The following is a 72,089-nucleotide window of genomic DNA, read 5'->3' as shown; positions in this document are numbered from 1 at the left end:
GTCTAATGGGGTTGTAACTTGAGACCACAAGCACTTTCGTTGTAATCCAACTTGTGAGGATGGATGGCATATTGTAAATCATTGTATCTTTTATGAATGATGAATCTGTGTTGCCAGATCTGTGTTGTTGTCTTAATCTTGATTCTTGAATGCATGTTTGTTCTAATTGTTGAATGTATCAATTGCAATTTGGGTTGGGGTATTTCCGCATAATTTAGGTGTAGGTGTAGTATGTGTTGTATACTAAGGGGTTTTTCTAGTTACAAGGGCAGTATTGTATAGGGCCAAACTTTGAGCCTGTAGCAATACCACACGAGGCGAAACGCAAGAATTTTCCCTTCTCTTTTGAAAACCCTCTTATGGGGAATCAACTCCTCCAAAATGTACACTAAGCGTAGTTAGGGTATAGAAAGAAAACAAAAGAATAAGGTGTTAAGAATGAAAGATTCCAAAAAGGTCTGATGAAAGTAATCTAAAAAATAGAGATATGCACTCCAAAGTGGATATCTAATGTCTATTCAACCTCTTCATGGGAGAATAAAATGGAAACATGTGAGCTCTTTAAAGCATAATTTAAAAGATTGTTCAGAACCTAAAATTCATAAAGTTATAACTTGTTAAGAGCCCTCATAAATGGATTCTCCCATGTGGTCAGGCAATGATTAATACACATGATCTGTGAAGATTTTGGATGGATGCATCGATAGAGTGGAAGATTGTTCCCAGGTTGCTAAAGACTAATGACAAGTTTGCACCTTGAAACATCAAAGGGAATGAATACATAAGTGGTGCTAGAAGGAGGGCCTAAAAACCAATCCGATCAAAAACCCAAGTTGTTTGAAAAATTGGAAGAAAAAAAAGTTCCAAGTCTATGAACTATCTAAAGGTGCTCAAGGTGTGCTCGGTGCGCAAGTGCGTTATTTTGAGAAAGTGAGCTTCTGCAGAGGTGTGTTTCTCTAGAATAAACACAAGTTCCTAGAACTCAGTCACTTTCACAAGCATCACAATGATAAAGGGATACCAAGAACTCCACCCATTCACATTACAAATTCCATCATTATCATCTTCTCTACCTTCTACTTCACACATTCCCATCATTATGCACCATGTCTTGCTTTAATGCCCAAACTTCACCTTTGAATCTAACTGGTCCATTACATGACTTGCCCAAAAATCCTGAAAAGTTTTACTCATGGTTCATCTATGGACAATCATGAACAGCAAAAGATCATATTAGAATTTTCAAAGAAATTTATAATCGAAACCAAATTCAGCATATGGACGTGGTATGTCGATCATATTAGAATTTTCAAAGAAATTTATAATCAAAACCAAATTCAACATATGGACGTGGTATGTCACATTTTCCCTTGCACTTTTGGAGAAACGACATTCAATTGGTACCTCAATCTGCCACCAACATCAATAAGGGATTGGAACTCTTTTGAGAGCAAGTTTCTGGAGCAATTCAAGATTTATATTGATCCAACTATCCTACATCTTCAGTCCATCTCAATTAAGAGGGATCCCCATGAGACTATTTCATAGTTTAATCATCACTTCTATAGGATGTATCAAAGAATGGAGTTTCCATACACTATACCACGAGAGGCTACCATCTAGATCTATTTTAGAACAATGGATTCATTAACTTCTATTTTTTAAAGAAGGCTCCCACCCAGAGATATTGATACCATTGAAAAGGTCCTCAAAGAGGTTGTTACATTCATGAAGCAGGTTACAGCTGCTCTAATGTCAACAACTACATATTCAGGGTATGATCCCCAAAAGATTGTATTTTTTAAGCAAAAGAATTCTTTACCTACCAAACTCAAGAATAGTATGGCTAGATAAGTTAAGGTCATGAAGGAGATGATGCCTCTTTTATTCAATGAGCTCATCAAAATAAATTTGAATTCCTTAAGAAATCAAGGCAATCATCTAAGACAACTTGCTGCCCAGAACAATTATTCTCAAAATCAGAGTAGAAATTTTGGCTTTTACAGCAACATCAACAATGAGAATAATGGTATTATAGGTGGATATGGATACAATGATGTTTCAGATCACCCTCCCCAAATCATGGAGGAACAACCTTTTTAGTTTAGTGCAATGGTGTTTGAATCATGTGATAAATCTACAAGAGGAAAAAATGTTGAAGCTGATCAAGAGGATTTTGTGTTCCCATTCAATGAAGAAATTCTTCCAAGTGTTGATGTTTCAATAAATGTGGATATGCCAAGAAATTTTGAGGGTGCTGAAAATTTTGATGTTCCAAAACTCCATGGAGTTGCAAAAATTCTCAAAGTTGCAAAAAGTGATTGAAATGCAGAAGATCCCAGAGGTTGGTGAGATTTTTGAATTAGGAGGTCATCGAGAAGAAGATACCAATGCTTCATATTGTGATATTGATTCCCTGTTGAATAATGATAAGATATCTCCCTCAAAACAAGATTTGTCATTAGAAGAGATGGATAGAGTGTTCAATTTGGTCTCAAGAATAACTGAGGAAATGTCTATTTGTGGGTATTCTACACATATCAAACTATGCAATAACTAAGTCATGTAGAATCCATCCATTTGGGTTCCATTTAGAAGAAAGTTGTCTTGATTTCTTGTTAGTTTGGGAGAACGCAATGGAGGGAAAGTATGATTTTGAACAGGTGTCTTTAGGATATGAGGTAGAAAACATCTTAATCGATGATATTAATGAATCTTGTAATTTGAAAGGAAGGCTAATGATTGATTTTTCTAGTCCGAAGGAACCTAAAGTGTTTCCACGCACGTGTAAAGTTGTGTACCATGCGACAAGACCACGAGAATGAGAAATTACAGTTGAGATAATGGGTGTTACACACATTGCATAATATTGTTATATTATTTTATTTTATTTTATTATGTAATGTTGCACCTAAATGGATGTACAACATGTAAAGATTGCCATGGGATATACTTGATGAGTTGTATTATAACATTGTGATAATATTTGATGTAATTATTTAATATTGGGAAAAGAATTAAAATTTCAATATCAAATATGGGGTCAATGGATTAGGTAGCACATGGTTTTATCACATAGTTTATGTAATACCACTTGGTGGTTTTGTGGGACTTGCTTCTATATAAGCAGCCACAAGGGTAGTTTTGTGTAGTGAGAAGTAAAATGAAGGCAAAAAAGGAAAGAGTCGAGCAGGACAAGGCTTGACAGGTTAGCCAAGGGAGCATTTTGAAAGTTGGAAGCATGGCATAGGATGTGTAGATTCATGCTTGTTCACATAGATTGCTTGGTTGTGGCTATAGCTTTGAAGACTTCCATTGTTGTATTGCAATGGTGTTTTTGTTGAATAATAAGTGGTGATGGATGCTTTTGGAGGCTGGGTTTTTTCCTCAATGAAGGTTTCTTAGGGCATATCTTGTATCGCATTTTGGTGGGTATGTTGTCTATTCTCTTGCATGCGGATTTTAATTGCATATTTACTTCAGATCTATTATGGATTATGTGGAAACAGTTATATTTTTAATTGCAAGTTTCCTTACAAGTGGTATCAGAGCTATGGTTGTGTTGTTGTAACCTTAGATTGAATCCATGGGAATGCATAAGAGGATAAAAGAAAGGGCAAGATATATGAGTCGTTTATTGCAGATCTGAGGGTTTTTGGATTTTATGTTATGATGGGATATTGATACATTTTGGGCATGTGAAATTGTTGGACAAATGGATTTTTTGGATGTTTCATTTAAATAAGGCTTTTAGGGGGTAGCTTGCAGAAATGACCTCCTGGTATAAATAGACCTCACCATTGAATCTGGGTTGACATTTCCATAAATTTTGATATATGATATGCCTTAGTTTGGCCATGTTCAAATGAAATAAAAGAGTTTTTTAGTTTCAACCTGTGATGGCCGTCAAATTTAATCCCATCAAAATTTTCGTCACAAAAAAAAATTCTAGTGAAAATGGTAAAAAGATTATTTTAGTAAAACGGCCATAACTTTCTCTCAAGATATTAGATTTCAGACTTCTTACAGACGTTGAGAAGCTAATTCAAAGCACTAAAACTTGTTTAAGTTTGGTTCTGTGATTGTAACATTTTGTCAAGTTTTAAGAGCTTGAAAATCAGATGTTGTTTCTTTTGAGCACAAATTAGGGCATAACTTGGGCATACGAAGTCGAATATTTAAGTTCGAGTAGTCAACGAAAAGCTTTTGGAAATCTCTACACATTGGTTCAGATTTGGTGCAGGTTTGACATGATTTATTTGGTGATATATTAATATGAACAGTTTATGGTATATATTGACTATGGTAACATTGTAAGTTTATGGCATTGTATATTTTGAGATTTAAGATTTGATGCCATTGTATACTCAATTCATATTTCAAATTGGTCTCATGGTGATATAGTTATCAATATTTGGTTTGGATATGTATGATGACTTGTTGGATCTACAAGTTTTGCAATGTTGTAAGCGGTCTATACTTACAAGTTGCATTTATAGCTTGGTTATGGATTCTCTTTGCCCGTTGATCTTTCATAATTGATACATATTCAGATTGGTGGCTTGGATCTGGGTTGTTGATGCCCTAAGTCACATGATTTGTTGATTTTTTCTTCATATAAAAGGAATGATATGTTGTTACCGGGTACAGTCATGGTGGATAATTTTGGTTGACTATTTCATGCTGACAGGCTAGACTTTGAGAGTCAAATGCTCAATTCATGGATGTGATCATAGTGCCATCGATTTTGGCATGAAATGATTGGATATACAGGTATATCCTTGGTGTTCATTGGCTTAAATTTCTAATTTGGTTATGATGGTATATCTTCTTGGTTGAGGATCATGGTTATTTAGTCTCTTCTGAGGAGCTCATGATGTGCACTTTGAGTTCTTTAATGGTTTGATGCCTTGGTTGATTCTCATGGTTAGAGGATGATTTTTCAATATGATATCATGGATAGCTTGGATACATGGTTTAGTGGGAGCTTATGACAGTGATCGAGTGATAGTGTAGGATTAGTTCCTAGTTTGGTTTATATCTTTTTGGTTTGGAGATCTTGGTTTCACTTGGTACTGACACTTTGGTTGTGTGAGTATGCACCTAGAGGATCTTCATGTAGGAAATGGATTTTATGATGCCATAGGTGACTTGGTACCATGGTTGAGTGGGAGTTTTTGGCATTCATATATTTACTGAGTGTTTGCAGATGGTGGAGGTTTGTCTTAGATTTTGTTGTTGTAGAAGCATCTTTAACATTTGCATGGTGCATTTGGTTATCTTCATGGTGTGTGAAGATGGTTAGATCTTGAGGACTCATGGGGTTCTTGGTTACCTTTATGGTGTGTGGAGATGGTTCTTCATGGTATGCGGATATGGTTTTCTTCATGGTGTGTGGAGATGGTTGCATCTTGAGGACTTGTGAGGTTCTTGGTAAAGGTGTGGTTTATGCTTTCATTTGGCATGTTATCCTTAGTGTGAGGATGGTTTCATTATTATGTTATGGTATACTCTTGATACATGTTTAGAGTTGTGACATGTTATAGTATGTTCATATGGAGCATGTTATCTCTTTGGTTGAGATGGTTTAGATCATGTTGTCATGTTTATGTTCCTTAGGCCATGGCTGGAACTTTGACATTGATCTTAGTTTAGTTTCTTGGCATTGAGTACATTGATCATAAGTTGGATACTTCATGATATTTCTATGTTGAATTTAGAGTTGGCATGAATTGATTAGTTACAGGTGCTCATGGATACTTAGAGACGGCGGTGATGCTGATTTTTCTTGAATTAGAGAATTATTTGTTAGGATGGTTGATGGTTTCAACAGAAGAGTCTGACAGGCATTCACCTGATATGGACTTGAGAGGAGATTTTTCTTAGATGAGTTTTGGTTGGAGACATGGATATCTTGATAAGCATTCTCATTCCCCACTCTTGGTCTACTAGGTGGTTTGCTACTTAAGAGGTATAGCACATTGTTTCTCTCAGGTGCATTATGTTTGTGCTTGTCTTTCATGGATATGGATCTTGAGCTATGGTACATGAGTTAGTTCTAGAGAGTTCATTTGAGAGATGGTTTAGCATTAGTTATAACCATGTGCATATGTTGTTATGTTGGTTGAGTTTGGGAGATGGTTTTATATTGGGCATATTTTTTGGATTAGGAATAGTTTATGAATTTGATCTTCTTGTGAGAGGCTTACATCTATGATTAGTTAAATGGTATGGCTTTGGTGTTATTACAGCTTCTTGGTTGGGGTTTTATGGAGGAGATCAGACTTGCACAATTTACATCTAGAGGTGTGTGTAGAAGGACATGATACAGGTTATGATTTTTATAGTTTCTCTTTGGTCTTGGTCATCTTCTTGGATGTTCAATTTTGGTTAGATTAGATTTGAGATTGGTTAGAGATTGTGATCACTAGTTTGTGTTCATGCATGTCATGTAAGAGACGACATGGTTATTCCTTTCTCTTTCCTTTGTTGGTTGTGGAGAGCTTGGAAGAGTGTTGGAGACTTGTTATGAGATTTGTTCTTGCAAGTTATTAGTTTATGTGTTGTGGATGTCCTTGAGACTACATGGATTCACTTCTTTGAAATGGTGTGAGTGGATTGGTTATAGAATTGACATTATCTTTTGCAGTGGGAGCTTCTTGGTATATATGTGGCAGGTATTGCTCTTGAGGCTTGTGATTGCAGGTTACAGATTGGATATGTTGATGATGTAGGAGTTATGGATAGTTGGATGGGTTTGGCACTTGTTGTCGGTGTTATTTCAACTATGATATTTTGACAACTACGGATACATGTGATTACCTTTGGATCAAGTTTTTGTGCTTGGCATTTCAGTTGGTACGAGATTTTATGATCTTCTAATGTGACAAGTTGGGTGGCTTTCTCTTTGGATGGCTTCTATGGATGTTCAATTGCAGTGGCATAATAGAAGGTAAGATCATTCATGTTTGAGATGCTAGATGTTTTGATTTTGTTGTAGGTACCAGGATGGAGCACTTGGTGTACTTTGATCCATGATGGTTGATGTGCTAGGAGGGACTTTTCCCTTGTTCATTTATGTGGCTCTGGATTGACCCTATGCAATGTATACAACAAGTGGGAGATTGTTGAGATAATAGGTGTTGCACACATTGCATAATATTCTTATATTATTTTATTTTATTTTATTATGTAATGTTGCACCTAGATGGACATGCAACATGTAAAGATTACCATGCGATATACTTGATGAGATGTATTGTAACATTGTGAAAATATTTGATGTAATTATTTAATACTGGAGAAAAGAAAAAAAATCTCAATATTAAATGTGGGGTCAATGGGTTAGGTAGCACATGGTTTTATTACATGGTTTTAGCACATAGTTTATGTAATACTACTTGATGGTTTTGTGTGAGTTGCTACTATATAAGCAACCACAAGTGTAGTTGTTGTGTAGTGAGAAGTAAGAAAAAGGCAAAAAAGGAAAGAGTCGGGACAAAGCTTAATAGGTTAGCCAAGGGAGTATTTGTGAAGGATGGAAGTACGACATGGGATATGTGGATTCATACTTGTTCACATAAATTTTCATGGTTGTGGCTATGGCTTCGAAGACTTCCATGGCTGTATTGCAATGGTGTTTTTGCTTAATAATACATGGTGATTGATGCTTTTGGAGGCTGAGTTTTTTCCCTCAATGAGGGTTTCCCAGAGTATATCTTATGTCACATTTTTGTGGGTATGTTACCTATTCTCTTGCATGTGGATTTCAATTACATATTTATTTCAGATATTTTATAAGTTATGTGAAAAATTTTGTTATATTATTTATTGCAAGTTTCCTTATAATTACAATGTGAGTGTACCCCTATGGTGGGGGACTCGCTAGATCAGGTGATATTTTCCCATTATTCCTCTTAGTTTGATAATTTTTAATTTGAATATGATCATGGAGATCTACCACAACTTCTGATGTTGTGTTATTTATGCTCAGAATTTGAACCAAGATTGTCCAAATTTTATTTTCTAAATACAAAGAAAAGTCAACTTTTTTTAGGACTATATGGGGTGGTTCATTACTACTGTACACTATGAGAAATCTACTGATAACCACCCCACATTATTGTTATTCAGAGTTTTTCTGTGTATATGTTTTTTTTTTTTTGTTTTTTTTTTTTTTTTAATTAGTCTTTTTAGTTAGGTGTTAGTTTTCTTTATGTCGAGTCTTTTCTATTTAGGTTTTTTTCACATTCTGCTTCTTTGCCCATTTTAGTCTTGGAGTCAGGGAGTCAATGTGTTTTGTCGGGGTTGTTCCCAACATATGGTCCATCCCAACTAGTCTTGACTTTAGGGAAGAGGTATTTCTTTGTCAAAGCATTCAAATAATTTTGTTTCTTGTACCAACGGAAAATAGGTGTTGCTTGTAGTTGTAGAGGACTTCTAGTCTTAAAATCAGAATCACAGATTGATAGCTCTCAACACTTAACAAATTAAAATTTTGATTATCTAGGTGTTTTTTGAATCTAGGTTGACACTAGCAAGGGATAATTCAAAACTTACTAGTTTAGACAAAGCGTCTCTTCAAAGAACTGCTAAGATCACTATTTGGCATGAGAGTTTCCTAAAAGTTCATCAAAAGCATAGGTTATCAAACTAAAGAAAGAATCTGAGAAATGACACCAATGCCTTGGCCACACAGTCTAAGCGCGGTCAAGGTATAGAAAGAGAATTAAAAAGATGTTGTTAAGAATGAAAGATTCCAAAAGGTCTAAGAAAAGTAATCTGACAATAGGGATATGCCCTCCAAAATGGCTTCATGGAAGAATAAAATGGAAACATGCAAGCTCCATGAAGTAGAATCCAAATATTACACAAGAACTTAAATACAAAAAAAAAAAGATAACTTGTTAAGAGCCCTCAAAATGGATTCTCTCATATAGTCAGATAAGCAATTGATAAACAAATTCTACGAGGATTCCTGATGAATGTACTAGTGGAGCAAAATATTTTCTCCAAGTTGCTAAATACTCATGATAGACTACACCTCGAGAAGTCGAAGGAAATCAATACATTGAGCTTGAAGATTCGATATTCTGAAATTTTGAGTAACAAAGAACTTGAAAATTGTTTGAAGAGTTCAAAATTTAGTTGTTATTTGACACATGTCAAATGAATGCTTGTTGATGAAGAAATGTCTTTGTTATTTCTTCCTTTTTGTTGGGGCTATTTGTTGTGGTTTCACAATGCATGCCTCATTTCTTCTAGAAATGGAAAACCCCTAGTAAATTTTTTGTTTCCTAGACCCTTAGTCCAGGGCCTAGGTCTTTTTTGGGAACTCCACCTAGAGTCTAGGTCAAGCCCCAATCCTTTAACTGAGAAACCCAAATGTCAAAATAGAGTTTTTTTTTGAAGAAATGGGTGAATTAAGTGTTGAAGGGTGTACCTAGCACACATGCACACCCATCTAGGGTGCGCAAGTGCGCACTTTACTCCTTTGGAGATGTCCACCAACACACATGCTCAGGTGTGCACCTCCAAAGGGTGCGCACCCCCGCCCCCCTTTCATGTATGGGTGTGCATCTCTAAAGGGTGTGTACTCTCGCCCCCCTCTCTTGCTTGCACATGCGTAGTTGTGCACATGTGCACCATGTGCACCTTGTTAAGGTGTGCATGTACTCTAGTGTGCAACTGCGCAATTCGCCAGTTTTCTAAGGCAAATTAGTGCACTAGTGCACCTTGGAAGGTACACTAGTGTAAAAAACTATTTTTTTTTTTTGGGGGGGAGGGGACGAGGGGAGAATTAACTATTTTAACTAGTGTTGACTTGTCAATCTGAGTCATATGGAATCCTCTTTTGGCTTTTTCAACACAAGATAACTAATGTTTGCTTCTTTTTACTAATAAAAAAGCATCATTAACTTGTCAAAGTCATAACTTTTGACCTAGAGCTCAAAATTCAAAATCATTTACACCGTTGGAAGGAAGAACTAAAAATCTAATTTCAGTCCCTAAAATAACAAGCCTTTGGCTACCTAGTTTTAGGGACCGATGAAAGTTTCAACTTGAAATTTTGAGTAGAAGACATCCGCAAAAATCAATTAAAAACGCTTAAAAAATCTTGTTTAAAAAATATGAAAAAGTTTCAAACATTTGATCGTTTTTAATAATTTGGATCACCTGGTCTCTGACCGAGAAGAATCAAGCAATCAGAGAGAAGAAAAAATCAAGAAATAGACTTCACAATGCACGAAGGTGTGCATAAAATGAAGATGTGGTGCATAACGTGCAAGTGCATAGATTATCATAGCATCTTCATTATCAGCAACAATAGAGATCTCGCCTAAGCTAGTAACCTTCACCTTCAAAAGAGTCACACAAAAGTTTTAATTCATAAATTTATATTGAAGATCAAAGATACAAAGGTTGGACACATGAATCAGAACAAGCTCCTCATCTTATGAAACTATTAATGATAAATTCAACACTTGTACCTTAGGATTTCAGATAGAAGAAGTAGGAGTTCAAATGTATGAAAGTGGGGCTAGGAGGGCCTAAAAACTAGTCAGCTCAAAAACCCAAGTTGTTTGAAAATTCGAAAAAAAAAAAAAATTCCAAGTTTGTGAACTAATAGAAGGTGTGCTTCTCCAAAGGTGTGCAAGGTGCACTACTCCAAAAGTGGGCCAAAAATTTTGAAGATGTTAGAGGTGCGCAAACATTTAACTATCAATTCCAAATTTAGAATAATTCATGCATCGAAAACGCATTCTGACCGACATTTAACTGTTAGTGCCAAATTTAGAGCTTTTCATGCATCGGAAACACATTCCAACAACAATTTAACTCTTAGAAACATTCAGAAGGCTAAGCTTCCATTTTTAGAGCTTTCAATGACTCCCAAATCCTCTTACAACTTCTTTCTTCTTATCTATTATTTCTTTTTTTGTTTTAAGACATGTAAAGGCTCATGCACCCATTAATTGATATAAAGAAGGGTGGAGTCCTACTTAGCACCATTTAGAGAGTCAATTTGTACATAATTAGATTTGTTTTATTAATTTTAAGCATATATTTGTATGAAAAGATCTCTCACTCTCAACACAAATTGAAGATATGATTTCTTATAAATTCAAGAATGTAACACGTATTCCAAGCCGATATTTTGATGCAATAATATATGTTTTTGGTGCTCTCATTCTGAGTGTAGTTATTCTTGTTGGAGTGTGTTATTTTTGTCGATTCTTGTTCATGATAATAATGGAGCCAATAGTTTTGTTGTGTTGATTTTATTGTGCAATATTTTAAGTTATGGTGTTTGTCGCGTGCAAATGAATTTCATTGACGTACAAAGTTGGAGAAGAGATCACTCATTTTGTTCCTACATAACTTCTCGTCTCGCATGAGTGCACTTTCTATGGCCTTGCGATCTAATGAAAAGTGAAACATCTTACGATTACTAAATTTCCATCGATGATTGCATCAATGGAATTAAGAAAGCGTTGCTCCTATTTTCATCAATTATCTACCAATCTTTTTAAAGGCTTAACTCACAGACGTGTTGTTTCTGTGGCTTATGTCCTTTAGGGATTTAGTTTTCAAGTCATTTGCTTTAACTTCGTATTACCCTATCTTCATTATTTGCTTTTACAAACACTTGATTAATTTAGGAATTCATATAGTTGCATTGTTAGATTGCATTCATTCGAAAAACAGAAAATACCAAAAAATATATCTTTTCTTTGTGTGGTTAATTTTGAAACAGCAAGCAGATTAATCATCTTATCTGAAATTGATTTGAACCAACAAAGGCCTCTTTGTGAACAAATACATTTATCTTCAACGAAGCGGATTCCAATACATCGTAAGATCGCCCAGAACCTTGGACTTGATCCCAAATCAGCTTTTCAAGAGAGGAGTTCGAAAAGATTCCTATCGTTAAGCATCGTGCAAAACGACAACTCAACACATCTCAATAGGTGAAATTGGAGAATCAATTCCTATTCCCCTTAAATAGGAATTCGGGGTAAAACCAAATTTATAACATTTTGAAATCCATATGCAAACGACATTTTAATCGTTACCCCTATGCAATTTGGGCGGGCAGCAATCATGATGCGTATAACTATGGCCTCAAGCTAAGCCAAGAGCAATTTGATATCTTATCAGCCATTCTCCCACCATTTGTTGTCCTAGGCCTTGGTGCATACGGTTAAAATTATTACAAATACCATTGAACTCCCACTTATCCTCATTAATTGCTATAGGGTTTGTCTTCTACGGATGACTAGGTATTCAAACGAGGTCTCTCTCCCATTATTGGATTTGTTGCAGAGGAATACGCATTGGCTAACTCTGTGCCAGCAATTGTGGTAGTTTTTTGAAGTTTTCAAACAAATTACTGTGTTAGCGTTCCAGAAAAATGTAATTGTGACCCTATAGTGGACATTAGCACTTTCTTTGGGAGCCACAGCTATCCTTACTGACAAATATCACATATAATATGTTGACTGCCCCCCACCACCCTCTGAAATTTGACACAATAAAATATTCCTATGTGAAACTGTCAAGCATGCTTGAATTTTTTCTTCTTTTAGGCATGTGACTGAGGCCCAATTTTTTCTTTCTGTCAAATTGGACAATGAAAAAGTTTAAATTTAAATGATTTAAAATTAAATAAATTTTCAAAGTTATGAGCAAAGGACATAGAGTTGAGAGGAAATTTGGGAAAATATGTCATCAAAACCCATTTGTCTTCCCCAACAAACCCAGCCAAACACAAAATGAACAGAAAAGCTCAAAGACAGCATCTCAATATAACAGAAATATAATGTAAAATGAGCCACAATTACCAAAGGAGCGAGCATGATTTGAAATGACCCACATGTGCAAATCATAGCTTAGATAAAGATAAATTTATTAATATCCAACAAGAGACCAATGAGGGTCTAAGGGACTAGAAACAATACAAAGGGAAAACGCCAACAGAGGGAAGCACCAAATAGTGTCCACAAAAAGAACGTGAAAGCAAAACAAAAAAACAACCAAGAAAAGGAATAACAACAGCTAAGAACTCAAATGTGAGAAGTAGTCCAGAATGGAAAGGCGGACATGAGAGCAATCAGGTACTCTAGAAGGTCACCTCTAAGGTCTACTAGAGGGACACTGCTGAGTGCAATCTTTGCGAGGTCTCACAGATCTGGTGTGAACCGAGATAGTGCAGAGAGGCCACTTCAATCCTCAAGTAGGAACCGTAGGACTAAAGAAAGAGGTGATGAGCTGAGTAGGGGTCGATGTCGAGCAAAGCTAGAGCTGTATAGTGTGCTCGTGAAGCTGCATGGCCTCTTGAAGGTAGAGTGCAAGACAGTGTTGGTCAATATATCTGAAAAATGAGGTAAGCGATCGACACTCTCTGAACAAACAGCAGAATCTCCCTCGGATCTCATAGTAAATGGGACAAAGAAAAATAAAGTGAGACTCGGTCTCAACCTCCCTGAGGTGACAAAGCCGACAGATCCTATCCTCCCTATCGATCTAGTGATCATTCCGAATACGTAGCCGATGAGATCTCACTCTAAAAGATCCCAAGGAGATGCAAAGAGTGTGATTTCAATGACGAGTGAGGTAACAAGGGCGTAAGATGGTCTCGTCCAAGATATCAAGGAAATGCTCTGTGTAGAAGGCCATACGTGGACAGAGCCCACTTGGGGGATTCCTCCAAGTCGTGATAACATACTATCTATAGATGTCAAGTCAAACATGCTCATTCAACTCCCGCTGAGGTGGAAGAAGATGGGCTGGAGTGTTTAGAGAAAATTGAAAGGGGCGAATGATCCAAACTAATACCAATCAAGCCCAAGAGGGCAGAGAGTTGGGTGTGCCAACAACGAGACTTGTGACCATAGTCCAAACTCGCAACCTCCATAGAGGGTGACTACCGTTGGAGGAATCAACGAAGCTCCGAAGCCAATGAAGAAGCCAAACTAAATCAAAGATGGTCCTCAATCTGAAAGGGTGAGCACCAAACTCTGCCAAAATGATGTGGTGCAATGTAGTCTGGTAACATCTGATAATGCGCTTAAGGAAAAGAGTTTGGACTCTCTCAACAAAGGCCCAGTCAGACTCCAAGAGGGAGGGGCCCAAAACAATGGAGCCATAGAGGACAGTCATCTTGACTAGGAAGTCAAGAAGGGACATCTTAGTCATGGTGTCTTGGAAGTGGTGTCGAAAGCACTGTCGCTCAAGAATAGTGAGGGAGCCAAGTCCCTTGTTGACTCTAGGCTGCATGGCTTGTCTCAGGCTTAACTGAGGTCCAAAAAATTTAGCCCCCAAGTAAATATATGAAGATGCAACCTCAATCTCGGTACCTTGGAAGTAAAAATGGAGGTGTGAGTCCTCAAACAATTGAAGAACATAACCCAAGTCTTTAACCAAAACCGAAATACATATTTCTTACATTACACGTAACAGCCCCTGTAATGATAGGCTTCACATTTTGCAAGTTTTACCGAACTAGCACTCTGATATACACTGTCTTGCATCCTTCCAAGTGGTTTTTTGTTCAATTGCAATGCAAGCTTGCCATCAACAACTTGAAATCTGATTCTTCACTTGAAATGCAACAAAGAAGCTTCAAGATGTTCTTGTGTCCAATGTGTCCCAAGGTATTCACCTCCACTTCCCCCATTTTATTTTCCTTTTCATCACTTTTTCTCTAGAAACTTCCAATTGATTTGTTGATGTTATGGATCTTCTTAACGGCTACTGCTTCTCCATTCTTATTCAGGCGATATTCCAATTCTAGATATATGGAACCAAATGCCGAAAATGCATCTTCTCATTATGAATTCCTGGTGAATTCTGAACCAAACAATTCCAGCCATATTCCCAAAACCATTTTCCAGATTTAAAACTTCCAGAATTTGACAATTCTGGCATTATTTAACTGCAGCAGCCAAACGCACCCTAAGTTACTAGCTTTGCTCCTAGAAGATGAAATTTTTAAGTCAGTTTGCTACAAAGTCAGATTGGTTTGATTTCGCTCAAAATTCTGCCACAGTTGAGTAAATTTGCTCAAAATTGTCTCAAAAGAACCCTATAAGAAATTTGGACGAATTTGGAAGTCTTTTAATTTGGACAAAGGAACCCAAAACTAATTTGTGGCTAATTTGACTAAAACGTCATTTTTATTAACTTTTTCTTAAAGATTTTTTGCCAACTTAATCCTATTCAACCCTCCAACCAAGAGGGTTCTTTTATATGTGACCACTAAAAGGGCCAAAAGGGTTGTTTATATGTCATTTGTGCATTTGTGAATGAAAAGAAAAAACTTCTTGCCTTCATTTGTTTATGAACTAATTTCTGTTGCACATATATAGACACAGATATTTTAGAAAAAACTTGTACAGACGAAACCAAAATGAATCTGAATCCAACCCAAAAAAAATTGGACAAATTTGGAACCCACATCTTGAACCCACACCAGTACTGGAATCCAAACCGGCAACTTAGTTGCATACATTTGGGATGAACTGGAGCAAGCCATCACCAAATCTGATATCATTTGATGGACTCCACAATGAATCTAGTAGTTTCGCCTCTTCTTTTGTTACAATAATTCCTTAGGGCTGTTTGTACCTAATCTTCTGTTCCACAACAAATTAAGTCTATTATCCAAGTGAAGAGGCAATCTGTTAATAAAAATAGCAAATTGGCAACAAAAAAATTCAGAGGCTTCCCTTGGACAGCACACAAGGCTTTCTGTTTCAAACTATTTAGAAATTATAATCTATGTGGTACTATTCTTGTTAACTCTACCGATATATTAAAGTGTTTAATGCTAACACATTAATTTATAGAAGAATTGACAACAATGACACTACATATAAAGTGATCACATGTTATTTAATTCTGATATTATTATTTAAGATCAATTTAGCAATGGAGATACATACCTCAGTTTTAAGTTGACCATCTGTAACTGCTCTAAATGTTATCGTTCTACCAGCAGCATCAACTACCCTTCAAATGGAGTAATCATGCCAGAGCTTGCCGCAAATGATGCATTTGCCACAACTAAAGAGATGGGCAATGCAAACCAGAGTGTTATTTTTTTTTGTGGATGCAACTCTATGATATCATGATTGAGTCCTTTGACGAGTTTGTGTAGTATACTAGTATGTTTTCATCATTTCCCACACAGCCAATCGCAATTTGAATCTTCCTTCCAAAACATTGCATTTCGCTACTCCACATTAACAAAAAATTGTTGTCAATGGACACGGCATAAATCTGTGTAGATAAAGTAAAGAAAATAAACAAATGTCTTGTTTCTGTAAAAAGAGAAAAAAGTAAGAAAGATGAAACTGAAAATTGCAAATTGTTGGAAAAGAAAGTTTGGCCAAAGACAATGATGAAAATATAAAATCATAATTCAAAAACAAATCAAACAGAACCATGGTATGGTAAGCCAATATTGAAAGTAGAGAAGTACAAACCGGGCAAATTTATGTTTAAATTAAAACCAGCAGAGAACTAACTAAATTGGTGTAATCGACGTGACAATTTCAAATGGGTCAAACAATAACTAAGGATAAATAGCTAAGAATCAAAAGCTCTGTAAAGCACCAGGCGAAACTGTGAAGCACTATTAGATGGTATTAGATACCTTAATACAACTACTTCCATCCAGCTTTCTAATAAAATTTTCAAATGGAGAGAAAGAATGCCATAGACTCCTTAGTGCGTGCATCTAAAACCAGCAATACTCCACCTGTTTTCCCTGAACAACTGGAAGATCTGCACCATTCAACTCCCAAATCCTTGCAGGAGAAGCTTCCACAACAAAATATGCACAGAGCAATTGAAAACATGTAAGAACGGACTCAGCTGAGGCTGAAATGATCACATTCGAAACAAAAAACATGCCAGAAGGAGGACAACAACAAATATGGCCAACAAATTGGCACATACCTACAAGTCCAGCCTGGGTGAAATGCATATAAAACGAAAGCGCATAATGAGTGCAAAAATGTTGAGGAAGAACCGACGGCACCCTATATATAACACCCTTGGGCGGCCACTGTAAGAGGCAACCAGCTATGTGGCATGGCACATTTTCAACTGGCAGTAGGAGGGTAAAAACATATGAGCTCCTCCCTGGCTCAGTGATCCGAGACTTAGCTGACACGCACACGGTTGAAACCTTAGATCCATCCCAACCTCAGCAACCCTCCGTGGCCCAGCGAGCAGCTCCATGGACTGCGTAAGCGCAGTGGGGAATAACCCAGAAAGGCAGCCACAGGCGTTTTTGGGCACACCAAGCGACCAAGGAGGTGGGAGGGAACAGACGAACATGATTCACGCAATCATCTCGCACGCTAACGACAAAGTTGCAACTGTCGATGTAAAAAATGAGCAGAGATAGTTGAGAAAATGTACGCCTTCAGCGTAACTAGCGATCGCACCTTCGGTTGCAATGGGTACACCGAAATGTACCAGTAGGATGTAGATCTCTGCAAGTGTATTTAAGATTTACAGAACAACAGTTGTGTCATTTTTAGGAATTCGCTCACCCTCCCCAACAAACAATGGATAGCCTCAAATAGATTGGGTTCGAATTGAATTTTCTGTAAGTTCCATCGTCGAGAATATTATTTAAAGGATGTGACCCAACAGTGACAAAATAAAGAAAAAATATGTTTCTAGATGTGGTCATTGAAACTAAAAATTACATTAGACATGACATTAAGAGTTAATGGTAGAATTAGCTTAAGAAACTCAAGGAAGTCAATACTATGCAACCTGGGTTGAGTTGCGTTGTTGGTATGTTGCTGAGGACATTTAGCGATGTTGCAGTGATGTGTGGCTCTCCTAGATCATTAAATAACTTGGTAGGTACAAAGAGAAATTATTGCAAAATATCTTGATTTGATGCTAAAGAAAACATGAGTAAGTCAAATTGGAGCCTTGGCCATGAATTCTAATGAGAGATTTAGAGGATTTTGCCCGAAGTGTCTTGAAACCCTCATCAACAGAGTTGGAAGTAAATGTTTGCCAATATCTTTTGTTATAACCATTTAAAAAATGTGCAAATTGTGTACACATTTGACTTTGAAATTTAATTTCTTATTCAGTTTAGTCTTAATGCAGTCTATCATTTCCTAAAGTAAATCCATCTGGAAGATGCAAATATAACACTGGGTGCAGTTTTTTTTTATTAGTGATTACTCTCCACATCAATGTAACTTATGACTTCCCCACCTAAAGAAAAGAGGCAAATATAACACTTGGGTGCAGGTTTTTTCACCCAGCCAATTCTTTTCAGATTAGTGATTGCTCTCCACATCAATGTAACTAATGGCTTCCCCACCTAAAGAAAAGAGGCAAATATAACACTTGGGTACAGAATTTTTACCCAGCCAATTCTTTTCAGATTAGTGATTACTCTCCACATCAATGTCACTAATGACTTCCCCACCTAAAGAAGAGAAAAGTGGTTGGTGCCAAAGTAGAGACTAGCATTGATGGAGTGATCACCAAATGGTCTCAACAGATAGAATCCTTCCCAAAGAGTTGGGCATTGAGAATTGAGAATCAAATTGACTTGAAGCTGAAAATGTAGAAATTGTTTACAGAAATATACCATTACCCATTATTGCAGCTTGATGGGCTCATAAGTACAAAACAAACCTGATTTAAGAACTGATGTACACAAAGGAAACTTAGGACATTTCTTCTTAAACATTCAGTTTCTTTCATCGTAGTCAATAACATTCAGATATCCAGTGTTTGCTTAATTGTACTGAAACAAAGCCTCCAAAGATCATCATCATACACATTCGTCTCCTTCCCATCACCCCAACACCTACACACCCTTCTGTACTTAAACGCAAAAAGTTCCACTGCTGCAATCATAAAAAATACTACAAATTCACAGACCAGAGCCCGCCAATGCAGCCAATACTCCAAATTCAGAAACAGAGGCTGAATTGAAGAAGAATCCTGTCACCAAAATTTATTCTCGAATGGGCAGAATGATAATTTCTTATAAATCAGAAAAATCTACTCTTTCCAAAATCAAAACTCATGAGAGTCAACCATTTGCATAACTCTGTTCCTACATTTTGTAAATGTACACATGGTGAATCTGCCTCATCTTCTGATGGGATTTCAATAATGTAGGTTTGTTTTTTGCATTTGTTCAGACTAGAAGATCTTCTTTTCGGCCTTGGATGAACAGTACCAATGTTCTCGTAACAAATGGTCTCCTGACATTATGGATAGGGCACAGGAAGTTGCATTGTTACCTCACCCTATGCAGAAAACAAAATGAACCCATTCAAATTATAAATGACAAATTATGAAGCACAATAAATTGGGTGTAGCAGAATTTCCTGATTACTTTAAAATAAATTATGACCAAATTTACACTTGGGAAAACTTTATGTTATTTAACAATCACAATTTATTTGATCACTGTTGGAAAATGTTCAAATGTACAAGTTAGGGAAGGTTATAAGTTACTAGATAATGATAATTTATTTCAGCTGAGTTGGAAAATGAGGACCTCGTCTGATCTGAAAAATGATTTATCATCAAGAGCACGAACAGCATAATGATTGATCATCAAGAACACAAACAGCACAAACAGCTCAGTGTTAGAACATCCCCGCAAAAAATAAAAGGTCCTATATTTAGGTCAGGTTGATTTTATTTTTTTTACATTATAACTCCTTAGCTTTAAGGTAACCTTCATAGCTACTCTGATTTCCTCTTTCTTGGAAGACACTCCCTGATCATATTTAGATTATGAAACAGCGAATCTACTGAATTTACAATCACTGACCTGTAATAGAAAAACAAAACTCAGCACACTAAAATTACATGGGTTTTTATGGAATATTGAATGCGACAACACTTCTGCATTATAATACAATGAAGTTTTTGCGATTTTGAGTGCAATTCCCTGGGTCTCCAAGAATCCAGAACATAAAAAGACAGTAAAGTCTGAATGAGCATACCATTCAATGCATTGAATTGTGTAAAATGCAGTCACGATATAAAAATAGAAACCTGAATAAGTTCAACCATTTCATACAGTCATAGCATAAACAATAGCATTTCCATAAGGAATCTAATCAATAGATAAGCATCTGGCAGTGAACACTAAAAGAGAAGTTAACTGATTTGTCAATAAGTCATCCTTTCACATTGCATGACATCCCATGATAAATCAGTACTCTAAAAATGTTTAACGTGTATTTTCTATGAACAAGGGAAAATGAGTGAGAAATGAAGAAACAGTAAGGCATGCAAGACGATAGCCAACATTCTCGTCGTCCATCACTCTGCCAGCTCCTTGCCCACCTGCTGTTCAGGAGAATAGCTATCTTGCACGCTCTCTAGGCCTCCCAAGCACCATTTGTAATGTTATAATTGATAGATACATATAGTTTTGTATTTTATCTTTTTAGCAGACAATCCAGATCCAAAAAAAATAGAAGACTTTGAGTCACAAATCCTACACTTTTTATGTGTTTCCATACATTTGAATGCTACGTTTTTTGAGGACGTTATTGTAACTTACAAAAAACACAAAAGGACACTACTGTAACTTTAATTCATCCAAAATGGATGTTACCATGTACAAAACTCATTTCTACTATAATACATGTTTACAAACCTACACTTTTATACACTTACTTTTATTGTGTAAAGCTTCGGTTATGCTTTTCAATCAAATGCCTATTAGCATATCCTTTGCACCTCCTTTGAGTGTAAGTGTTGCACCTACTTGTCTCCTGATATCAGTAGTAGTAGTTTTTTTCGTTCTTTCATTCTTTGAAAAAATTGTCTATGATATTTCTTCTGCCTAATCTTGCGCCGCTTCCGTAGCCATGCTGAATAATCCTTACTCTCCTTGCATACAATGAAATCGCTAAGGTCGCTGGGATCATCTATGATCTGACCTTCAATCTTTATCATACTTTCAGTAAATGCATTGAAACCATTAACATTTCCTAATTTTATGATGCCCTCTGATATATCCACCTTCTCTAGCCGACCAACCGTCTTTTCCTTACTAACTCTGTCAAGGCAGTTGTACCCAAGAATTTGAGAGAGATGGACAAGAAATCAATAAATCAAAGAGAACAATACAGCATTTAAGGGCATGAAAATATTTAAAAGAGCTCAAAGGAAAAATATTACTTTCATTGAAATGGCAATTTAAATTTTAATATAATTTTGGATGTTTTCTTGGAGCGAGTGGAGGCATACCCTAGATCATGAACATGATAACATGATAAATGTCGTTGCCTCTTTTTAAGGAAATTTGTTAGCACAGGTACCAACCGTGGTTCAATCCTCAAGGGCCTTTCTTTCTCTACCAATTTCTGACCCTGCAAATGAATATTCAGTTAAATACCATGCAATTACAAAGACAGCATTGTTCATTAATTAAGTTTTCACCATTACCTGGTTTAAAACTATTTGAGAAGTTGAATCAGAAGAATCCACTGATAATTCTGAAGATTCCATCAATGCCCTTAGGCAATCAACTCCACCATGCTCCAAAACAAAGAGGCTCATTAGTGACTTCAGAAAAATCACATGCGCCTTACATAACAACTCTGAACCCATTTGACACTTTACATATAGTTCACCTAAAAAATAAGTTACTGCAGGTCCCACTGAATGATTATTTGTCACAAGCATTTTAGTCATTATCTCCCTCAATGCAATACCAGTTGGTGTCGTGTACTGGCAGTTCACAATATAATCCATTAGTATATCAATAGCGCAATGATGTGTTTCAAGTAAAGTCTGATCAAATGGTGTTGAATGACCAGAATCTCCCTTTCTCTTTGTTATGCACAGAATTCTTGACAAAGAAGAACTCATCAATTGCAGAATAGCAGCAAGCAAATAAGTACCTGGATGATTATTAGCATGTGCAGAGGATGGTATATCACTTTTGCCTACTCTAGATAAAGCTTTTGTTACTGTGCAATGCAAGATACCACTGATTTCTTTCCTCGATAAGTTATCCAGGGATGCTTCATGGTCCTTGATGTACATGCATAGCAAACTCAATAAATTGGATGAATTCATTCCACAGGTTCTAGTAGAACTTGAACTTTGATGAGAACTGAAGTGCGTATACTGCTGAATACAATCCTTTTCATTCCACATTAGATTTAACAAAGAAGCAGAACTTACATCAAGCTCAGCTTGCAAATTCATGTGCTTTATCAGACAAGATTCTAATACAGGAGTCTCCAGACAATCACAATCATCAACAGTATCTGTAAGGGACGAATACTTTCTGTAAAGCTTAACAGAAGACTCAAATACTGATAGAAGCTGACTCAGTGACAACCCCTTTGGCAACTCACCATAAGTAGGTATGGAATCAACAGCAATGGCTTCAGAAACCAAAACTAAAACATGTGCTTGGAAAATTTTTGGAGCTTTGATCAAAACCAAAGAATCAAGCAAAAGAACAGCCGCGGGAAGACTAATCCTGGTACTCCTTGTGTTCCCCATATTGGGATCAAAGATTTTATTGACGAAAGTGTCCAATAGTCTGTCTTCAGGCATTGAAAGAAGACAATGAACAAACATTGCCTCTAGTGAATATTCAACATGTTTCTCACATACGGATGGAGTTTCAAATCTTGAAGATAAGCAAATGGATTTCATATCCACACTTAGAAAGGCTTTACCCAAATCTGGATGGAGAATAAGCTCGTCCACAAAAACCTGATACAACACAAATATTTAAATATGGAACTTCAATTTAGCAAGCAAAAGGAATATCAAGTTTCACAATTCAATATACTTGTACATCTTACTGAGCCAGATTACATCAATTTGTTGCACAAATTCTTCACTATCATTTTCAGTGACTAAGTAATATTGGAAAAGTGATCAGCATTCAATCAGTACAAGCAGAATTTAAACTTGTTTATTTATATGATATATGGGTAGAAGGAATCCATCACATGGCTCAAGAACAATTATTATTCAAAAACAATAGAGAATGGCTGCACATTCATTCAAGTTGACAACAAATAAACAGACCAAGATTATGTCCATAAAAGAATTATAAAGTAATACCATGGTAAAATCTGCACACTAGTACAGCAATAATGAATAATGTCCAAAAATAGATACTGTGGCTATTAACTTAAAGAAATTGTAATGGAAAGAAAAATCAGCATAAACACTGTAAATGCCTTTAGACTAGCGATTGCACTGAATAGGTGCAATGGTTTAGCCAATAGTGCGACATATAGTGGATGTTTGATTATTTGAAACTTGAACATGTTGATGGTGATATTTATACCAAAATAAAAAGCCATTTGATCATCTCTTAATTAGGATTATGCCTACAAAGAAACAGGGTTATTTCTCTATTCGGAAGACATAATAGTAACAAGTTTTAATAAATATTAAATACATAAGAGAAGAGGTAAGTTGCCGGTTCAGATTCCAGTATGGATGTGGGTTCGAGATTTGGGTTTGGAATTTGTCCATATTATTTTGGGGTTGGGTTCAAATTTGTTTTGGGTTTGTCTGGACAAGGTTTTTTTATGTGTGTTTCTATACATGTGCAGCAGCAAATAAGTTCATACACAAATGAAGGCCAGAAGTTTTTCTTTTCATTCACAAATGAACAAATGACATAGAAAACAACACTTTTGGTCTTTTTAGTAGTCACTTTTAGGGTTGGAGGGTCAAAGAGACCTAAGAAGACAAACAATCTTTATGCAAAAGTTTTTTTTAAATGACATTTTTAGTCAATTCGCCCCAAATTCGTTTTGGGTGCTTCTGTGCAAACCAAAAGTCTTCCAAATTAGTCCACAATTCTTACAGGGTTCTTCTGAGATAATTTCGAGCAAAATTATCTTACTGGCAGAATTTTGAGCAAATTTGAACCAATTCCGACTCTGCAGTGAACCGACTTTCGGATTTCATCTTCCAGGAGCGAATCTGGTAACTTAGGAGAAGAGCTTCAGCTGCATGATTCTTGTAAACATTAAAAACAGAGTATATATCACATGATACATCAATGTTTTTCTCATTCACATGATTGATCATTGCATCCCTTGTAACTTGATGTACTTTTTTTATTGTTAAATAACCTCTCTGACATTTTTACTAACAATTCATGTGCACCATGCCTGCTTCTGCATTCTGCATACATATCTACCTGGAGAATTGCAACTATAACACATGACGAACCCTTTTTCAATTGTCCTCTGATGGAAAAACACAACCTGTTCTAAGACTCCCATTCGAGGCCTGAATATTTGAGCATACGCTAGCAGAAGGCTGGAAAAGAGTCTGGTTTTACACCTGTGGATTGCATTTCCTAAATTATTGTCAATGTTTTAAGGTTGAAGGATGTTGGTACCATATCAGATATGAGAAGAACATCATGGGGAATATAAGTGCAGGATCATTGAGAAATTTGCAGGGTGTGTGGATGAAAGTCATTTCTGTCATTGCCTGTATCTGCAGTAAAGGCAAGCAATGAGAAGTTCATAGTCTATGTTGAACCTTTCTTTTAAATTTTGATGCTTCAAGTATTGGTGAGATGAATAGGCCTGTCTGACTCATATTGAAGAAAGACAGAAAAAATTCAAGAGGTTTTTGAAATCTGGATAGCACGTAATTGTTTGGAGATAATTTGGAAATACTGTGTTTCTAAATGGATTGTTTTGTATACTTCAGAATTGTATAATATTTTTCTCTGTTTAGCTCTAAGTTTTCAGAATTTTTCAAAAAGAATGATAATGTAGCTTGCAGTAAACTAGAATAAAACTTAGGTAACTTGTGTATGATAATATCCAAGGTTGCATGGATATGCGTACCCACACCCCTAGGACACATACTCAGGTACCGGGTACTCAATGGAGAACATCATAGCCAAGGACCTTGATTAAAATTTCTGATTTTTGTTTGGATATCAGCTTCTTGTTTATCAACTTAATTCAGTACGTAATCAGTTTGAAACTTTGATACGATACTGATTAACAATAAACTTTATCACTGTTCAAGTCAGAAGTTTATCATTTGCAATATGTCATTGTTATATGATTTATGATTTTCTTGTTCATTTTGAAAGTCCGCCTTCTTTATTATGCAGCTAAACATTTAAACTATATTATGGTTACAGACATATTGCAAATCTAAAACTGAAAACAATATATTACATCTGCAAACTTTATCATTGTTGTTGTTTTGAAAAACCATTATTATGACTCGTATTTTTAGATTTTCAATAAATATAAAATTGATGTACCCAAGTACCCCCGTCCACTATAAGTATAAATATAAAAAATTGATGTACCCAAGTACCCCCGTCCACTATAAATATAAATATAAAATTGATGTGCCAAAGTACCCCTGTCCACTATTTTGAAAAATAGCCATACCCGTACCTATTCTCGTACCCTAAGTACCCAGGTACCCAGTCCCCGTACAACCTTGAAAATATCTCCTCCCCTGCATGCCAAAGGAGAAGAAAAGGTAAAAAAACACGCAAGAGAACATCAAAAATTATTGTTTGAATTATTGAATATAAAGATGGATATTCTATTTTTGGAAATGGATTATTGTGAATATTTCACAATTGGGTAAAACGTTTTCTGTTTAGCTAAGTTGATGGAAAAAAAATCTGACATATATGTGTTTTAAAACCTAAACTTATTCCACAAATGCATTTCCTGCTGCTCTCTCACATCATGGTAAAACACCAGATTCATCTCAAATTAACTCTGAAGGTGCATACAATGGGACTGAAGAGGAGGCTCTTACCTAAAAGCATATTCCTGGCTGCAAATTAAATGAAACTTTGGTCATTGCCAGGCAAAATTATGATAAAGACTCAAAAGTATAACACGTCCACTAAGAAATTTACATACAGTTAAACTGAATCTTACTAAAGCACAGTCTTAACCAAAGTAATAGGAATTTATGGCATTATCAAGAATTCTTAAGATTGTACTAAGAACAAGAATAACACTCACACAGCAACAGAAATTGAGGAAACCGAAAGAAACTCACAAACAAAAATCTCAAACCATTAAACAGCCCTTACTACTTAATGCATACACAATATAATGTTCGCAATCAATAAGAAAAATTCTGTCATAAAACCTTTGGAAGGCATCAAGTATCCAGTCCACTACTATTCACAACCATCAGGGCATGTGCAAATGCATTTGATCCCTCCAAAATACCTAGGTTTCATGTAGATTCAATTTTTTATATCAGCGCCTCTATGGTATTGGTAAAAATTAAGCTGGAACCTGCCTTTGTTACATATAAAAGCAGCTCATCTTGAAGCCTAGATAGTATTAGAATATCAATTTTAGGTTTCAAATTTTCAACTTAACAACTCAATATCCTAGGATGCAACATGAGAGCTTTGCACAGATTAAGCTTTGAAACAAATACACTTGCTTACAAATACCAGAATTTTAGGGCACAAGAATGTCAGCTTGTTGACATTAATAGTGTTTTTGTAATTGATAATGACAAGCCATGAAAATACAGAGAATAATTGCAGCTCTTCGTTGAAGATCAAAACCCACAGTTCCTTGAATTGAAGAACTTCTCTGATTTTTGATGATGAATGTCTGCATGCAATGATGCATGTTATCTTCACTGTACAACAAGTGCTTCAAGATTGAGAAATTGAAAATATACAAGGCCTATGTACAGACTGTTATTTAACAACCATAATTGGGGAAGACATAGAAACAATGGTTCCAAGTTCAGTTTGATAGTGGTATGTACATTCTGGAGACAATATTTCTTCAGAGGAAGATGAAAATGAGAAGAATGAAAGACAGCAAAGCAGTTGCTCAAATTACAAGCTATTACAGAGTTGACAAATTAGACTGAAGTCTTGCAAGACGATTAATGGAGGCTGCCATTATAAAATTGCTTGTAATTAGGCATAATAGCTGATATGATTGAGTAATTTCAGTTTGGCATACCACCTTCAAATCCCATCCATCCTTCCCATTGGTCAAAACCTGTGTACTTCTCATCAACATAATAGTCCTCTTCCTCAGTTGCCTCAGCCAGAGTAGACATTACGGTCTGCACCATTATCAGAAAAATAGAAAGAAAAGGCAAAAGAATGAGCAAATTCCATAGTAGGATATAAATTATAGCAGTCCATCAAGCAAGTGGGTCAGAACAAAAATTTGACAGATTCATTATGAACTTTGATATTAAGTACCTGATTGCCCTCATTGATCTTGTGAAACCTCACACTACAGTTGTCTCCCTTAGTGACATCAGGATGGAATTGAAAACATGGAGGATCACCATGTGAAAGACCAAATGTTTATATAAGTCATTCCACTAGCAATCAAACAAAACCTAAGGGCATAGCTTAGGAGAGCTTTGAATGACCGAATAGATTTGTTTTCAAAACAAAATTGAAAAGAGAGGTAGAAAACAAAACAAAAATCTCAGAAAGCTTTGACAAGATCCTATGGGCCAAAAAACACACATTCTCCATTAATGTTTTGAAAAAATAATTGAGGATCGACTCCTAATATAGGCCAGAAATATTAAAGGTTTTTAAAAATCTGAGTTAATATTCAATAAGAACATAATTTTAACCAGATTTTTCATTTTCAGCTAATGTCAAAGAAAACCTGGAACGATAAATGAAAAAATAACAGAATTCTCATCAACTTTTCCCTTCAAATTCCAACAAATTAACTATAATATTTATTCAGTTTCACTTTTTTCAGCTAATGTCAAAGAAAACCTGGAATCATAAATGAAAAAAATAGCAGAATTCTCGTCAACTTTTCCCTTCAAATTTTAACAAATTAGTTATAGTTCTTTATAATTGACAAAATCTTTCAAAATTTATGTAATATTCAGTAGTTCATTGTGAAATCAGTTTATTAGGAAATCAATTTTATATATATATATATATATATTTATATATTAGATTGGTGTTTCAGATAATACAATCATTTCAGCAACAATCTTCTGAATATAAATTATAAATTAGTTTCTCTTTCAAATTGTGAAAATATTCATCAAAGAAAATCTAATCCCCTAGTTTACTTCCAAGAATTACAGATAATATTAAACGAGACATTTCAGCATCTGCAAAGTAAGCTGCCAATATGCCTTTTTGATGTCACTTTAAGTGGTGTTGGGTTTTAAACTAAGCAATTTATGCTCTTCTTTCAGCCTGCCAAAGGTAACAGACGTCCTCAATCTGACATTTCTCCTGTGCCACAAAGTCCCCTTTGTACCCACAATCCTTCCAAACATAATGGCCATAATTGATTATTTGGGAGAGTCGTAAAAAAAAGAATTTTCCTTACCTGATTTTCAGTGAATTCTGACCCTGAAGAATTGAGCCACCTTCCGAGCTCTATAGGTGGATTTGGTCCTAAAAATATATGCATGCCTGCTAGCAATATCCTATACTTTGGGCTATGAAAGATCACATTCATCGAGCAAAAATTGGGTCATTGCAATTTCTCACCACTACCTGTAATCTTCTTTTCCTTCTATTGCAACTTTCTTGTTATGGCATTCGACAAATTTGAGGTCGAGAAAAATAGATGCTTTGACAAAATTTCATTTGATATAGAGCACTTGACTAGTGAGAGGATACATTTGAGGAACAACATCTTACAGCCATTCACCATGTTGGTGTAATTTAATCTTCACTGATTATGTTCGTCTGAATTTTCGCATGATAAAATTCCTTTGTCCAGGTATAAAAATTCAAATTGTATCCATTAATGGTGAATAGGGTTTATGGTCTTTGGTCATCCAGATTTGTTAACCTTTGAAAAAATTCGTTAAAACCCTTTGTCTTATTCCTTTTGTAATTTTCGGGCGCAAAACCCTTTTTTAAAAATTGGGCGAATATTCTATTTTCTTTTAAAATTTTCCCGCGCCCTCAAGTAACCTTTCCTCTCAGGTTCCTTACTGTCCGATTTGAATAGATCTACCGTTGTCACTACCTCGCTATAAAAAGATGAGCACTTTTTATACATAGCGAGGTAGCGAGTGCCAAAAAGTTTATAAAACGGGACCGTAAAATGAAGGTATGGCGGTCGGGGATTTGTTTTCTGGTCAACTTTTCAGTCACGTGCACCTTGTAAGTATCGTCAAAACAGGAAAAGGGACCCAGTAGAAGTAGCTAGAAGTCGGCGTCGAAATAAAGGTCTTTCCGATGCCTTGCTACCTCGCTATCGGAAAAACTAAGCATCTTGCCATTAGCGAAGTAGTGAGGTGTCGTGAAATCAAAGACACGGTGGCCTCCAAGTTTCTCGGTAACCGTAGTCTATCTAGGTGGCATGACGAGTAATAACTGCTATTGTCAGAAGCAGTTAGTAGGGGCGATGGTGATTTGATGGGTTTTTATTCTTCCAATGCCGAGTTTTATTAAAGTCATCGGAGCTCGCTACCTCGTTATCGAAAAAATTTGACATCTCGCCATTAGCGAAATAGCGAGGCGCCGTGAAAAGAACAACCGGTGGGACCTCAAGCAATGTGGAAGGGTGACTAGGATTAAAAGTAAGGTCTTGTTGGGTGCCAGCAATGCAAAAATTTCCTACGTTATCAGTGCCCCGAACCCACGCCCCATTCATAAACCATATAAGAGATCTCGTTCGTCAGATCAGCTTAAATCGACGATCCTTGCCATCTCGCTATGAAAGTTGAGCGATGTTTAGTCTGTGCGACATAGCGAGTATGGGACCCACCACTTCTTCAAGGTACTTTGTTCAGTCTCTTTACCCTTTGATTTGATCTCAGATCAACGGCCGTCGCTATCTCGCCATGAAGAGTTGCTCGGAGGATATGTATAGCGAGGTAGCGAATGAGGGCCCACCACTATTCTTCTAAGCAATGCAGTAATGTATCATCCACAAGATCAAGATCGAATCAATGGCTATCATTGCTTCACTATGGCAAGGTGCTCATTCTTTATGTATAGCGAAGTAGCGACTTGTTGACACGTGTCCTCAATCGCCAGTGGGTCCAGACGGAAGTGCCATCAAGGACGGAGCTGTGTACGTGGGCAGTTTTCATTGGATTGACTGGCCAACTTGTCAAGTGGAACGCCAAGTTGTCTTTCTCCATATCCCATGATCGTAGGATTTTTAAAGATCAACGGCACAGATTTGAATGCAGAAGGTGGTGCCACTCTGTGTATTAATTAGACATGAAAGCTTCACATGTGAGGAAAAACAGAGTATAATACAGAAGACTTTATCAGTTTCACCTTATGCGAACAAAAATTTCGAGCCTTTCTTGAGCAGAAGCAATTACTGAAGAAGATCGTGCTGAAGTTTGGCAAGATTGTGAAGCAGTTTGTTCGCGAAAAAATTGTAGAAATACAGAGGAAAACGAGGACAGAATTCAAGTAATCCTATTGTAATCTCTGTAAGTATCTCAGTTTTGTAAAGCATAATCAAAGATGCCTCCGAAGAAGGAGTTTTCAGGTCAAGTAAATTATTTGGATAGAAATGTACATGATGATTTGCTTGAGTTGCTTCCTAAGTCTACTGTAGAGACAGTGCAAGTTAAAAAGTTGACCTCGTTAAACCCTAGGTTGAGGATAGCAGATGGATTGTATGATAAGGGTAATTGGGTCTAGGATGCTCAAACCTCACAAACTGGTTTAAATTTGTTCAAGAAATGGTTTGCAGAAAGGAAACTATTTGCCCCACATGCCAATTTATGGAATTTCGACCTGGGAAAGCTAGTTGTTCCCAGTGTGTTTATGGATTATGATCTCCTTGAGGCCGTGGCGAAGAGTTATAATCAAGCCATAGGGTAGTGAGAAGAGTTATGGTGAAATTCTGATCACCATTAGTCTAGAAGAGATTAGGGAAGTTTTTCGTTTGGGACCTCTCACTAGATATCATGTGCCCATTAATTTGACAGATTTAGAAAAAGAATATATGTCTAAGATGGACATAGTTAGACAAGGTGCACTAAAGGCCCACATTGGCAGAATTGGAACCCTACTAGCAATAACATCATCCTCTAAAGAACCTTTCAAGAAAACATGCTTCAATGCCAGGGCAGTAGAGATATACAGTACCCTATGCCGAGTTTCTAGAGAGGGTGAAGAAGACTTTATCCTTGTGAGTTTCATGTATATGATCACTCAAATCTCCTCTTTCGGTGTGGAAATAATTTTTGATTTTGCTTCTTACCTGGCTGATGAGATTCACAGTGGATTGGTTGGGATTGCTAAAGCCAAGGTGGAGAAGGTTTGGGGCCAATACTCCCTGTTGATGCACATGTTTCTGTTTAAGGGGGCTACATACTTTGGTAAAGAAATGGTTTTGAACAAAGAACAAGAGGGGGAAGCACTGCCAGTTCAATTGTGGAGTGCAAATATGACTGGGGAAGCAGAAAATGCTAGTTTTGTTAGATTTGATAGGTACTTCGCCTCCAAACTGAGGTGCCTCGTATTAAGAGACAATCCCAGGATCCCTAAGGCACTAATGCACCTTGTTAGGCCTACGGATAAACCTCATAATCTGAAGGTTTCACATAATTGGGGAGATATCATCCCATATTCAGTTTCAACTGTTATCAGAATTTATGGATTCAAGGGAACAACTCATGTACTACCTTACCAGGTGCCCTTAAAGGTAGGAGTAGCTGAATTCTTGTGGCAGTTGGGAGGAGTAGAAGAAGCCTTTTTGCACAAAAGGGGAACAGGATCAATTTTTCCCACTTGCACAGTAGCCCACCAATTTGTGATAACCAAGGAAGGATGGGTTTCCCTTTACAAATTTTTGGATCAGTATAAGATGGAAGCATCTCACCCTCGTTTTTGTGATGCAGAAGGTTTCTTTCATTTGGCTCTTAGGCATAGGATCAAACTTCGTCCAGTTAAGCATGAATTTTATTTCCCTAAAGATGTAATAAGGAATGAGTACTCTCTGCAGGAGCAAGAAACAAAGAAAGAAAAATGGAGACTCTATTCAAAAGTTTTGAGTTTCATTAATTGTTTTGACAAAGATTACAACCCTCTAAGTAATGTTGTAACTACTGCAGATAGAATTAATAAGCTTATGAATACATTCCCTGAAATAATGGAGGTGATGAATGAGAAAAAGCAATATTTCATTGATTCTTTTTCAGATAAGGCCAGAGAAATAATGAAGAGATTGGGCTTCACTCCTAATGTGGGGGCAGGCCCACTAGTTGTTCAAAGGAGGTCAGGATATACTGTCATTCAGGGTCAAAGGCCCATTGTGGATAAAGGAAAACAGATAGTTGAATCTACTAGTGTTGTTTTTGAAGAAAGGCCTCTTGAACCTTCTCCTAAGAGGAGACGGATAATAAGGGAAGAGGAACCACATGATGAGAGTTACTCACCTTCACAAACCCCCATGAGAATTGAGGAGGAGCAGCTCATTGATGAGCAAATTGAACAAATTGGATCACAAGGGGGAGTTTTTGTTACCCAAGCAGAGATTGATAAAGGTAACCCCCAGGAGCCTCCTATGCCAAGTTTTGAGTTGACTGTAGCAAATTTCAGGGGAAGGGAATTGGATCCTGTTTTGGAACAAGCCAGTCAGCAATTTTTGTCTGATGACAGTTTTGTAAAGTCTAGGGCTTTCCATCAGTTTGCTTGGAGGGCAAACATGAGCAATTTTGAGGAAAAATGTAAGAATATGAAAACAGAGCATCCAGAAATAGATGAAGCCTCCATTCAAAATCAAATAAAGGAACAAATGATTTAAGAGTTCCAAAATATAACCCCTGAAGAAGGGAGACAGATGGTAAAGGCTGCAAATATTTTATTATTGCCCAATAGGGACATCGCTGATGCTTTGATTTCAATTTTGTGTCAAATAATTTGGGATTGCAAGATCCAAATAAAAAGGAGTTCTTGGGAACTGCATTCAGTAATGACCAAGCTGCTCTTGTCATGTGGTCATTAAGAAGAGGATCCAGGGCTGTTCCATCACAGTCTAATGATTCAGGACTAACAGGGAATATCATTGTGAGGAGAGTTGCTGATACCTCACATGTACAGGCAACCCACATGAATGCAGATTACTCTCAATTTGCCTTGGCTACTGCAGAGAGGGAGGAAAAAGAAATGACTGAGTTGCAGAGCAAGTATGAGGTGGTTGTGGATGCCTACAATAAAGAAGTAAAGAGGAGAATTGAGCTTGAGAACAAGCTAATGGGGAGGTCCACAAGACCAAGAATAACATACCCTCGCCCCCTAATTGAACCTTTTAAATCCACCCCCCTCATAGAAGTACCAGATACACCCCAAAGGCCAGAGTATTACACTGCTGAGGACTTTGAAGAAGAAAAGAATAAACTGTGGGCCTTACATGTGGAGTTGAATGTGAAATATGAGGAAAAATTAAGAAAGGCTCTTACATATTTGGGGGATAAAGTTGAATGGCCACTAGTTTATGATCAGTTGGCTAGGGTGATCAGTATCTGGGATAAAATGAAAGCAAGTGATGAGGCTCTGAAACCCATTGTGAATAAGTGGGTAAGAAGGAGGAAGGAGATGACATTTTTATGTTATTCTATTATAAAAAAACCTTGTGGTCTAATTGAGAAAACTTTTGATATTGTTTCTAATCTTACTGACTTTGACAATAAGAGAATTCATTTGCAAAGAATAATAGTTGGCTACTTAGATAAGTACAAAAGCCAAAAGTTTAGTTTGTTTCCTTGTGCCCTAGATAAGAAGAATAATTTGAAAAGCAAAGATGAATGAGCTAAGGAGCTCGATGATTTATTTTGTTTAAGAATGAATCAAGTTATCAATGAAACAGGGCATGCATGGTGGGCCACAACAATTGAAGAAATAGTAAAAGCCCAAATATTCTTTGATTCTTTGAAACAAAATTTTGTTACTATTGATAATGAGGCTGAGTATGTGCTCAAGAGGCAAAGTGATATTTTGCAATTCAATTGGCCAGATGACACATTGTTTGACAAGTGGATGGCAGAAATAGCTCCTGATGAACAGTTTGAGGAAGTAGAAACTGACAGTGATGAGGTGCAGGGTGATGAGATCCAAATCATTGATACCATCACTACACAAGGCCAACAAGGAGAAGAAGACAAGAATGCTCAGTCACTTTCAGTTACAAACCCAGGCCCACAGGACACTGATACAACCAAAGAAGAGGGAAAAGTAGAAGTTATTCCCACCGTACAAGATAAAGATGGTGAAAACCCACAGGTGGAGACCAACTTGCAATCATCAGAACAAACTTCATCGTTGGTTAGCTTGGCAGTTGCATACAAAGAGGGATCAGAATAGCAGCCAAATCAACAACAATAGAGGATGTGATAGAAGTGGACCCACCAAAAGGAATGTTTGATCTAGACATCTTCTGTTACCCACATTTTTGTCATTTTATGATAGGTGTATGTAATTATCTCTTGTAAAGGACACCTATCATTTTCTCTTAGCCTGCAGCTTGTTGCATCTCACATTATATAAGTGAGATTCCAGGGCTAGAGAATGGTCTGATTTCTAATGCTCTAGGTGGTATACTTAGTTTATTTTTGGTCCAATGTTTGAGAAAGTTTTATGATGTATCATCTCTATTAGTTCCTGAGAATGCATTAATATAGGATGATCTTTGTGTTTCTTCCTAAGGTCATTCTGAGTTACTGCAAATGTATACAATTTTCAAAGAAAATGAATACAAATTATGAGTTGTCCCCACATCAATTCTTTCTGAATTTTGTCTCCTTTTAGTTACTTAGTTATCTTGATATTGTATGAGTAAAGGCTTGTGCAATTGAATGCAATCCATTTAGGTTGTATATCTGTTCACCACTGCTATTAGTTCAATGGATTAAGTAAAAGCTTTGATGAATTTGATAAGGTTGCTACAATAGTAGGAAGGATTTTGTATGATGAAATCTGATAAGAATTGCTGATAATATTTGTTGTAAGGCAACAAATTAAATCTATGGATTTGTGGTAGACTCTGAACCCTAATGAATTAGGCACTGGTCAAATTGATTCAGCTGGAAGAGAAATATGTCATAAATGGTTTTCAAATGCAGAATTATAATCAATTTCACTTTTATTTCCTAAAGATCTTCAAAGTTGGCCGGTGCTTGTTTGCATGGAATGTTTTAGCTTCAGTTAGCCACTATTGCTGAGAACACGTGCAGATCTATAGAAGAATTTTGGCCAAATCTGTTATATGGGATGTGTTTATCAAATTGTCAAGAATTATGCATGTGTTTGAGGATTTGAGATGAGAATCAGAATGAAACTAAAATAATTCTCATACAGTGTTCCCCAATCTTGAACCATCCCTGGGTATACCCACCCTGGTTTTGCAGAGCCTAAAGAGTAAAAAACCACCCTTGGTTTTGTTGAAGTTGGGTCCAAATAGTTTGCACGTATAATTGTTAATAGGAATTGGCTAATCCTTAGATTGTGTGAGTGATATCATTTTGGTACTGAGCATTTTGTTGTTCAGTAGTTTTAAAACTCCAACAAATTACACTTAAGCTTACTTAGGATAATGCATTGCATCATGGTTTGGCATTGAGACACCTAGGAGTTTGCATCTCAATTAAGCACATGGTGTACAAGAATTCTACTCTAGGTGGTGATAGTTGTTATCTCATACCTCTTTTAGTGCATATATCACATTATCATCCTCGTCATTGCACATACCTCATTGCATAATGGATGATGATCCACCTTTAGTGGACATGTGATCCACCTTGTGTAGGTGAAAGCTTATCTTCTCCTTATCATTGTCTCTTATCGCCTTTACTATATAAGGAGGCCTATTATGTACATTTTAATCATGCCCAAGACTGCCCATCTAATCTATTGACGTTCATTATCGATAATATCATTCTTGCGTCTTAATGCAATTGTCTTGAAAATCTCTTGTGGAAGTTATCTTGGTCTTTCATTTGATCCTCAGGTGTTGTAGAGTCACCTTAAACTCTACCATGGTATCAAAGCAATTCTAACACACCAAACCAAACCCTCTATTAATAAAATCCTAGATGAATGATCCAAGTTGCAGGTGGCCTGGCAGATAGCAAAATGCTTGGAAAACAAAGATGTGAAGACCAAACCCTATACCACAAAGTGCAAGGGAACCTAGTTTGAGCGTAGAGTAAATAAATTCTGGCAAATTACACAACATAATTGCAGTAACAAACAGAGACCAAAAGAACATGCATGCACACAAAGTTTGGACAAGATACAATGATTGAAGAGAAAGGACCAACTCTCAGAAAGAATCAGCCATCAAAGATCTCTTCCTTGCAGACTCTATTCCATCACAATTTTTGACAACAAAAGATCCAAAGAAAAACCCTTAAACAAGTGAATTGAAGTACAATACAAACAAAGGGCACAACTCCAGAAATAATCCAAACAGTGCTTTACATCCACCCAGAAAATGTAATATCCTTAAGCCTGAATAGGCAAAAACCCTAACCTGTTCTAAATGAAAACAGGCTTCAAAAAAGTCCAGGACAAAAATTATAGATAGAACGAACGGGTTTTATTATTAATCGAGGTGGTGTATTCTCAGGCGGAATGGCAGGCAGAAAGAGACAGCTGCGGATCCATTCCGATCTCCTCAATCATTCAGTCTTCCAATAATTTTGCATCAAAATTTAAAATGTGAGTTTCTGTTGAATCGTTTTGTATAAGAATATAATAGGATGAGTTGAGCGTGAGATACTGTGCTCACCATGTAAAAGCTTATCAGCTAACTAGACAAAGAAAAGTTCATCTCTATTATTATTTACAAGTGGAATGAATTTGCAAAACAGCATAAGATTAAAGATTTAAAGACCAAAATTTCTAAGGAAACAATTCTTATCATAAAAGATACAATACAAACAAAATATATCTGATATTTGCAAGTGATCTTGAAATTTGAGATATGGCCCTTCCAACAACTTTTCAAGATGTAATTTACTTAATCCTTCAATATCAAGTTTCATTTATCTATTATTGTAGATCAAGCAAAAATTTATGCATATGATACGAGTTTGACTCATCTGCTATTTTAAGTGCAACATATCACAAAACTCATAAATGTTTTGTTAAATTAATTTAGGATAGCTAGTTCTTCATTAGAACATACAGTTCAGGGAACTGAGAATTCCACTTCAAACCCTATAAACTTTACCTGATTTCCCACCTGTTGGCATATTGTATATTATTCATAAATTCATACAAGTTTTGACATAGGCATGATCACTTGCAAGCATTTTTTGATATTTTTCTATTAGAGAAAGGCTTTGTCTAACTCTTAAAAAATAAAACAAAATTGCAAATATTAGAATACTTACTGTGTACTTTATAGTATACTGGACACAAAAATGGTACTACTGTACACATTCTGCCAAATTGCCTTCCCTAACTTTACCCTTTCCTTTTTTGACTTTTAGTATGAGCAAAGCATTGTGCGTATGAAGACTGAAATTTAAATTCAAGAACTAGTGCAGCCAATTTCACCTCAAGCAATGCAGACATACATTGCACTGCACTTCTGATGCTTGAATGGTCATCTGATTTAGAGATTCCAGAAACAGGATAGTCTCTTGCAGCTTTAATTTCCTCTTCACTTTTGGCAAAAAGCATGGTAGAGCCATCTGCACAAGTGACTTCACGAGCCATAAGAAATCCAAAGTTTCCAGATTGTGTTTCCTTGGAACTGAGAATTGTACAGAGTAGGCTTGGAGAACACAGCTTCTGAAACAGAGATACAAGCTTTGTAGTTGCAATCTGACTGAGCCCAGTATCAAATTCTAACAATGATATAACTCTAATAGAGCAGCGCAATAATAGAATTATATCATCCGGTCCTTTAAGGCATGGACAATGATTACCACCATTGCTACTAAACTTCTGACTTGAATAATCAACAATGGAATATATCATTCTGACTTGGTTGAAGAGCTCTTGAAAGAGTAGGTTGTTTAGTAGCCGTATATCTTCTAACTTGACCATTATCCTAATGCCCATAATACAGAGAGAGATTGAATGCATATCACAATCAAAATTATTTGATGTCAATGCTGAAGACAAGCATAATAACAGACAAGAAAGTGGTTCTAGAATATGAGCCTTCGAAACCTGTTGCAAGCACCATGTATAGCAGCAGTAAGTATAATTTCAGTTAAATTAAATAAACAATAAACAAACTAATGGAAACAACAAATCCCGTGAACTGGAAGAATATAGCAAAGCTAAAAATTTGGCATAATATAAAGAAGGAATGCATTAGTCAGCACAATAATTGTATTAACTAGCTGCATGGAAAACAAAAGGGAAAGTTTAGACAAGCAGATGCCAAAGAAAACAGTATCAAAGAACAAATATAAATTAAAGTCCAAAATTGGGTTTTGAAAATGCATTTACATGTGGTTAAAAACTCATCATTTTTGTCTTATGTTAACATGTTATCAGGTTTTACAAGTTCCATTACATATTTGAAGAGGTGGAATTTGGATGAAATTTGATGATGGATTAGATATGAATGGTGATAACATAAAGGATACTTGCATTCTTTGAGGGAAGATCCAACTTGTCTTCATAAACAAACCAAAAACAAACAATAACAAGCAAATAAAGTATATACAAAAATGAAAAATGAAAATGAAGAACATACCTCTTGCTTTGACTTAACTTGATAAGTTACAAACATCACTCTTGCATGCAATTTCGTTTTTGGAATGAAGAACCTTTTGCATTTGCAAAGAATGAAAGTTTTAAACTTATTTAATTACTTGGAACAAAAAACTAGGGTTGCATTGAAACATATGGAAGAGAAAGAGCAAAAGAATGCAACAAATAAGCAAATTGATCAAGAAATGCAAACAAAATCGAAATCTTACACTTACTTGGAGAGCAAAGAGCGAAATTAGGAGGAAGAAGAAGTTGGAATGAACTTGTTCTCTCCAAAATCAGGTTTTACAAGTGTGTTTTTATGTAAAGATCATATGCCTATGCCTTTGAAAAATTCAAACTTCAGCCCTAAATCATGTTTCTTGGATGCAAATGCATGTGTTGGATGATTCAATCTGTTTGCATAACTCATTTCAAATGTGGATCTCTCTTCTTGAAATGATTTGCCTGTTTGAAATGTGTCTTCAAGAGCAAATTGCAGTTCTCAAATGCATTTACATATGCATGAATGAACAGGAAATATTTTTTGCAAATGTCCTTTCCTTCAAGCACCTAAGCAAATTGCGGTTTGTAGATTGCTTTGCATATCACAAAATGGAAGTACTGAGTCAAATCGTGATTTCCCAGCCCTATTACATGTAACGTTTTTGCATTTTTATACCCAAATTGGGGTCTACAAGACTAAACGCATATTTAAAATATGCAATGCAAATGCATTAGAGCCAAAATCAGGTTTTGAGGGAGCCTAACATTTTCCTTCAAGAAGCTCAAATTAGGATTTGAAGAATGGAATACATGTTTAAAATATGTAATGTATGTGCATAAGTCCCAACGTCCAAGGCAAAATCAGGCTTTAGAGAGGCTATTGCATATTTAAAAAGACTCATGTTGGTACAAAACCAAGCTCCAATAAACTTGGATGCCCAAATAGATAGGAAGAAAACATGTTTAAAATAATCCTTTGGTGTAAATCGAGGTTTACAAACCCATTTACATATTTAAAATAGCCCTATTCCATGCAAATTATATTACAAAGTAATTGGTAAATATTTGCTTGTTATTAACAGATACCAAGCGGTCATTATATACAAAAAAATGGAACAATGTTTCCTTAGGAAACGATCGTAAAAAATAGAAACATTCTATTCTAGTTGAAAGAAAACTAAAAAAGCTACAGCTAACTAAATATATACAATAGATTACCATTAACTAATAATAGACTATTCTCTGTTATCGTAATACCCTCCCTTAATGGTTAATCTATCTAGAACACAAAGCTGTCCTCTAAATTTGACAAACTTATCAGGACGAAGAGGCTTGGTGAGAATGTCTGTTGTCTAATCTGTGGTAGGAACATACTGCAAATCTATTGTCTCGTCTTCAACTAGCTGTTGTATGTAGTGACAATGAACATCCACATGCTTGGTTTGTTCATGGAAGATTGGATTTCGTGCTAACTTGATAACACCTTCGTTATCAACAAACAGAGTAGTCGGTCCTACTAATGACATCTGCATATCCCTAGGCATTTGACGAAGCCAAACAGCTTCACATCCTGCCTTAATAGTCCCTTTGTATTCAGCCTCTGTAGAGGAGAGAGAAACTGCTTGCCACTTCTTACTAGTTGTAACATACGAATTTTTCCTAACCAATTTAAAACAGCATTTAACTATCAACTAATCCCATTCACATGACAATGATTTCCATTAACTAATTATAACTAGAAAGAAGTAACTGCAACCTAATTTAATTGCATTTTAAATTCATCGGCAAGAAACGGCATCAATGGTGAAGAGGTACATCAAGATAGAGTGGATATAATCTCTCATGCACTTAGGAATCACCGGCATGGAAGCCATAGATGGTAAAGAGGTGAAGATAACCTGCAAAAATCAAGATTTTGATCCGATAATTAACAAACATATTTAATAGCTCATGCATGTCCTAATAATGAAATGTTGTCAAGTCGAGAGGTGGAGATCAGGTTTACGAACCCAACTTTGAAATGCTTGGCCAAGGTAGAGTTAGGAAGATGTGTCGATCATGTGATCATTTTTTGTTTGTCCAAATGCTTCAATTATTTGGGAATAACTGATGGGACACTCAAACCACCGAATTTCTGTGATGGCTGGATTTCAGAACATCCCAACCCGATCCCGAAGTAAGGAGGGTCGTTCTATTAAGTTAGATTGTGTGGGGATAAGTATGGTCCGTGGTTGGGAGGTTAAATCTATGTCAATGCTTCTCCTCTCACCAAAGCCGAGGTTTGAACAACAAGACAAAGGGAATTCTCCATCATATATGTATGTTCTTTTGCAATTTTACCTTGGATTCATGGAAGCATAATTAGATAGTGTAGAATATATGCATGAATATATAAGATGCTTTAAATGGTAGTTGCTACTTTATTTTTCAGTTGAACATGTTAGATTGATTTTAATGATATCAAAGTAATCATACGATGAATTTAAAATGCAATCAGATTAGGTTGGAGTTACTTCTCTCTAGTTATAATTAGTTAATGGAAATCATTGTCATGTGAATAGGATTAGTTGATAGTTAAATACTGTTTTAAATTGGTTAGGAAAAATTCGTATGTTACACTAGTCCATGTGACTGCACCAGATCCCAAATTGAACATATATCCAGAAGTTGACTTTTTATGATTAACAGAGCTTGCCCAATCTAAATTTGTAAACCCACTAAGTCTAGGATTAGAACTTCGAGAGTATAGAAGTCCATAATCTGAAGTGCTCCATAATCTAAAGTGCCCTTCACATAACGAAGCACAAGCTTTGCGGCCATCCAATGATCAGCCTTAGGAGTTGTCATAAAGCATGAGATATAGCTGACTGCGAAGCTTATATCAGGCCTAGTAGCAAAGAGATAGATGAGGCTGCCTACTAGTTGCCTGTATGTAGTATCATCAATGGAAAGAGAATCAGATTTTGCGAATAACTTGAGACCTTTCTCCATAGGTGTAGAGTCAGGCTTGCAATCCTACATACGGAATTTGTCTAACAGAGCCCTAGCATATTTTGACATAGAGATGAATATACCAAAAGACTATTGCCAAACTTCAACAACTAGGCAATAATGCATGAGCCCAGGGTCGGTCATATCAAAAGACTAGCATAAATTATGTTTGATTCCCTGAATCAAAGATGTTGAACTGCCAGTGATGATCAAATCATCCACATAAATAACCAGAAGGATGATGTCACTGTTAGTAATCTTGATGTACAAATTTGAGTCTGAAGAACTCCTCTAAAAGCCTCGATCACTAAGGTACTTATCAATTTTTATGCACCACGCCTGAGGGGCCTGCTTCAAGCCATAAAGAACTTTTACCAATCTGAAAACCTGTGGTCTTTACCAACAACCTTAAAAACAAGAGACTATGTCATGGAGATCACCATTCAGGAAAGCACTCTTGACGTCCCTCTGATGGACCTTCCAACCAAGTTGTGCTACCATGGCTAGGACTAATCAAGTGGTGCTCATTTTTGTAGCAAGAGCAAACGTCTCCTCATAATCAATGTCCTGACACTGAGAAAAGCCCTTCGCAACTAAACGAGCTTTGTAGTTATCCAAAGTACCATCAAATTTGCATTTGATTTTGTAAACCCGTTTGCAGCCAATGGATTTCTTCCTGAGTGGAAGATTAGAAAGGACCCAGGTGTTATTCTTCAACAGGCTCTAGTGTTCAGATGTCATGGCCTATTCCCACTCTTGAATTCCTTTAGCCTTAGAATATGTTTGAGGTTCAAACACACTGTGAATGTTGGCCATCAGAGCAAAGTTGACAGACTCTGTAGGTTTGCTCTTTTTCCGAGAAGTTCTCCCATTAATGGCTCATCATCACAAAGATCATCAAGTGTCTTAGCCCACCACTTAGGCCAAAGAGGAGAATGACCAACATTAGTATAAGGAGATGCTTGATGATCAAGTTTCTCATCAAAAGAATCTGTATCAAACTCAAGTGAAGCATCTACAAATCAAGGTGTTCATGTATGTAACAAATGAATTTTCATAACCAAATTGAAGAAACCTAATGATCTATTGTCTCCTAACTTAATAAGTAACTAATTCAATTTCATATGACATTAACAAAATATAACTATGATAAGCAACTATTACTAATCTAACTATATTTCATGTTCAGTTGAAATAAAGAAAACGATAAATAAATAAGTACAATGTAAACAATTTTAATCATTCTTAACTGAAATCATATTCAGCTGAAAAATAAAGTAACAACTATCTTTCTTAACTGAGTTCATACCTAATTGGAAATATACATTTCTTATTCAATTTAGATGACAATTAGCTACTCCATTTAAAATAAAGAGACTATCTAATTTATTCATGCTAAAAGATTAACAAGTAAAAGAGTGAAAAACATACAGTAATAATGGAGGATCCTTTATCTAGTTGTGCAAGCTTTGGCATTGGTGAGAGGACAAGCATTGACATAGGCTTAACCTCCCAACTTTGGACCATACTTATCCCCACACATCCTAACATATTAGAATGGCCCTCCCTACCTCGAGATCGAGCTTGGGATGTTCTTCAATCCAGCCATCTGAGTTACCGAGTGGTCTTGAGTGCCCAATTAATTATACCTATATAAATGACATCTACAAACATCAAGTGATCATAGAATGGCACATATGCCTATAAACTACCTTGGCCAAGGATTTCCATTTGGGTTCAACGACTCAATCACCACCACTCGACTTGACAACAAATTCCATTACAGGGACAGCATGAGCTATTAAGTGCTTCATTACATAGTTATTCATATCTATTTTCGTTCTTGCCTCTTGCAAGTTAACTCCACCTCTTCACCATTTCAATGGCTTCTTTGTCGGTGAATCCTAGGTGCCTGAAAGATTATAATCATTCTGTTATTATTTACACCTCTTCACCATTTCATAACATCTTTGCTGGTGAATTCCTCAGTGTTTGTAAAATTATGAGCATTTTGATATGATTTACACCTCTTCACCATTTCATGGCATCTTTGCTGGTGAATTCCTCGATGTTTGTAAAATTATAAGCATTTTGGCATGATTTACACCTCTTCACCATTTCATGGCATCTTTGCCGGTGAATTCCTCAATGTTAGAGAATCTATAAATATTCTAATCTTGTTCGGAAATTATGTCAGCATGGTCACTAAAGTAGGTTCACACAATCATTTAAGTATCAACACCTGCTCTACCATTCGAAATGTTGTTTAATCTTGTAGATGAACTCTATGTATTTTAAGAGACCAACAGCATGGTTTATGACTTAATTACAATCTACAATGCATAGCCGGCTACAGTCTGACATTCAAATCAGGAAGGAAGGAGTCATGAATATGATAACATATTTTGCATTATTCTCAGTTCTGACAATATGTAGCCGATAGCAATCAGAGAAAGAAGAAAATATGATTTACAAATACTTATATTGTATTTCATTCAACCCTAGCATTGAGTATCCGACTACAATTGCTCATATACTTAGAGAATGAACGAATTTATGAAATGCGAATGAATTTGTGACCTATGGTTGGGCTTGGATGTGGCTCCTCCCGTCCCTAGGCCGGAACTCCTATTGGCTGATTAATCATCCACTGTTGCAATTTCAATCGCCGGCAGCGTGAAGGAGATCAAGGTGATTTGGTGGAGTAATTTGGAAGAACGTTTTGGCTGAGAATGATTAAGCTCGGCTTGCAAATGGGAATCGCAATAGATAATGGAAAGGAGATATGCCGAATGGGTTGGTTGACGGCTTCCTTTAAAAGCTAGCCGTAACTCCTCAGCTACCATTCCTTTTTCAAGATTTCCTTTCAAATTCATATGTATTAATTCCATTTGAAAAAGAAACAAAGAAGAGGGAAAAGAAATAAGGGAAAATGAGGAGTTGAAGAATTATAATTTTTATTTTATTATTATAATACGTTCTAATATATGTTCACATAAGTATATTGATGAGGTGACATCATTAGATTATATTCTTATAATTTATTGGTGTCATTTCATTTTTATATTTATGTGTTCGTATGTAAGTGTTTATTATAATGATATGATAAAAATTAATAAACAAATCTCTTAAGGGATGTATTATATTTTAAATTAAATTATTTCGTATTTATCCTATATTGTTTCCTTAATAGCTCATGCAGGTCCCATAATGTAATTTGTGGACAAGTCATTGTATCCCTTCCAAGGAAATCCAAGGAAATCTAAGGTCATACCTGCCAATCCTAATGACTGAACCAGATGAACATCTCATTCCGATGATCCCGTTTAGCAATGCTTCCCCTCTCTTCAATCTTCTCCTGCAATCACCCGTGTAAAACATTCTCACCAAAATATTAGTTCCATAGTAATTCAAAATAAATATATTAATCATTAATTCAAATCAAGCAACTGCTAATAATCTAATAACAGTTATAGGTTACTGATCTTTCATCAATAGTTAGCGCAACGTCTATAAATAACAAACTCATTTCACATTATCATGAAAAGAATAATTCATCAACAGTTAGTACAAAGTATATAAATAACTAACTCATTTCACATGATCATGAAAAGAAATGATTCGTTAAACCAATAGTTATGATCAAATTTAAAAATTGGGGCAAAATTTGGGATGTAATACTATAGGAGAAGCTGGAGGCATCTGTATAGGGATCACTCGTATAACTAGAGCTGCAGAAGCTACTGGAGCCCTCCTATCAAGTTGACCTAATGGAAGCCTAACTCACAAATCATGAGCCTTCATAGGCTGGTCTGTTGGATCAGAAATAAGAGAAACAGGCATGAAAGGTCCTCGCTGCTCATCAAAGACTACATCATGACTATAGATGAAAGAAGATGTCTCAACATCGATCGGGCGGTAGGCTTGGTGAAGGTTGTTGTACCCAACAAGCATGAGTTTCTTACTCTTGGCATCCAAACTTGGTGCGTAACACATCAAGGATCCAAACAAAAGCAAAGGAGCCAAAAACCTTCAAGTGGTTGATTCTGGGCTTGCAACCTAACCAGGCCTCTTCTAGAGTTTTACCTTTGACCGCCATTGTGGGTGACCAGTTTAAAAGATAAACTGCAGTGTTGACTGTTTCTGCCCAAAACTTCTTCGAAAAATGTCTGTGTTCAAGCACGGATCGAGCCATCTCAGTGATTGTTCTGTTTCGTCGCTCAACTACACTGTTTTGTTGTGTTGTGTGGGGTGTGGTTAACTGGCGTTTGATGCCATGAGTATCCAAGAAGCTAGAGAATGCATTAGAACAAAATCCCCCCCATTGTCTGATCTAAGAGTAATAATAGATTTCCCAGACTCTTTTTCAACTAAAGGTTTAAACTTCTGAAATATAGGAAATGCATCTGATTTCTTTTTAAGGAAATTCACCCACATTTTTCTACTGAAATCATCAACAAACAACAGAAAATACCTGGACTCAAGAACAAAGGAGTGGCCATCGGGCCGCAAATATCGGCATGAACAAGCTGAAGTACCTGAGAAGCTCGCCATGAATCGCCACAAGTGAAGGTGTGTGATGTTGCTTCTCAGCCTAGCATGCATCACAAACTCCAAGTTGTTGAGTCTGAATCTCTGGCAATCCAAGAACAAGCTCATCCCGAGCAAGCTGTGAGAGATAATGCACATTTAAGTGCCCCTATTGTTGATGCCAAAGTGTGCTAATAGAACATCGTCAAGCAGCCATAGCTAAGTCCCAAGAATCACTAGAATCAATAAGTCGGAAAAAAGACCATGATCCTCAAGACCCATTGCAACAATAGACTAAGTTGCCCAATTAGTGATGGTGCACTAATGTGAACTGAAGGTGACACCCAAGTGTGGAGAATGTTGTAGTAACTAATTGACTAAGAGTAGATTTAGTTCCATCCTTGGAACATAGTGCACATCGAGGAAAATGAGATTCCTCCCAGCAGACTGAATCTAAATGTTGCCTTTGCAGACAATAGTGTACTTTTCTCCACCACAAAAAATAACAAAATCTGAATAAGGTTGGTAGTCGGTAAACCAGTCTCTACAATGAGTGAAATGATGAGAGGCACCTAAATCAATGTATCAGGCAAATGACTTCACATGATCTGCAGGTCTTTTAGCCATGAAGGCATAAAAGGCAGATTCTATCTGCTCAGTATGCCCTGCACTGTTCGCTTTGGGTTGCGAAGCTAATTGCTTAGATTGTGCAACTAAGCATTTTCGACAGTCAACTTTTATGTGCCCAAACTTGTAGCAATAGTTGCATTGAATGTTCTTCTTCCGGAAGCTGTCTGAAACTAGAGCAAAAGACTTCTACTGAGACGATTGTTGAAACTTGCCTTTATCCTTATGAAAGGATTTAGCAGCAAAGGCTTGCTCTATGGAGCTGGAGCTGGAGCTGCTACCAAACTGTTGTTTCCACCGATCTTGCTAAAGCAAAGATGTGCAGAGATTAGTGAACTTCGGATCAACACCAAAAGACGTGATGTTGAAAGTCTTAATAAAATGCTCATAGGACTTTGGTAAGCTCCGAAGAGTGATAACCACAATATCCTCTTTCTCCATCTTACGACCGATGGCAAGCAACTGATCACAGATTTCCTAAATCCTATTCAGGTGAGCTCCAAAAACTAGGGTTTTGAGCAAAAAACTAGGTCAGTGGCCATGGAGGTCAAAACAACAGAAAAAATGGTGGTTGTAAGCAAAAGAACTATCCAATTTTGTTCAAAATAGGGGCATTTTAACTGAGACAATAGTGGGGATGAAATGAAGACACAAAAAGAGACTTTTCACCCTCAAAACGCTATGTTTGGCAAACACGCAACCTCAAAAAAAATCCATGGAAGCCACGATTTTTCACCAAACAAGGAGCCCCAGAATCTGCGACACAAGTAGAATATCTAACATGGATAGACAACCATCGAACACCAAATGCGAGCAGAGAAATCGAGAGTTAGCAGAACACTAGATGCGAGCAAAGAAATCACAAGTTTCCACAATAAATCAAACGCGATTTGCAGGAAAAATACCCTTGACTAGTCTCAAAAACCCAAGCCAAAAAAACCAATAGTTGCTATGAATTTCTCACAAAAACAAAAACCCTAAACGAGCTATGGAGAAAAAAAAGCCTTGGCAATAGTTTCGAATTTTTTGTAGCAGATAATTTCGAAAGAAATTATAAAATTTGAAGTATTGGCTCTGATACCATACAATGAAGTAATTGGTAATATTTGATTGTTATTAACGGAGATCGAGAGATCATTATATACAAAAGAATGGAACGATGTTTCTTTAGGAAACGATCGTAAAGAATAGAAACATTTTATTCTAGCTTAAATAAAGCTAAACAGCTACAACTAACTAAAGCTAACTAAATATATACAATAGATTACCATTAACTAATAATAGACTATTATCTATTACCATAATAAATCGGGTTTTAGGAAGGGCATTGCATGTTGTATATTTGGTTGTTGGCATAAATCGTGGTTTGGCAATCCATAAATTGTGGTTCTTGGATGCATTTACATGTTACACATTTGCATGTAAAAGGCTAAAAATAGGGTTTGGAGAATGAAATACATGTTTGAAAATGCATATAAAACTACCGAGCTAGTTGTTTTGATAAGAAACAAGTGGTTCTGCAAGCGAAATCATGGTTTGGAAGAGCAAATACATGTTCTACATTAAAAAAATATGTAACATGTAATTGACTGGCATCACTTAAAGTTTTTATTTAGCACATGTTTATTTATTTCACTTAAGTGAATCTCACTTTAGAGGGTCCAGTACATATTTAAACTAACATTTTTTTTAAATGTAATGTGTAAATATGTTGAAAAGTGAGATTTCACTTAAGTGATTTAAATTAAAACATTAAAGTGTAACTCAAGAGAAGCGGGGGTGGGTTTTCAAACTTTGATTTTTTTTGGGAGGAAGATGCTAAAGAGGAAGATGACCCAAGTGGATTTGGGAAGGATTTTGTGCAATGAGTAATTTCTTCTTCCCATTTTTTGTTGCATCTAGAAGTTTCTGCTAAGATTCGTGTGTTTGAGGTCACTTTGACCTCTTTGGCTTCTTGCAAGGGGTTCATTGATCTTTGAGCATACTTGGGGTACTTCCTTCCTCATCTGAATGCTTGATCTCCTATCTTGGTTGATTTCTCTGGCTATGTGCTCTTCATTGTGGGTTCCCCTTCTCTTTGGCAACGTGCTCATGATGGGGAAGGTTTCGTTTGGACCAATGTGGAGATTTCTTCCCTGCATAGGGACTTGCTTTCAAAGGGGTTTGTTCCCTTTGTCATGTCTATTTTTAATGATTTTATGGGAGCTTCTTGGTTTGGGTGGCTTCTTGCGACGTTATGTGGTTGGGGCTCTATTGATGTGGGCTTTCCCACTTCTCACGTTTGGTTGCTACAATCCTACTTGGTCGGTTTGTGGTGCGCAATTTACAAGGTTCTAGTTGGGAGTTTTAGATGTGGCTCTCAATTTCCTCCATGTATGGCTTTGGTTTGTTCTGGCACTATTGTGTGCAAGTGTTCCCAGCCCATGCTATTGAGACATTCCACTATTCTCCCTAGTAGCTATGGTTGTCATGGAGTTTTTATGTTAGGGGATTTTTGCATGTTTTTTATTTCCAATGTTGGGCCTTGCACACTTCTCTATGGTGTTTTCAGCACGGGTAAGCAATTGTCTATGGTTGCTGCTCTTGGTGTCTACGTGGAGATTTTGACCCAGAATGTTGCCTACAACTCAATTTTTGTCTGGGGGAATGTCTCCTTGCAATGGGCCATTGAGATTGTTGTGCTCGATTGCCCTAATACAAATGTTGAAGGAAGATTTGGGGTCTTAGATTTTGGGCCCCCAATGATACACACCCAGGGTATTATGCTTGATTCCTCTCTGATGGAGACTAGGTGACACATTCTATGGAGGAGCATTGCTTTCCTTTCATTGGGTGATTCTTATATTGTTTGGGGTGAGCAAGGATGAATGCTTGCAAGAGGATTTTCTCCCTTTGTTGTTGATACGAATTGTAATCGGAGATGGTGGCTGAAGGATTATGTTTGTTATGTGGTTGTTGGGAGAAGGACTTGGAGTGTCCAGGGTTTTATGGGCTTTCTCCATAAGAGTTACATTGTTCAAGTAGTTGGGTGGAAGCCAATTTATGGTTCTTCACGTGTTGATGAGTGTAGTGTTGGGTATTGTTGCTATTCCCTCTTTTGGTTTGGGTTGCAGCTCTCTTGGATTGATTCTACTATGACTACTTGGATTGTTGCTACCCTAATGCTTTTAAGGGGTGGGGACTCTATCAATAGTTTTGGTTTTTAGAATTTCTTAATGGATTTTTGTTACAGGCTAAGCATTCAAGTGACAGGCTGTGAGGTTAAAGTATGAGGAACATTCTAGCTTTTTGTTGAGGATGCATGTTGACTAGTTTGAAGAATATTTATGTGCCTCTGAGCCTGTGGCTCAAGCTTGGTTTCCCCCTTTATGGAGCAACTTGTTCCTCATTCAAAGGGCTTTCCTGTGCCTTTTGTGTGAAAAAAGTGTTTTCTTCCAGAAGGTGGTCTTGGTTTTTTCCTTTTGCTTCCTTTATGGCTTCTTTGTTGGGGGTGTTGTCTCATATAGAGGTGGAGTTCAGGTTCCTGTTGTGGGAGGTGGAAGAGACCCCAACTGAGGGAGAAGATACTTAGGCTACCATCGGTAGCAATTTTGATGATTGGAAGTGTCACATCCTCGACCTTAGCTTTGAGATCTTTCGTCTCCCTACTTCTATTGAGGTGGATCCTCTCACTATAGAGGTGCAAAGGAAGACTGCAGTGGGCTAATAGATCTTTGAGTTTGTTGGCTCGATCTAGTGGCCTAGATGTTTTTGGATCTTTGGTTTTGATGGAGAAAGAGGGACAAGCTTTTTGAAGCCTCAATTTGGTAATTGTATCTTTTGGGGATGGATATGTCTCCCCCTCTTTGTTTCTTTTCCTCCCATGTCCAGATGTTTGTTGGTAGTTTTAAAGGACTCACCCGAGTCCTTTGTTATTGTTTTTGGTTAGAGGTGGCAGCTTTTGTGGAGGCTTGTCCCATGGTGCTCATTGACAATGCTAACTATGGTTGGTGGTTGAGTCGCATTCGAGCCTGGTGCAGGAGCACCCTGACCATCTCCATTGAATTTTGAGTCATTTTAGTATGTTTTAAGTCATGATAGGATGAGTGAATTAGTTATTTTAATTTCATGTAAGTATGTGTTCAATTAAGGTCATGTAGACCAAGGTTATCTTTCAATCAATGTTGGTCAAAGTGAGTTAAAGACCATAAACGTGGCAAACGTCATGCAAGGCTATAGATGGATTAAAATGTAGCATTAAAATATTCATTATAAGCCTTTGGACCTATTTAAGGTGCCAAGTAGACATGTGGTAGCATAAAATGCCAAAATGCAAAAAAAGTGTAAAACGTTGCTATGTTGTCAAAAATGTTGTTGACAACATTTTGCAACATGACAGTTTTTAGAAGATGGAAGGTCAACCATCTTGGACAAACTCTTTGGGGATGTGAAAGATCATTCTATTACATGAGCAATGTAATCTCATGTATAGGACAGGGAATGAGATGTAGAGAAGGAAAGTGAAGGGTATGGTGTGTGGTTTCTGAATAATAAAATCAGTGTTTTGTTTTTTTGTGAAATCTGCTTAAGTACTGGTATTTGACTGCAGTCCTGGTACCTTCTCCTTTATCTCGTGGGTGTCATGATTCTTAAGCTTCATATATAGGGGAATGAAGGATAGAACTAATTCTGATATTAAATGGGTACCTAGTATCAATGGGTTATTGTCAAGGTCTCACTACTCACTGTGTAGACAGTAAATTCTGCACACTTCAGAGAGAAGAGCCACAATGGCTGCATGTTCTCATTGTATAGAGTTAGGGAAGTTTTAAAGGTTTTCTTTGTTGTTTTAGATTGCCATCTTGTAGGTTCACACCATAACCCTGCTCCTTATAATGGAGCTGGCCGAGAATCTATAAGTCACCTGCTGTTGCATGAAGAATACAAGGAATCAGCATTCAAGAAACATGACAGAAGCTTGTGTATAATCTGCATGAATGTTTGGAGGGTTGCATTCAATCATGTGATGCTAAAGAACCCATTGGAAGAGTTGGATAGATGAGATAATGGAGATTGGAGGACAGTTACTATAAACAGCAAGGAAACCCTCATTGAGGCAAGGGTTTGAAGGATCTGCTATCTCCCCAACAGCTAGGAGCCCAAAAGTTGGAAGTTTGAAAGCTCTTGATAAGGTAAATGTGTAGTCAAGTTCATTTGTTAGAGTTCTTTGAGGCTTTTGTGAGTTTGTAGTTTGAGTGTGTCTTTTAGACCTATTAGCCTCAATTAGGCCCTGAAGTTTGAACGCCTCAATGAATAGTTGAAACCCTAAGACTTGGAAGTTTAGTAGAGCTCAGTAGTTGGTATTTGAATCCTCCTTTAGTTTCAGTGGTTGTTTTGAAAGACTTTGATTTCTTGCTTTAAAAAACCCTAGATAGGGCTACAAGGAAGAGCCCTCATTAGGTCAGTTTGTTAGGATAGGTGTTTGGAGTCCACTAAGGTGCATGGAACCTTATCACTGTTTGAAATCACTTTGTTTGTGACTAGTTAAGCCCTTGGAAGCATTTGGGGTGTGGAGTTTGTGAAAGATCCTGGAGGGTGTAAGGGAGTGGAGGTGTCGTGTGGCAAGAGGGGTAATTGTTTGTGTTTGTGAAGATGTAGGTAGAGACACTAGGAAGAGGTGAGTGTGGCAAGAGGAAAAGGCCAACCACCTGGTCTCTAGCCTTGGAAGAGTCCTAAGGGACTTATTGTGATATGCTTGGTAAGGCTTGGAAGAAGCCAAGTGGAAGAGTTTGTAAGAAGAACATGTAGAACACCTCCCTACTTTGTTTTTTACAAAGATAGATCTAAGATGTTGTATTTACTTGATGTTGGGCACTAGGTGTCGTTAATGTATTGTTAACTGTATCTAGTGTCGTTGTTTCTACCACGGGGCAGCACCCTCTTGCTGCTTTTCTATCAAAAACATCAAAATATAACATAAAGTGCATTTTAATATCTTAAATCACTTAAGTTGTAAGTTTAAAGTCAAAAAGTAGCTTTAAAACATAACATAAAGTGATTTTAAGTCATATAATTCAAAAAGTGCAACATAACATTAGAATAGAAGGTTTACTATTTTAAATATGCAGTGGGAATTCTAAACCCCACTAGCACATGCACTTAAACCTTAATAACTTTTGATTAACCCGATTAAGCCCCAAGATATCTTGGAACGAGGGCGTGATCGAAAGCAAGAGATTGAAGGAAATAAAAAGCTAAAAGCAATCTAAACAAACACTCATAAACACAAAAAAGAACTTTGAAGGCCTCAAAAATCAAGTATAGGCTAACAAACTTAAAAACAAAAAAGGACTTGATGAGAGCCTTCGGTTAAAAGACTCATCATATGAATTGGAAATGATTGATTGATCAATCTTTGCAAATAAAATAGTGAGTTAACTTGGAAAAATATGAAACTTAATTGGGAAGGTTTCGTAGTGTTGCCTCTATTTCGTGATGACAAAATGAGGACAACACTATTGTGCCCTCTATTCAGCTGATTGTGGTGTTAGACAATGGTGTTTATAATAAGGTTTACAATCACTAATTGGTGAATCCTGCAACAGGTTTGGTGTGTTGGGCAGTATCTCAGCTGGTCAAGGTTTTACAGTTTGGTTTGCATTGTTGAGTTATGGAAGACAGTCTTTTGCTCTTCTTCAGGTCAAATGGTATATGTTTTGTGTTGTAATGACTCTGGGTTGTTTTGTAGCTTTTCCTATAGCTCAGTATTAGGGTTGTTTTCACAGTTTCATTTTCAGCACATTTGTTGCTTGATAGTTGATTATGGGTGGGGGACCACTAATAGAACCTTATGAATTATCTTAGAATACAAGAATATGAAGAAGCTTCTGAAGAAACCAAAAGTTAAGCTTGAATTCATGCTGGCTGCAACCTATAGGATATGAAGAAGCTACAAGAAAAACCAAAAGTTAAACTTCCATTTAAGCTGCATGCTAATTGACAGTTTCACTTGATTGGCATGCTAGTGGACATGACTCTTATCCATGGTAGAAAGCAACTTTTTCTGAAAGAAATCACAAGGCCAACTCCCTATACCCCCTTATCTTTCTCTCTCCGAAGTACTAACATTTTGGAGGTACAGGACGGGCTCTATGCCTGACAGCTTCTATGCAATGTCCTTTCTCAACTGACAGGCCACAGGGAGTCAAATTCTGGCCTGAAATATTCCCTAGGCTAGAATTTATAATTAATAAAGGGAATAAGAGAAATATGGACAAAAGGTAAGAGCCTACAACGCATCGGCAAATTGCGAGCCTTTCATCGGGAAGGTCTTGTGTTCGAATCTACTCGAGATTAACACATAATAATAACTAATCTTAACAATAATAATACATAATGTAGGCTTCAGTCAATTACCTATCAAAAAAGAAAAGAGAGAAATATGGCCAAAAACCTGAAGTACAATGAATACTTATTATAATTATTAATTATTCATTATAGCTTAAAGAGGGGCCATTTTAAGTTATTTAATATTTAATGAAGTTGTCTGTGTTCTTCTAACTCTAAATCACTTAAAAGAGGCATCTAGAGATATTGATTGCTATTCTTGGCTGAAGTTTTTCATTAAAGGATGGATTGGGGTTGAGGATTATTATTCATTACCTTTTTTATATTATCAAAGGTTTGTGGAGCTCTGCAAATTCTGGTTAGAGGACAAAACCCTTGTATTGTTTTGTCTGGAGGAAACCCCAGCCCAGTGGAGGCCTACCCATGATGTTATCAAGCTAAGGAGGCCGCAATTCATGACATAAGGCTAGTGATTTTTGGCATCCTTTTCTCAGACCAGATAATTCATTTCCCCAGTCTGAGAACAACCATCAGAATGACAGCAATTATCAGCTCCAATGGCAAATATTCAGACTAGTGCAGGCACAGATAGTTCAATCACAGCAGTAATATTAAGGGTCTGGTGTATATCACAGAGGTTTGAAGTCTTCTAGGTGCTGTGATCTCTTTAGCAGCATCAACTGCATACGTATTATTGAATTTTTTTGTGTTTGTAAAAGAAATTCTGCCTGGGCAAATATGAGTGACAAAATACTCTTCCCTGTAAAATTCTGAGTTTGCATTTGGCGGCATGTAACAGTTCAATCCTTGAGCTTAATATATATATATATATATATATATATATATATATATATATATATATATATATATATATATATATATATATATATATATATATATATATATATTTTTTTTTTTTTTTTTGTTTTTTTTTTTTTTGTGTTAGAAATATTTAAAAAGAAGTTTCTGTATTTCCAGATCAAACTGCATGTTAAATATTGCTTTAAATTGTCATAAACAAATTCCTTGTTTCTCAAATAAATTGGTAAAGGATATGTCAGTGGATCAGAGCACAGAGAACCTGCCAGCCTGTGCAGGTTTTAGATACATCAGATTTTTCAATTGCATGTCAGGATATATGGTTGCACATCACTTCTAGTCATTCGCATGTCAGTTTGAATTGGTTCTATCAATGCACCCTAGAGGATCAGGATCACATAGATACTTTACCAAGGGCTGAACAGCAATGGGAAGAAGAAGATAATCACTGGTTTGATCAAAGCAATATGGCAGAACAGAGAAACGATGGGAGTAATGGATAACCAAGTCTTCAGGACATTATGGCACAGAGAGCACAACAACAACAATAGATGATGCAAATGTTTATGCAGTCACAGCAACAGCTTCTTAATGCACTTGAAAATCTCAGGATCCAACAGCCACATGCACAAGATCATGATGGAGATAAGTGACGTTGGGAATGAAAATCATGTTAGAACAACCTCTAACGCTGTTAGGACAGCAGACACTAGATCTGATCACCCTCTTAGACCGGTGTTCTTTCCAAGATCAGTTGAAGAATAAGCAGTTCTGAAGTCCAAGGAAGAAACTCACATTATTGATGATGTTACAGTAGCACGTGATGAGTACAAGATGCTTCCAGCAGATGTCAAGTAGCTACTAAACCTAAATCAATTTATGAACCAGCAAAGGGATAAAGCTACATTTTCATTTCATCTAGAGAGTTAGGAAAGGAGATCTAGAAGACCAGCTAAGCAAGGTACTCAGCCTCAAGAGTTGAAAAATGATTTAAATAAGGTCAGTTTGCCCACCTTTGATGGAAGTGGGAAGGTTAGTGACAGGTCTTGGGTACACAAACTTGACACATTCTCCTTGTCACTTAAGCCTATGGAGAAAGACAAAGCCATACAATTTGCTACAATGCATCTAGAGGGTATGGCCTATGATTGGTGGCACCATAGATTAGTGTCACAGGACCATGATATGATACATCCATATGAGGAGTTTGTGAATAGGTTGGTTACACGTTTTGACAAGGATATTGAAGTTTATTACAAGGATTTGGTTTAGCTAAAGCAAGTGGGACCCTTGGAGACTCACCTTAATGAATTTCAAAAGATTTCAGTCATGGTCCCTGACATGCCACAAACACGGGTTGCAATGCTCTTCGTAGAAGGTTTGAGTGGCAAACTGAAAGGATTGGTCAAGGCTCACAGGCCTACTACATTAGATGATGATATTGGGTTAACCATGGACTTAGAAGTCACACCTTTTTCTCAGCCACACAAGAATAAATTCAAAATATAGAAATTAGACAATGAATCAAATGTGAAGACTCCTAATCAGCCCAAGGTCACAATTCCTAAGTTAGAAAAAGAACCAAGAAATGAGTTAAGAAGGAATGCTTATTTTCACTGCAAAGAATCTTAGGAGCCAGGACATAGGTGTCTTGGTACGTGTAAGGCATATCTTATTAAGGCAAATTCTGATGTGGACAGTGATGAGTGTAGTGCGCATGATGAAAAGTTGCAAGGTACTCTTGCATCCCTATCCAGCGGTTCCCAAAATTATCATTTACTACTTTAAGGGATTGTCAAAGGACAGGAAGTGATGTGTATGGTGGACAGCAGTGCTACACATAACTTTATTGATGAGGACTTTGTAATCAAGGAAGGACTACAAGTGGAGGACTTTCTTGAATTCAGCATTATGTTGGCAGATGGATCCAAAATCAGTTGCACAAGGAAAATATAAAGGTTGGGCATAAAATTAGATGATTATACATTTGATGTTGAGTACTATGTGGTCGGTATTGGTGGAAACAAAGTAATATTGGGAGTACCATGGTTGAAGTCCCTTGAAGACACTTTCAGGATTTCAACAACATGGAATTAGAGTCTTCTCTTGGAGGTAAACAAATTGTATTGAAGGCTACCAAAAATGATGACCAAAAGGTTGTAGCAGTCAAGTGTATGCAAGCTCGCCTTGATAATGAAAATACCATTGGGAAGCATGGGCATAAATCACATTATCCCAAGTATGGCAACAGTGACATATCTCCTTATAGTCATGATGTGACAGCTTTGGCACATGATGCCACATCATGCTTAGCAATGGGATTTAATAGAGGTGCCACATCATGCTTAGCACTGGGATTTAATAGAGGTATACTTTCTGACAAATCATTGGCGGCCAAAGAATTGCAACTTCATTTGATATCTGATTTTTGGGATACTCGTGTGGGATCATATATGGTGGTTGTTCTTAATGGAGATGGGTTGCTGATATTGGCTTGCGTCTGGATAATGATACTTGAGATGATGGTTTACTTTTATGGAAATCAGATGTTTGGCCGAATTTGGGTCACTTGATGAGTTGCTACTTTTTCACCATGTATGACAGGTTTCATTTTGTGGTATGGGATCCAAGTGTTGATTTGTTGGATGCATGGTCACACCTGTGCCCTATTGAGTTATACATGATTTGTGGTGTTTAGACAACTATATCAAAGTGAAGCAGCAGATAATTTTGCAATTGCTGGAGGACGAGCAATTTCGAAAAGGGGGAACTATAATTTTCCTTCTCAAATGACAAGAAATAGGGAGTCAAATTCTAGCCTGCCATTTTCCCTAGGCTAGAATTTATAACTAATATATAGAATAAGTGAAATATGGCCAAAATGCTAAAGTACAATGAATAACTATTACAATACAATATGGCCGTTTTAAGTTATAACATTCTATTAGCCTAAGTAATATTACATGGTGGGAGGAGGAGGAGGGCTATTTAGTATTTGATTAGGTTGTATTTATTCTTCTAAGTCACTCAGGAGGAGGCATCTAGAGCTATCGACAGCTTTTCTTGGCTGGGGTTTCTTATTAAAGGATGGATTTTGCAGTTGAGGATTATTATTCATAACTTTTTTTTTATCTTGTCAGAGGTTTGTGGAGCTCTGCAAATTCTGATTACAGAACAAAACCCCATGCATTGTCTGCTCTGGACAAAACCTCTGCGAGGCATACATGTGATGAAATCGAGCTAAGAAGGCTGCAATTCATTATATAAGTAGCGTTGGGGAAAATTACTAGAGCTTACAGTGATTTTTTGGCATCCTTTTCTCAAACCAGATAACTCATTTCCCCAATCTGAGAACAACCATCAGAACGACAGCAATTATGAGCTTCAATGGCAAATAATCAGACTGGTGCAGGCAGAGATAGTTCAATCAGAGCATAATATCGAGGGACTGGTATATATCGCCAGGGTTTCAAGTCTTCTAGGTGCTGCGATCAGTTTACCAGCATCAACTGCATGGATATCATTGAATATTTTTAGTGTTTGTAACAGCAATTCTGCCTGGGCGAATATGAATGGTAGAACACTCTTCCCTGTATGTTTCTGAGTCTGCATTTGGTGCCATGTAATGGTTCAATCCTTGAGCTTAAAATTACGTGTATAAATTTCGTTAGAAATCTTTAAAAAAGAAGTTCCTGTGTTTCCAGATCAAACTGCGGGTCAAATATTGCTTAAAATTTGTCATAAAAAAATTCCTTGTTTCTTCAACAAATTGGCAAAGGATATCTCATTCTAGCCTAACATTGCCCGAGGTCTCAGTGACATGTCTTGTTACCACTCTCCAGCTAGAGATTTTTGACTCGATATCGCTGTAAATTTAGTGCCACGCCTTATGAACTGTATCTAGCTTTTGATTACTGAGCTGATATCTCTAGCTGTTTAAGTGTAATGCTTTGTTTCCATCCTGAAATGTCTAGTGGATCGATATCATACCTTGTTAGATCTCTAAAACTGGGGGTCATTACTCTCCATCATCCCCGGTTCCAGTCAAGGATTGTTATCCTTCTCTCTAGCTTGGGTAGTAGTAGTATAAACAACAATAGCAGTTTCAGCTTTACGCCTCATTGGCCTTTCCTATATTTGTAATTCTCTAATCTGCCATTTTCAACTAAACCAAAATTACCAAATCCAAAAGGATTAACTCTACCCTACAAAAATGGAAAACGCTAAGATAAAACTGAATGATTGCTGAAGGTAAAACAAGATAGATAACCTGTGTGGGAGAAATCAAGGCACTGTAATAGCAAGAAATATCTTTCCAATGGTCTGCAAGCGCGCCAGAATGAGCCTCCAAGTTCTTTAAAGCCACCTGAGCTTCCCAATTTATACACCCATATGTGTCTGCTTTCTTCCTCTGCATTTCCATGTTCTAAATGCACGCAGTGAGCCTCAAACTACCACATTCACGGTCTTACACGACTTCGCTCATCAACTCCCAAATCACAGTGTTTTCCCTCCCATAATTGATTTTTGGTTTTTAAACTGGCAAAAGACTATGCTAGGAGATGGGAGATCTCATTTTTTAAGGTGTTGTCTTATTGAAGTGTGGAAGGATTTGCCCGTTAGCCGTGTTATACTTGGTCATTAAATTGCACATTTTAAATTAATCACACTCTATAACTTATTCTGGAAATATTAAAATTGAATGTTTTAGTTTCTCATTTTTCAAAAGTTTGTGGAATGATTCCATTCCGATAGGGATGTTAATTTTGAATGCTATAAATTTCTCATTTTCAAAAATTTATGGAATGATTTGATTTTAATTTATGTAGTAGTTATTAGTTTATGTCTAGAATTATAAGGTTTGAGGAGGCATTTCATCTACATTTCAACATTTCAATATTTATATAAACATAATATATTTTGAAAAATAATTTAATATTTGTTAAAATTATAAGTTTTTATATTAAAGTAGCCTAAAACAAAAGGAATGGCCTTGTAGAACAAAACAATGGAAAAATCATTCATAGAAGCAAACTTACTATCAAACAAAGTATTGTTCATTAGTGAAGCACAAATAAACATATCCCAACTATACCTACTTAAAGGAAACCTATAATATCTACTTAAATAGTAATTTAAGTCTATAAGGGTCATCGACAAGTGTCCAAAGAGTAACTAGCTGGAACAGTCTAGCAGAACTAGAGCACAGTAGTTAAAATATAAAATAACAAAGGCTTAGACTTTAGCCTTATCCTTTCCTTTCTTAGCAAGCAAAACTTTGGCCCAATTACCTAGAAAAATACACACATTTTCTATAAATCTTAAATGAATCAAAACTTGGCTATACACGTCTAAAATCTAAAACACAAAATATTAGAAGAAGAATCCATAAACTTCCACAATGAATCATAAGATAGTTTTGAATTAAACACGATGTGACCATTTCGAGTATGGGATGGGGATCGGGAGTTTCTCTTGGCATAAGCCTCAATTATGGGAACTGTTGAGGAATTTGATAGAGAGCTATAATGGTTGTTATGGATATGATACATTGGGGGCCAAGAAGCTTGTTGTTAACTCCAATAGTAATTTAGAGAGAGTTTTTAAGGGCCCATTTGGATGTTGGCATTAGCAAATGTTGCATTGTCTTATATTTGGAATTTGTCATATGTTGGATTTATTAATTTGGAATTGAGTTTTTTTAGCAAGAAAAGTGAACATTCAAATTTGATTTAATTTTAATTCCATAGACCAAATGGGAATTCAAAATTCATATTCCAATTCCAGTTTGATGCATCCGAACTGAAGATTAATTTATTTTTAATTTCTATCGATTTCGGTTCAATTCCAACAAACAAACGGACCCTAAATGATTGGATTTTTTATTGGTTGAGATGAGCAAACATGGTAATACCTGTTGTAACATCCCAACTTACCTAACTATGATTTGGATTCCTCTCCTTCATTCCAAGTGAACAATTCTATGGTGGAGAGATTAGTTGGCCATCAAGCGATAACTGTGAGGACATAGCAATTGGAAACCAACTAGTGTCAGAGGTAGGGTTATCAACCTCCGCAAAAGAAAGAAAAAAGAGGAAATAAAAAACAAATAATGAAACATAGAATGCATAGGTTTTTTTTTTCTATTCTATTTCTCTAACTTCCCCATTCCTCGTTCCCCGACACAATAGTAGGGGGTAGGGTAGGTGCCCTTAGCCAGTTCTTTTGTTGCACAACTGGTGATCTTCTCATCAATATGTTAGAGTAATTAGATATTTCCTAATTAACTCTAGTTTGCTTAAGCTAAACTTTAGGCATCTAATAATTAATTATTATAATGCAACCTACATTAGACCTTTTTTAGGGTTTTGATCTCCTTTGTAGGGAGGATCTCTCTTTGTAATTATGGATTCATTCACCCTCGATAATAGCAATTTATCTTTTTGTTCGTCAAGAATGTCTCATCTATGGATCTAGGAGTTCCAGCCTCCATAGCTTTTGCTTGTCTCTTTTTGTGATAGGTTTTTGCATGCAAGTGATTCTTGGGAGTTGTGGGGTTGATATTTTATCAACTTCAACATGGTATCAGAGCCCCAGATCTTCATGCCCCTATTCTATTCTTGAGAGATTTGGCATCAATTTCATATATGTGGCTTTCAAAGGATTTTGTATTGGATTTGGAGGGAGCTATTTTTCGGAGCACTTTGAGCCCAAACAGACATCATTGTTGAGCTTAGAGTGCTCGAAAACTCCCATTTCCATATAAAATATGTCCAATTTGGACACTATTGAAATCTGAGGCAAAAAATTTTGCACCTAGGCCATTTTGACTTCGGCTCAAAAATCAAGGTGACAAATTTTTTATTTTATTTATCAAAAATTTTAATCATAATTTTATCTATAAAAATATACATGTGATTTGTTGCCTTCTTTCAAATGTCACAATCATTCATTTTGGCTTGCATGTGTTTGATACCTGGGTCGCACGCCTTTTAAGAAAATTGTGGGGGCCCTTCTTGTACATGTGTGTGCAGGCTCTATGTGTAGAAGGTTTTTTTCTTGATCTGCGCTATGGCAGCCTCATATTTGGTGCTGAGCACTCATTTTTTTGCTACTCTGACATGATTAATACATTGGATCTTGTGCCTATTTTGTCGTGCATGTGATTTACCCTTTAATCATGAAGAGGGAACTCCATTTCTATTAATGGGTTTGTGAACCCTCTGTATATGTGTGTCTCGTGCTTTTCAACGCACAAGCCCACCTTAAGCTATACATGTAGCAAGCCCCATGCATCCAGTAGATGTAGCGATGGTGACAATGCAAACGAACGAATGACTGTCATTAGAGTAGAGGTGGAACTACATGTGTTTGGGGGAGTTTTTTGCATTGGTAGAGGTGCACTTTTTTCCACCACCCACGCACGATCTGTGTCAATTTTTGGTGGCCCCTTCAAGATTGACTATGCAGTTTTCTCTTGAAGATCAAGCCCACCATGCTTTGTGCTTGGATCGACTACTAGTAATGATCTACAATGGATGTTTATTGCCATCTGTTGCAAGTGCTCTCCAATCCGGTGACAGTAAATCGGCTTCATTTCCTACCATGATTAGCGATAATTGGAAAATGTGTTTCTCATTTGCATTGTCTTATGTAAAACAATTGGAGATTTTCCCATGAATTTGGGGTTTTCCTACTCTTATAGGCAGATTCAATGTGGAGGCCACATTCTTTTTGGCGATTTCATCAACCTTTGTTATGGGCGACGATTTTTTGGTGTGGTGGATGGGAAATTTTTCGAGTAAAAAGCCTTATTCATTAGCATTGTCAGTGTTAATAATGTGTGACTTTTTGAGATTCTTTGGCACCGCCTGTCTCAACTTGCATGCACCAAAAGATGGTTTTCTCTATGGGTCCTAAATAGTCAACAACCCCTTTACCAGCCTTAAATGCACTTACAATGCTTTATTTTCTTGGATGGTTGCTATGTTTTTTTCCATAGTGGTTTTGAATCTTATTTCCCACATGCCAAAAATTGACACATGGCATGCCTTTTTTTGGCCACAGGAAAAAAAAATTTCACCACCGACGCTTTGGTCGGCACATGTTTCCAGCGACTAGATTTTTTTTCGGCAAGGGTCATTTTTCAAGATTTTTTTTGCCTCAACGATCATTTGACCATCATATTCATGCTTAGGCATATAGACTTTGTTTTCTATAAACAAGATATCACCAAAAAGCTAGTTCTGAGCCCGTTACAGTGGTAAAGGTGATTTTCAGTTTTGATATTTTTTATAGATTTTTCTACTGTCAAAGTTAGGGGTACAATTTTGCACTTTGGGAGACATATCTTGAGCATATGATTTCTAATTTGGGAATTCTTTATATTGTTGGAAAGGTCTTTCTGAGATCTTTCTAGTGATGCTAATTGCTTTTCTAGATTATGCTCCAAACACATTCCATTCAATTTTTTGCATTTTTCCATTCTGGTGGATATCTTAGTTGTTTCAGATCTGAGGATCAATTTTGATGCTTCAAATGATTTTTCATGACTTATACTATCTATTGTATTAGTCTTATGTCTCTTCTAGTCTATTTAGATATCATTTGTGTACATTCTTGCAAACACACTGAGATAAAGTGTCATATTGCATCTATATTTTCGTTTCAATAGTTTTGCCTTCTTATTCGAGCAATGTCATCTAAGGACACTTGTACAGATTATTGTATTCTTGGGACTTACCATATCTTGTGCTTTATTATACATGCACTACTCATGATTAAAGTCCCATGGGGGGTTGATGTTTTGCCTTTGTTGGCTATCTTCCTTTGTCCACTGAATTTCCCTTTTGTGACATTAGCCTCATGATGTGTTTGAGATTGATCACCTCAATACACACATGTGTACTTTTTTGTGCATCTTGATCATGGTTCCTTGATATGTAGTTCTTTTGGCCTACTTTTCCAATTGCCTGTCACCTCGCCCTTGTCTGCGTTAGGGGGGGTTCTTCTATTGTTTCTCGTGCTTCCTTTGTTCAATAGATTGAGTTATGTATTCACCTTTTGTTCCTATGTACTAAGCGGATGGAGTGGCTAGGTGCCTATACATTTTGGTAAGATGGATCATTTACCATATAGACACTTTTCTTTTTTGTTCCTACTTTGGTTACAACCTTCCATGTTTGATTGATCAGCTCTTCAGGATTTGGTGTTTCATGCCATTTGTATCTTCAAGTTCAGTTATTTGCCTTTGTGTGCCTCCTGATTTGATGCAGCTTATAGTCTTCTCTACCTAGTTAGGTTCTATTTCAGTGGAGGTTCTTCATATCAACAGTTACTTTTAACAGAGCTTTGCAGCTTCTACATGCTTCAATGGTGTTCTACATAATCATCTTTTGTTTCTATCTTCTGGGACATTCCCTAGTTTGGAGGCATCTTCAGTTCTTCACTAGTTCTTTTTTAGCATTATTGCCATCTCTTTTTGGATTACGGCTTTTCCCATGTGGTTTTCTCTATTTCTCCTATTTTCAAAGATTTGGTTGTGCTTGGGTACCTCACTAGGCCTTGTTTCTAGGATCCAAATCTATTTTTTGTAGTAGTTTCTAAGTTTTTAGCTACTCCCTAAGTTTATCTTAAGGGGGGGTGTTAGAGTAAGTATATATTTCCTAATTAACTCTAGTTTTCTTGAGTTTAACTTTAGGCATCTAATAATTGATTATTTTATTAATTATTATAATGTAACCTAGGTTATAAATTTTTAGGGTTTCAATCTCCTTTATAAGGATGATCTCTCTTTGTAATTATGGATTCATTCACTTTTGATAATATCAATTTATCTTTTTGCTCATCAAGAATGTCCCATCTATGGATCTAGGAATTTCAGCCTCCATAGCTTTTGCCTCTCTCTTTATGTGACAGGTGTTTGCATGCATGTGATTGTTGGGAGCTGTGGGGTTGATCTTTCATCAACTTCAACACCATATGCATAGCTCAATGGATCTCATCCAAAATGCTTGATGCTTCTTGTGAGTTTCATTCTTGCGAATCTACTTCCCAGGTAAGATACTTAACCGTGTTAGCTGCAATACCATATGAGAACTGGAATTGCTTTAACTAGATCTAGTGAAGTTATAAGTACATGTGCATGAACTTGGAACCTCCCTATTCGCCAGTAAAAATGTTGACCTACTTTAGCAACATATATCTCATAGAAAAAATCTAGCGTATTAATAGGAAATAGGGGGCTTCCAACTAATGAATAGATAGATGTGCCTACTACTCCAACTATTTACTTAGTTGATTCCCACCCCTTCCTTTGCATTGACTGAGTAACCCATTTCTTGATGACATAACAATACTTCCAAAGCAGGGTAAGGGGTTGGTGGAGTGTGTAGATGCACCAACCGGTCCATTTGAAGGGAAAAGCACAGTAAGAAACCCTACCAACTTTCCATGACCTAGTACCAGTAAATGATCCAATGAAAAAGGCAACTTTGATACGCCTTTGACCAACCTAGGATTCACCAACAGTTCATCAACACAAAGGCCAGCAAGGAAACACCCCAGTCAAAGGTGCATGCATCATTGCCATAGTATGGATGGTGTGTACATGCAGATGTGGGATCCCTACTCTTCAAAGGGGCCCCGACTAGGACCCCATGCTTGCAACGAATAAGTAATAGTAGGGCCCAACCCATCAACAACTATTCCCTATGCACCACCCAATAATCAATCTACAACTTAACTTAACTCTAGTTTTCCCATGTATTTCCCCATTGGGATCCTATTGAATAATAGAAAAGAAGGGTTGACCTCCACTAGATACCCTACTATTCTAAAGGGGGGTGACTCCACCAATGAAGGGAACCCAACCAAGTGAGCAACACACTCAACACAATCTTTAAATGAAAGTGAGGCTCTAAGTAAAATGAGGGCAGTTCAATTGAATAGGGAGCACTCGCTTAAACACCAACCAGGTTGTTCAAAGTACAATAGGGGTGAACATGATTCATGTTACACATGTAGACAGTTTCAATGGGGTGTAGGCCTCCCAAAAGGCAATAGAGGCATGCAAAGGTTTCCTCAGGCTAGAACTCTAATAAAGTTTTATTTCATCCCATCTAAATCCATAATTTTGTGGGCGACATCTATCCAACAAAAAATTTGCACTGGATTTGATACTTTTTGTTCTATTACTTTAAAATTAATTAATAAATAATAAAAACTGTCGAATCAGGTGCAAATGTTTGACTATTTAGCCAATGACAATTTTGTAGGTTTATGTAGAGGCATGCTTTGTAGGTTTTAAGTGTACTTTTCTAATTTTAACAATATTTTTTGGGTTAAATTAAGCTACAAGGTTTGCAACAACTACATTACAAATTTTACAATGCATGCATGCTTGTTTTTAGTGAGGTTTTAGTTCTTTTTTAATTCAAAACTTATTGTGTATTTTCCTTCTCTATTTGTGTGATTTCTGAGCTTTAATGCAATTTCAATGTTTAATTAATGTGTTCTTTTTGCTATAAATGTGGATGCATCTCCCAACTCTTTGAACATAACATACGTTTTTGAAAATTTAAAGTACCTTGGGGACTATCGAAAACTCCCTTGGGATTTTTATCCCATTACATTTTCCTTAGTTTTGGCTAATTTTCAATTATTTTTATCAAAAAATTATGTTTATTCATGTCCCTTGAGGAGTCTCTATAAGCAAGTAGTTAATATCATCTTTAGAATTACTAATGTTTTTATTAAGTTACATTTTAGCCTATGTATTTTCTCAACTAATTTTCCTATTCTACCTCGTTGGTGATTTATATGATGCTTTGGGCTTGTATAACATACTTTTTTTTCATACTAATGGGCATTGCTAGCCATATGTCGAGATTGGTGCTAGTTTTAAGTTTACTTATCTCTTTGTAATGCCTCACTAGGTGACCCAAAATAAATTAATCTAAATTTTTCCTAAGTTTGTCAAACATATTTTTTTTCAAGATAAAGATACAACAAAAAATATAGAATAGCAGAAGCAATTAACATACACCCATACATCAACAACACATAAACAGGTTACAACTCTTAAGGGTCCCATGACGATGAATCACATTTAATTTTAAGTAACACTAAATCCGCTATATATTAAATCCACATCAAATAATAATATACCTTTATAGGATGCCACTTGGCAATAATCATAATGCACCATCATCCACTATACAGGTCACAGAGTATGAAGGGCTTAAAGATTATACAACATAAAAATAGATTACAACAACATCTCATAAGATTCATGAAATCAAATACAATACAAAAGGTATAACCATCCATCATAGTACACAAGAATAGAATGAAAGGAATATAGAATAGGGAACTCTAGCCACAACATCGAACTATCGGATCTCAATGGTATAATAAAAAACACTACCACCTCACCTCATGGTAACCCAAAAGGTCCACTTCCATTGTGCTAAGGAGATAGTCTCAAGTCCCAAATAGGATAACAAATGCAAAAGTCAAATCCAACATCTAAGTCAAGGAAAACCTTAAAAAAATCTAACTCAAAGGTACCAAGACACAAGTATCAACTAATCCCAAAGGCAACAAAGACATGTAGGAAATCTACTATGTAAGTGGGCAAGTGTCATTGCATGAGCCAACTCTAAGGTTACCCTAGGAGCCTCTCTAGATTCTGACCCCCTAGTGTCTCTATGCGGCATCAGTATCCTTTCGTATAGACAAAGCATACTAATGAGTCAACTCTAAGGTTACCCTAGTAGTCTCTTAGGACTCTGACCCCCTAGTGACTTTATGTGGTGCCATATCTTATTAATTCATTTTAAACCCATTTAATGAAATGTTATCACTTATTAAAACAATCTACGATGGGTTACCTAGGAAGCCTCTTTAGGGCTCTAGCCTCCATTGCAAGCCACTTCCCAACAGGACATATAGATAACCTACCATAAGCTCAGTAAAAGCAGAAGATCTCATAAGATCATAAAATACACATCAGTTCTTAAACAAGCAACTAGAAAGCACTAAATTATCATTGATCCAAAATCATAGATTTCACCAATACAATCACCTAATAGGACCGATCCAAAATCAAGTACACATAAACCAAATCCATGTCACAACATGACATCACCAAAACAAATCATTTAATCACCACAGTCTTATACAAGCAACTGGGGATATATCATAGATAGCTGAACAAAGACTCAAAAGCTTATACCAAAGAAGACACACCATTCACTTCAATTCTACACAAGAGATACTGGAAAGAAATAACAACCATCTGAGCAAATTCCTCATAGAATACACATGACACATCATTATGTTTTTGTATAAAAGATCGTATACAAAATATCATCATGGCATCATATAACAAAACTCCCAAGCCTCTGGTAATAAACCTGATTGGTCAAAGCTAAGTCAAACCTTGGAAACCCAACACCAGTAAATCACACATCACATAAGGTACATACAAAAGTAACTTTCATAATTCATTATGTTTTGAAAACACATAAGCTCAATGTTCACTATAGGTTTTCAAGTTTCCATTTTCATTTCCAACACAAGGATTCAAGAACAACCAGGGTTTCAGTTTTCTTTTCCAAGTATGACTGTTTATAGAATTTTTTACCAAATTTATTATGATTTTCGATTCCACTAGAGTCTCAGATGATTCAACAATTCATATAAAGTCGTTTAACCATTGTTCATAGTTCAATTTGTTATCAAATCATAAGAGTTCAGATTTTCATTTCTAACTTTTTGACTTTACAAAGTTTATAAATTTCCCCTATAATAGAACCCATTTCCAGTTTTATATTTGATCACCCAATCTAACTAACTCATAAAACTATCGTCTTTAATAAGGATCATATATTACACAATAATTATTAAAAAATTAACTAGTAATTATTATTATTATTATTATTATTTTATCAGTAAACTATTGAAGCCTAGATTAATTATTATTATTTGTTGGAATTAATTATTACTATATGTTAAGCGAAGGTAAATTCAAACCCAAGACCTCCCACATGAGAGGCTCACAAGTTATCGTTGCGTTGTAGGCTTTTGCCTAATTATTTAAATTATTAAATAATAAAATAAATTTACTAAATAATTCCCATTAATATCCAATTAACAAATTGATTAATTAATAATAATATTAATTAATTTAATTAATTCTAATTTATACCTTAATTAAAAAAATTTAATAAATCATTAAAAAATTAATAATAATAATAAACTATTAATAAAAATATTAATAATTAAATTTTAATCAAATTAAAATGTATAAATATTAAATTTATATTTAAATAAATTAAATTTAAAAAACAAGGTTTCAGCGTGTTTTAAGACCCACCAGCCTGCCATCATTGGCGGCTACTGCGAGCAAGGCACTATTGTGTCAGTAGTACCTACTGCTGTTGTAGTAGTAATCGTCGTCGACCTAGTGAAAAGTGGGAGGGGGTGAGGTGGAAAGGTGGGTGGGGGTGGTGGCCCCCACCCACAACATAATTTTTTAAAATTTATTTATTTTAAATAAATTAAAGGTCCCCCTTGCAAACACAAAAATCACAATGCAATTTTTTTTTAAAATGTATTATATTTTAATAATTATCACAGTAATTATAAATTACTATGGTAGTTGTGTGTGTGTGTGTGTATATATATATATATATATGATAATCTACCAATATAAACCTGGTATAAAAATTCAGATCAAACAGTCAACATCTATAAAACAAAATTGGTTTTCTTTTCAAAACCCACATCCTAATTTCAACAAATCCATTTACGAAACCTCAAATTAACAACAAGGGTTTCAATCCCTCCATTCATTACAGCTGCTTTTGAAAACAAAGAGCAATAAAAATACAAACAAGGGTTTCATATTTCCAAATCATATACAGAGGTTTCTCAGATGAAGAATAAAAAAATCACATACAAGGGTTTCAAATTTGAATCAATTCTGAAAACAGATTCACAAACATGGAGAAGACAGAAAAACAAGAATGAGCATCTACTGCACAAACCCACAAGATCCTACCTAGATCTGATGCTAAAACAATGAACGCACAAAACTCGCAAACAATTCCCTTTCCTTTCGAAATCCCTCCTCTCAAACATCCGCTCCTCCAAAACTTGTGTAATTGCAAAATGAGCTCTAGATCTTTGATAAAGAGTTCTCCCCTAATTTGGGCATGTGATTGTTCAATCATGTGAGGGAACTTGCTGATCAATTTCTTTTAATATCTTATTATCTTTTACATCTTCATGCATAGTTTTAGCAATTTAAAATATCTTTATTAAATTAATTTTCTTTCTCCCTTTAATTAATTTATTATATTTTAATTTCATACATACACTTTATGAAATTTAATTAAAATGAACTTTATTAAATAATTGTTTACTCTCTCTTATTAATTTGCGAGATGTTTGTAATATAATATTTGTTTTTTAATTTATTTTTATTATTGGTAAATGGCCAAAGTTTAGATTAGTTATTGTTATTTATTGTAATTAATTATTTTAATGTGTTAAGTGAATTCGAACCCAAGACCTCCCACATGAGAGGCTCACAAGTTACCATTGTGTTGTAGGCTCCTGCCTTAATATTTATTAATTTAACTAATAACGTTATTTAGAGTTTATTATTAAAATAAACTCCTAAATAAATTATTATTTAATTAAATAAATATAAAATGCCAAAATTAGAAATTTGACAAAATATTTTAAATATAATTCTTTTATTTAATTAATTTCTCAATTAATTAGATATAATTAAATATTGAATTTTCTTTATAAAATTTTCCATTAAATTAAATTATTAAATTATCTTTTAATTTCATTTAATTAAAACAGAAAATCATCACAGACCCACAAGACTAAATACGAAAACCCATCATACAAAACAAAATACTAAATCAAATTCCAGAGTCAAAATCACAAATTCACATCACTTGAATAATTCAGGTTAGGTGAAACTAACTCAGATACGCGTCCTACTTTCCAAGACAATTGGCTTAGGGTTTAGGATTTGGACTCAAGAAATATCTCCCCACTTATACCATTGAAATATTGCGATCAGGTACACTCATCCTGGCAATTCAAGGAAGTCGATACCTGGTACCTACAATCTGCATAAAATCCATGCATTTACAAACACAAATATTCTAAACTAAACAGGCAATGGCAGGAAGTGGTACGTCGTGTAGATCCTGACTAGCAGGTGACTATGATTCCCTTCCTCAACCACATCAGGAACGTCAATCATAAAGTAAAACATACATGTACACCATACACATGTAAGTATGGGGTAAGTAACCATAAAAACTGCATATAAATCATTCCTCTAACTAACATCATGAAATAATTGAAAGTCGCACAATGAACACACACACACACACACACACACACACACACACACACACACACACATGTATATATATACACATATCTATACATACATACACACATGTGTGTGTGTGTGTGTATATATATCATTATCAAAATAATAAACATAAACACGTGAAATAACTGAATAAGTAAATAACTCATCACATTAATCAAGTGAATATGAAATACATCTAATCTAATCTGGTAACTAGGTACCGCTAATCATAAAACACAATCAAAAAATTGACCTAAACGAATCTGACACTACAATAGAAAAGCCAAATAGGGGTAGCCATTACACTCTTAGAATGGGTAGACTCATTTCTAGGTTTGGTTTTAAATATTTTTAAATCATTTATCTCGTCAGGGAAGTAAACGAGTTGCATAAGAATAAGTCAAAAAAAAAATCATTTTGCGATTAAAAGGTTTGTTAAGTAAATCAAAACTTTTGTGTTGACTTGATGGGCGAATTCCAACTTTATTTATAGGTCCAAATAGATTAATAAAGTTTCAAGTTCGCTATAACTACACAAACTACTCATTAAAGTTTTTTAAAAAGGGATGCATATTTTATTTTCACATAGTAAAAATCCCAACTTCCATAAGTACAGTTTGGATTCCTCTCCTTCCTTACATATAACCTCATTAAAGATTCCTTCCTTCTCATCTAACTCCATAGTTTTAGGTATTAATTATA

General features: G+C 36.2%; 1 protein-coding gene and 1 long non-coding RNA gene across 5 annotated transcripts; both read right to left on the bottom strand.

The window, feature by feature from the left end:
- Positions 1 to 15,309: 15,309 nt before the first annotated feature.
- On the bottom strand, positions 15,310 to 18,138 carry LOC149530755 (uncharacterized). Of its 4 annotated transcripts, none has more exons than XR_016358818.1 (4): positions 16,966 to 18,138; positions 16,766 to 16,827; positions 15,948 to 16,284; positions 15,310 to 15,638 (listed from the first exon to the last, which is right to left on the bottom strand). It is a non-coding gene; the product is annotated as an uncharacterized LOC149530755 (long non-coding RNA). The 4 variants fall into 4 exon arrangements; XR_016358820.1 differs by having other exon boundaries at positions 16,661 to 16,827; positions 16,966 to 18,116; XR_016358821.1 differs by having other exon boundaries at positions 15,948 to 16,237; positions 16,966 to 18,079.
- Positions 18,139 to 20,231: 2,093 nt separating this feature from the next.
- LOC149530754 (2-isopropylmalate synthase) lies at positions 20,232 to 59,550 on the bottom strand. The gene is made up of 5 exons (XM_089810235.1): positions 59,247 to 59,550; positions 37,526 to 38,146; positions 21,472 to 22,758; positions 21,274 to 21,395; positions 20,232 to 21,082 (listed from the first exon to the last, which is right to left on the bottom strand). The coding sequence occupies exons 1-5, from the start codon at positions 59,397 to 59,399 to the stop codon at positions 20,785 to 20,787; spliced, it is 2,481 nt and encodes an 826-aa protein (XP_089666361.1). The 5' UTR covers positions 59,400 to 59,550; the 3' UTR covers positions 20,232 to 20,784.
- Positions 59,551 to 72,089: the final 12,539 nt, after the last annotated feature.

This window comes from Cupressus sempervirens, chromosome 11 (assembly GCF_028749045.1).
Source record: "Cupressus sempervirens isolate cs-2001-9-10 chromosome 11, ASM2874904v1, whole genome shotgun sequence".
In the NCBI taxonomy this organism is placed as follows: domain Eukaryota; kingdom Viridiplantae; phylum Streptophyta; class Pinopsida; order Cupressales; family Cupressaceae; genus Cupressus; species Cupressus sempervirens.
The sequence above is the reverse complement of the archived record's forward strand: the minus strand, read 5'-3'. Positions and strand labels throughout refer to the sequence as shown.

Bases quoted from the DNA above. Each gene is read 5' to 3' on its own strand.
- LOC149530754 (XM_089810235.1), bottom strand. From the start codon at position 59,399: ATGGAAATGCAGAGGAAGAAAGCAGACACATATGGGTGTATAAATTGG. The intron at 38,147-59,246 runs GTTATCTATCTT...TGCTTGCAACAG, and splicing joins CCTTGATTTCTCCCACACAG to GTTTCGAAGGCTCATATTCT. The intron at 22,759-37,525 runs GTGAAATTGGCT...GTGTTGTATCAG, and splicing joins GTATGTCTGCATTGCTTGAG to GTTTTTGTGGACGAGCTTAT.